Raw genomic sequence first — 72089 nt, 5'->3', positions numbered from 1 at the left:
TCATACAAAGTTGGGATTCTTGGATTCTTTTTCTTTTTCACAAATAAAAATAATATTTCCAATATGCAGCCAATTGTAAGCTAAACTTATTGTGATTTTAGAAGTTATTGTGATCTGATGCCTCTCGGACACAAACGCAGTGTAATAAGTATTGTTCTCTAAGCTTTTCCCTCATACGCTCCCTAGTGGACGATTTATGAAGTTTATCTAACCTGCGGCCTTTCTCAGTCTTTTTTACCATGGAGGAACCCTTCAAATAATTTCCAGCTGTCAAGGAACCCCCCCTGCCTGAAATTATTCTATTTATAGATTTGGTACATTAGCATTATCATTAAGTTGCTTTAGTATACTTATAAATAAAAGAATAAGCAATGAGGTATAATTAACATATCTGAGACCTAGAGTAGATCATTATTTAACCACTTCTGGAGCGGAAGATATTCCCCCTTAACCACTTAAGCCCTGGAAGATTTTACCCCCTTCCTGACCAGGGGTTTTTTTGCGATTTTTTACTGCGTGACTTTAACGGATAATTGCGCGGTCGTGCGACGCTGTACCTAAACGAATTTGACGTCCTTTTTTTCCCACAAACAGAGCTTTCTTTTGGTGGTATTTGATCACCTGTGCGATTTTTTGATCATGCGCTATAAACAAAAAAACAGCGCCAATTTTGCAAAAATAACAATATTTTTCAAATTTTTTTTATATGAAATTCCCCAAAAAAAATGTAAAAATCAAAATTTTTTAACATTTTCGGCCAATTTGTTTTATGGTACAAATGTTTGGTAAAAAAAATTGCAAAAAGCGTATTTTGATTGGTTTGCGCAAAAGTTATCGCGTTTACTAACCAAGGGAAAGATTTTTGTCATTTTTGTTTTTTTTTTAACGCGTAATGGCGGCGATCTGCGATTTTTTTTGCGGTACTGCGACATTGCAGCGGACAGATCGGACCCTTGACTGACATTTTTGACACTTTTGGGGTTACCAGTGACATTTCTACAGTAATCAGTGCTATACATATGCACTGTTACTGTAAAATTACACTGGCAGTGAAGGGGTTAACCTTTTTTTGAGAGGGAGGGGTGGTGTGTGTCCCTAGGGGCGTGATTCTAACTGTGATTGGCTGTGGCTTGAGGTGTATGAACAGTGATCAAAGGTCCTACATACTAGAACCGTATGATCACTGTTTCTACACAGGGGAGAATGACAGGCGGCTTGTTTACATCCGCCCCCTTCCTTTCTCCCTCTGCACCGACGATCGGCGAGTGACCGGCGGACATCGGGTCCGCCGGTCACACGCACGGACTTGCTGGGGAACGAGCTGGGGCGGGAGCTCGCCTCCGCGGGCCCGCGCTCGCCCGCTATTGGCTCCCAAGCAAGTGACAGGCTAGTGACGTATATATACGTCACTTTGCCTGGCCGGGGCTGACTGCCGACGTATATCGTCATGCGGCGGTCGGCAACCGGTTAAAGCAGTAGTATACCGCTTTTTTTTACTTTTAACTACATGTAAGCCTATAATAAGGCTTACCTGTAGGTACAATTAATATCTCCTAAACCGGCACGGTTTAGGAGATATTACCTAAACCGTGCAGGTTACCAGCGGACCTTCAGAGTTCCTTGCCGGGAATCGCCGGAAAATTACTCCCGCGTGCATGCGCGTGACATTCCGCGGAACCAGGAAGAGACGCCGTGGGATCATGTCCGCTCCCACAGCGGTGTCGGGGGGTCCGTGTCGGGGCTTCGTTCTAAGGTAAGTAATTCATAATGAGCTAGTATGCGATGCATACTAGCTCATTATGCCTTTGTCTTGCAGGGTTTTTTTTTTTTTTTGTCATTAGAGTTTACTAAATTACTACTGCTTTAATGACTAGGCCATTTTTTTGCAATTCGGCACTGCGTTACTTTAACGGACAATTGCGTGGTCATGCGACGATGTACCCAAAAAAAAAATGTATGTCCTTTTTTCCCACAAATAGAGCTTTCTTTTTGTGGTATTTGATCACCTCTGCATGTTTTTATTTTTTGCGTTATAAACAAAAAAAGAGCGACAATTCTGAAAAAAAAAAAAGAAAATATATATATATATATATACAATATTTACAATATATATAATATATACAATAGCATATATAAAAATATATACAATATTTTTCACTTTCTGCTATATAAAATTTAAAAATACATTTTTTTTTATCATTTTAGGCCAATTTGTATTTTGCTACATATTTTTGGTAAAAAAAAGAAATCCCAATAAGCGTATTTTAATTGGTTTGTGCAAAAGTTATTGCGTCTACAAACCAGGGGAAAGATTTATGTCATTTTTTTTTTTACTAGTAATGGCGGCGATTAGCAATTTTTAGCAGGACTGCGACATTAAGGCGGACAGATCGGACACCTAACTGATATTTTTGACACTTTTGGGGGTCCCAGTGAACTTAATTCAGTAATCAGTGCTAAAAATATGCACTGTTACTGTACTAATGACACTGGCAGGGAAGGGGTTAACCCAGGGGTGATTAAAGGGGTAAATTTATGCCTAGGGGGGTGTTTTCTAACTGTGGGGGATGGACTTATGGAATCATCACAGGGACCTGTGTTCCTAAATAGGAGGAATACAGGAGCTCTGTGATGATTACTGAGAGAACAAAACAACGGTCTGCTGTGTTGTGTCCGCCGTTCTTTCTTCATGGGGAGCAATCGCGGGTGCCCGGCGGCAATCACGGCCACCTGCCCCACACTTCAGCTTCCCCGCTGGCGACTGGGCGTGCGCGCCCCAAGGATCGCTTCCGCGAACTACCGTACAGGTACGGCGATTTGCAGGAACCTGCTGCCGTATATAGGCGGCGGCTGGTCGGCAAGTGGTTAACACCTCCTGCTGTATATGAAAAATTCCTAATTAGTAATACCGTATTTTCGCGACTATAAGGCGCACCGGATTATAAGGCGCAGTATCACTGATCGACCGCTAACGTGTTTTTTTCCATACATAAGGCGCACCGGGTTATAAGGCGCATTAAATGACACAAAACTCTGATAAGTCAAACTTTATTCAACTCTTTCACAATAACCATAAAATGGTTTTTAACAATAACTCTCAACATTGTTCAGTGAAATACAATACAAAACAATACACTCACTGTTTCAGCTTATTCCTCTACCGCAAATCCATCAAAGTCTTCATCTTCAGTGTCTGAGTTTAACAGTTGGGCGATCTCGGCATCAAGCACGTCCGGATCCCTCTCATCATTATCATCACTATCGGAGTCAGTCTCGTTGCTGTTACTTAGCTGTTCAGTGATAATTCCGGCCTTCCTGAAAGCTCGGATGACACTGGAGACTGATACCTTCGCCCAGGCATCCACGATCCACTGGCAGATAGTGGCGTAACTTGTTCGGCGTTGCCTCCCTGTCTTGGTGAACGTGTGTTCGCCTTCTGTCATCCAATGCTCCCACGCAGCTCGCAATTTAACTTTAAATGATCTGTTGACACCAATATCTAGCGGCTGGAGTTCTTTGGTTAATCCACCCGGAATGATGGCAAGCACTGAATTAGTTTTCTTCACTTGGGTTTTGACAGTATCGGTCAGATGGGCGCGCATGGAGTCACAGATCAATAGGGACGGAGATTTGTGGAAAAAGCCATCCGGTCTCTTGACGTAAACCTCTCTCAGCCACTCACTCATCGTCTCCTCGTCCATCCAGCCCTTCGGGTTAACCTTGATGATGACGCCAACCGGAAACTTTTCTTTCGGCAAAGTCTTCCGCTTAAAAATTACCATGGGTGGTAGTTTCTGGCCATTAGCCTGGCAACCGAGAACTACAGTGAAGGATGACTTCTCGTTTCCCGTAGTGCGTATAGATACCGTACTGGTCCCTGTTTTCTCGACAGTACGGTTTATGGGGATATCAAAGGTAAGGGGGACCTCGTCCATGTTGGTGATGTGTTCTGGCTGGATCTTCTGTTCATTGATCTTGTTCTTGCAGTAGGTGCGGAAAATGGTCAGCTTTTCTTGGTAATCCTTTGGCAGTTGCTGCGAGATGGTAGTTCTTGTGCGGATGGAGAGATTACGCCTTTTCATAAAACGGAAGCACCAAGAGGGACCTCCTCGAAAGTCGTTTATCTCCATTTCACGTGCTATAGCTGTTGCTTTGAGTCGAATAGAGACAGTGGAGACGCTTCTACCTGCGGTTCTCTGTTCAATAACCCACTGTTCAATTTTGTCCTCCAACTGTGGCCATCTTGCTTTGTTTCCTCGGAAACTCAGTTTGGTCTTCTTTACTTGGCGCAGGGCGTCTTCTTGCTTCCTCCACTTCCGTACCATTGATTCATTAATGTTGAATTCTCTCGCAGCTGCTCTATTTCCATGTTGTATTGCGTGACTGATAGCATTGAGTTTGAAATCCGCTTCGTAAGCATGTCTCTTTACAGGAGCCATTTTTGGGGCAGCGGGTATGCACACACCTCCTGACTACGATGGCCGTAATGCTCAATCAAAGCAGTGCAGCTTCGTAGCTTACCAAGGCCATGCTAAAACATTGACAGATTTTTGAGCGCCGTGTACCACATAAATCAGTTCTAGGTAACTGGGATGAGAAGGGGAAAACACAGCCATACATTAGGCGCACCGCATTATAAGGCGCACTGTCGATATGTGAGAAAATTTAAGGATTTTAAGTGCGCCTTATGGTCCGAAAAATACGGTAATCATGAAATAACAAACAAAATGAATGAACAGAAAATAAAAATTGTAATGTCCCTTTCACTTAGTGGTTAGTGGAGATATTCCCCATAACACTGGTGGTCAGCAGAAATGTGCCCCCCTTTACATTTTACATTAATGGTCATTGTAGTGTTCCCATAGGTGTGCACCCTAAAGCTCAAGCACATACTGCATGTGTATAAATACTGATGGTGTCAGTAGGGCAGTGGACGGTGTCAGCAGGGCAGAGATTGGTGTCAGTAGCGCAGTGTCAACTTTTTTTTTTTTTTTTACAATTTTATTTTTTTTATTATTTTTTTTTTAGGAGCCCCATTAGGGGGCTTTGGTGAAATATTGGGGGTCTAAACAGAGAGAATCTGCACCACACAGAATGATTAGGGTGTGCCCAGACACACCTTGCACACCCTGCATGCATGCCTATGAGTGTTCCATTACATTGGTGGTCATCATAGAGTTACCTTACTTTGGTGGTCAGTGAGAAAGGCGCTCACTTCCATTGGTGGTCAGTGGAAGAAGGACTTCTTATATATCTTTGGGCGGCACCGTGGTGTAGTGGTTGGCACTTTCACCTAGCAGCAAGAGGGTCGGTGGTTGGAATCACGACACTACCGGCCTGGAGTTTGCATGTTCTCCCTGTGCCTGCGTGGGTTTCCTCCCACACTCCAAAGACATTCTGGTAGGTTAATTGGATCCTGTATAAAAACAAAAAAATTGGCCCTACTATGTATGTATGAATGTGAGTTAGGGACCTTAGATTGTAAGCTCCTTGAGGGCAGGGACTGATGTGAATGTGTAATGTATATGTATAGCGCTGCGTAAATTGACAGCGCTATATAAGTACCTGAAATAATAATATACAGTAGGTAGCTAGAAAGAATTCTCCTTACATTGGTGGTCAGAGGAGCGGAGCTCACTTGCATTGGCATTTAGTGAGAGAAGAAGCTCATTCACAGGTGTGCAGTAGGTAGATAGAAACAATGCTTCTTTTATTGGCTGTCAGAGGAGAGGGGCGGGCCCAGTGGCGTGTCATCAGGAGGCCCGCCGGCTGAACCCAGAAGAGCTGGCAGCCTCCCCATGACATTACACAAGAAGATGGTGGCGTGGCACCAAGTGGGGGCAGAAAAGAAGAGGATTCTGCAGGACAACACTGGATCCACTGGGCAGGTGAGTATCCTAACTGTGCAGAAACCTCAACTACGTAAGCAGGGGTTAGAAAAAAAAAAAATGGGGGGCTGGATTGTTGAAGATCGGCTTTAAAGTCGAAATTCACCTTACAGGTAAAAAATGGTGCATTTATTTATTTTTTTTCTCAGTAGCCTGCAGAACATTGCAGCCACAATCAGTGTTCTGCGCATTCTCCTTCCATCTTTGTGCCCATAAATCTGTACAAGCTTTTAGTTACAAAGCTGGAGGAAGAGTGAGTAGCACTACGAAGGCCACTCATCACTCAGCAACCTTGAAGTCCATTAAGAACTACAAGCTGTGTGCCACGGTGGGATTTGTAGTTTATTCATTAAAAAATTCAGGTGAATGAGGGGCAGCAGGTGAGGGGAGAGGATCATTGGGGGTAGTGGGGGGGGGGTGCTTAATAGTAACATGTTATAAGTTATAGGCAAAAAATTTGGGGGAGCATACCCATGTATTTCTAAAGCTGCTGCAGCTATGAACCAAAAGACATGTATATTAAAAAAGAATAGCGCGCAAATGCAAAAGAAATTACTACCAAATCTGAAGACAATCCATAAATAAAAATGGGGGTTTGGTCCCACCATATGGCCATATCGTGCTCAAGCCCACCACTGCGTCAAAGTACCCCATTATCAGTGGGTCCTACACTATCCATGAAAAAGAGATTAATCCAGCCTTTCTAACCCTTGGAGATAATACTCCTTGCTGGGAATACATAATAAACAGGCAAAAAATTTGGGGGAGCATACCCATGTATTCCTTAGAAAGGCTGGATTCATCTCTTTTTCATGGATAGTGTAGGACCCACTGATAATGGGGTACTTTGATGCAGTAGTGGGCTTGAGCACGATATGGCCATATGGTGGGACCAAACCCCCATTTTTATTTATGGATTGTCTTCAGATTTGGTAGTAATTTCTTTTGCATTTGCGCGCTATTCTTTTTTAATATACATGTCTTTTGGTTCATAGCTGCAGCAGCTTTAGAAATACATGGCTATGCTCCCCCAAATTTTTTGCCTGTTTATTATGTATTCGGTCTGACCAGACTATCGAGGTTGAGCAACCCTCCCCACCCCCCCACACACACCTGTACTCAATCAGTGTCCACCATCAAGTGGATATAGGAGGAGTCCCCTGTAGTGCATTTGCACATCCTTCCCAGCAAGGAGTATTATCTCCAAGGGTAAGAGAGGCTGGATTCATCTCTTTTTCATGGATAGTGTAGGACCCACTGATAATGGGGTACTTTGACGCAGTAGTGGGCTTGAGCACGATATGGCCATATGGTGGGACCAAACCCCCATTTTTATTTATGGATTGTCTTCAGATTTGGTAGTTATTTCTTTTGCATTTGCGCGCTATTCTATGTTATAAGTTATACCCTACTGTAAGTAAGGGGGTAACATGTTACTAAAGCTAATATTCTTTGTGGCTTATTCTTTGTGGTAATATTATTTGTAATTATTCTTTGTGGTTGTAAAGGAAGAAGGTTTTTTTTAACTTTATGCATTAGGATAAAAAAACTTTTGTGTGCAGCAGCCCTCCTCAGCCCCCCTAATACTTACCTGAGCCCCCTCTCTATCCAGGGATGTGCACGAATGCCTCACCCGTCTGGGACTCTCCCTCCTGACTGCCTGAGACACAGCAGCGGAGCCATTGGCTCCCTCTGCTGTCAATCAAAGTCAGAAAGCCAATCAGGAGAGAGGGGGTGGAGGCGAATAGTGGCTCTGTGTCTGAATGGACACACGGAGCTGAAGCTCAACTCGGGTGCCCCATAGCGAGCTTCTCTATGGCTGCGGTGCATTTTAAAAAAATGATTCTGTGCATTTTTTTCAGTCTGGTTCAGGTGCGAATTCAAGTAAAAATTTGCACCTGAATTGCACCTAAACAAAACTGCACCAGACACTTTTTAAAAATTGTCCTGAAACCGTGGCTGGACATGTGTGAACCGAGCCTAATAAGTATTGTTCTGTCATACGCTCCCTAGTGGACGATTTATGAAGTATACCTAGCCTCCAGCCTTTCTCTGTCTTTTACAATGGAAGGGCCATTGAAATCATTTTCAGGTGCAAGGGAATGCTGAGAATGATTTTTATGTACAGCTTATGGTACACTTACACAATCAGTAAGTTGTTGTATTATACTAATAAACAAAATAATAAGGAATGTAATCTTTACATCAGGGTCCCCTTCAGAGCCCTCCTTACATCAAAGTCCACCTTAGGCTTGGTTTACACCCATGCAGTATGCTTTTGATCCGTTTCTGCAGTGCATTTTGCGTTTTTGCTCTTGCTTTTTTGCCACATTTTTGCCCTTTTTTATGTGTTTTGCATGTTGCATTTTAAAGCTATTTTTGGCCAGTTTGTTGTTGGGTGGATTAAAAACGCAAATTGTGGCAAAATCAGGGCAAAAACGCACTACGTGCTTTTCTGCAGCTTCTCGATTGAAGTCTAAGCCCTTTTTCACACATGCTGTCCGTTCATCCGTTTTTCATCCGTTTTTGCATTGGTAGTGGATGTAAAAAAAACGGATGAAAAAGGATGATAAACGGATGAAAAACTGATACATTTTGACGTGACTGAACTGATGAACTGAACGGACCGTAGGTGTGAAAGGGGCCTAATAAACCAAAAACACACTGCTTTAAAAATGTACCTGACCCTTTCCCTAAACGCAGTGGCTGAAAAAAGCATAGATGTGAATGTGTCCCATAGGGAACCATGTTAAATGGGCTTTAGTGCATTTTTGCAAAAAGCAATAAAAAATGCATCGGTGTGAGCTGAACCTTATACAGAAAGTCCTCCTGTATATTAGTCCCTCCTTACATACTAAGATACATAGGTATGAACCATAGGGTGACTACCTGGATTGAAAACTGGCTTCAGGGGCGAGTCCAAAGGGTGGTGATAAATGGCGAATACTCGGAATGGTCTGGTGTGGAAAGTGGGGTCCCCCAAGGATCTGTCCTGGGACCAATCCTGTTTAATTTATCCATGAACGACCTAGAGGAGGGGATATCCAGCACAATCTCTGTATTTGCGGAGGATACAAAGCTAACCAGGGCAATAACTTCTGTGCAGGATGTGGAAACCTTACAAGACCTGAACAAAATAATGGGGTGGGCAACTACATGGCAAATGAGGTTTAATGCTGGAAAATGTAAGGTAATGCATTTGGGTGCCAGAAATACGAATGCAAGTTACTCACTAGGGGTGAACCTCTGGGGGAATCAAGGATGGAAAAGGACCTAGGTGTCCTAGTAGATGACAAACTCCGCAATGGCATGCAATGCCAAGCTGCTGCAAGCAAAGTCCAATAGAATACTGGCATGTATAAAAAAGGGGATTCACTCCAGAGATAAAATGATTATTCTCCCACCCTACAAGAGTGTTAGTGGGAGGAAATGTACCCCATCATTGGTGTCAGTGGGAGGAATAGTGCCCCATCATTGGTGTCAGTGGGAGGAATAGTGCCTCATCATTGGTGTCAGTGGGAGGAATAGTGCCCCATCATTGGTGTCAGTGGGAGGAATAGTGCCCCATCATTGGTGTCAGTGGGAGGAATAGTGCCTCATCATTGGTGTCAGTGGGAGGAATAGTGCCCCATCATTGGTGTCAGTGGGAGGAATAGTGCCCCATCATTGGTGTCAGTGGGAGGAATAGTGCTCCATCATTGGTGTCAGTGGGAGGAAATGTACCCCATCATTGGTGTCAGTGGGAGGAAATGTTCCCCATCATTGGTGTCAGTGGGAGGAAATGTTCCCCATCATTGGTGTCAGTGGAAGGAAATGCGCCCCATCATTGGTATCATTGGGAGGAATTGTGCCTCATCATTGGTGTCAGTGGGAGGAAATGGGCCCTATTGTTGGTATCAGTGGGAGGAATAGTGCCTCATCATTGGTGTCAGTGGGAGGAATAGTGCCCCATCATTGGTGTCAGTGGGAGGAAATGTACCCCATCATTGGTGTCAGTGGGAGGAAATGTTCCCCATCATTGGTGTCAGTGGGAGGAAATGCGCCCCATCATTGGTATCATTGGGAGGAATTGTGCCTCATCATTGGTGTCAGTGGGAGGAAATGGGCCCTATTGTTGGTATCAGTGGGAGGAATAGTGCCCCATCATTGGTGTCAGTGGGAGGAATAGTGCCCCATCATTGGTGTCAGTGGGAGGAAATATGCCCCATCATTGGTATCATTGGGAGGAATAGTGCCCCATCATTGGTATCATTGGGAGGATTTGTGCCTCATGTATGGTGTCAGTGAGAGGAAATGGGCCATATTGTTGGTATTATTGGGAGGGATTGTGCCCCATCATTGGTGTCAGTGGGAGGAAATGCGCCCCATCATTGGTATCATTGGGAGGAATTGTGCCTCATCATTGGTGTCAGTGGGAGGAAATGGGCCCTATTGTTGGTATCAGTGGGAGGAATAGTGCCCCATCATTGGTATCATTGGGAGGAATTGTGCCTCATGTATGGTGTCAGTGAGAGGAAATGGGCCATATTGTTGGTATTATTGGGAGGGATTGTGCCCCATTCCTGGTTTTATTGAGAGGAATTGTGCCCCATCATTGGTGTCATTGGCCCCATTGTTGGTGTCATTGGGAGGAATTTTGCCCTTCATTGTTGTCAGTGAATAAAATAGCGTACCTCCCAACTTTTTGAGCTGGGAACGAGGGATACCTATTAGCAAAAGTATGTAGGCATAGGACACACCCCCTGTTACGCCTTCTAAAGGAGAATTATCCCAAGAAAAAATGATTAGTTAAACCCACAAGTGCTTTTTGTAACCTCTACTATTAGTTAAAATTTTGGCTTTTGAAATTTACAAATGCAGCAATTTAGAAATTGGATGAAAGGTTTAGCACTGGGAAACACGTTTTGAAAGATAAAAAGGGAATTTTATATACAAATATATAGATCAGACTAAAATGAGGGACAAATGAGGAGGAAAGAGGGACAGAGGGACTTTGTTCCAAATCTGGGAGAGTCCCTCAAAATCAGGGACAGTGGAGAGCTATGAAATATCACCCCAAGAGCCAGAAAAAGAAAGCAAAGTGCTGCATCTGACCCCCCAGGGCAGAGTGCGGAGACCACTGATCTAGCCGCAGGTGCCCGGCAGACCCCTCTACTCATTTGAAGCTGACCAATGAGTACTAGATGAGAGGCTCTTCCCTTTAAAATATAACTAAAGCCAAAACATTTTTTTGGATTTAATACAGATTCGGGATTTAGAACACTTGTTTTTATTGCTGTCCCCATTAGGGCGATTCATCCTTTCTGTTTATCCTGATGAGCATTATCCCCAAATATCAAAGAAAATCCCACGTTTTGGGTTGTCACCAGAACAGGAATAGAGGGGAAATCTTCTAGTCCTGGTGACTGTTGGTTGCTGAGACCCCTGGTCCCAATGATAGTACCGTACTATCTATAAATTCTTTGCTCGCTTTGTGTCTGGCAGGCCTGGGAGGCTGGTTTCTGGAAATAACACAGACGGAGACAGATGTATAGTGAAACCAAGCTCTCAGTTTATTATAGGCTCGTTGCGGCTTATATAGTAAAGATAAAGGCATATAATCATAGGTATAGGGCACTTGTTACGTTCTTATTGGTTAAACAGCTTCAGGAGACAAAAGGTCACCTTGGGGAGTAATACCATATAAGACATATATCGTGTGACTAGAATCACCTGACACAGCCTTATCGCGAACTGCAGAAACTTTCCATGGTACGTAGACACTTTTCATATCTTGTGTAACTAAGGTCACATACACACACAAACACACAGCTTATAAGACATTAATGCATACAAAATGGGGTAGGGACATACAAAATGGAGGACACATAGAATTTGATATCTCCCCATCTCCCACAATCCCCTCTTAAAATCATTAACCCTTAATTGATTTTCCCTTGTCACCCTGTATATCATTGGAATATATAATTCTTAGGGATATTATCAGGAGTCCTAAACCTCCTAGGAATATAGTACCACGATTGGCAGATTAATTTTCTATATCCCTGCTGCTTGAAAGACCAGATCATATATCATCCTTTAAACAATAAGGTTCTTTTTTTCTTTCTGTTTATACCTCTTAATGTACTCAGTATATTCTTTAGGGTTATTAGTCGAGGGGGTCTGGTAGCCTGGGACTTGGTGGGATAGCATAGAGACATTTTTCACCTTTGGTCGGGAAACTCTAGCAATAATACACATTACGAGTTTGAAGCATGCATATAGGAATAATAAAAAAAGCAAAACCATTATAACAGTCATAGCGATATTTTTCAACCATGAGGATATTCCTCCAAATTCAAAATTCCCACTACTAAAAGGACTCCATGTCTTAGCAATATTCCTAGCTTCCTGTTGCAACTTGTCTACTTCTTTCCGGTGCTGTGCAATAATATCATAATAATCGGGTATCTCAACAGATGTATTGTGTATCCATGTGCAACATTCATAATCCTCCGTAACTTCACATAACCCAGTAAGAGCAGCACTCATGCTTTCTATGGCTAGGTCATGGAGCTCAAGTTGTTTCTTAATTGCCCTCACTTCTATATTTAATTTGGTAATGTCCCCTGAGTTCTTATCTAGGATGTCATCGAGAATTTTAGAGTAATTATTCAACCTTTTCATCATGTCTATTCCCCATCCGGTCCATGAGGGGAACCAGGCCCATACCATATCCTTCTCAAGGAATAATTCCCTTTTATTGCGGTGTTTGAGGGGGTACCTAGGATACATACTAGCTTCTAGGAGATGTCCTCCTTCGTTGTCTCCCACTACACCCATGATGGGAACTAGGGATGCGAGGTAACACCACCCTTGGGGTTCAATGGGGATCCAAGGGTGACAAATCTTTCCACAACAAATATAAGTACTGTTTCCCAAAGCTAGGGGACGTTTGTGAAGTAGTGCCATTAATTGATCATCATAACTGGACCAAGCTAAATTTGACAACAACTGTCCTACTGGGGAAGAGGAAGTGGAACTGGAGTTAAGAAAGTTCATTAGAGTGGCGTTTAGGGCTGGTTCTGAGGTGTGCCAGAAGGAGCTGTCCATCGAGGTCATTGAGAAATTAATCTTAGTTTGCCGGCACACTTCAGCTCCCTTGGTGGAGTTTCCCAACCTAAAACACCAGTCTGGGGAATGACTCCTACCAATAATTTGGAAAGTGAGGGTATCATTTGAGAGTGTTCTCGTGACATTGGTGAGGACAACAGGAGGTGTACCATTTAGGAAAGGGGTGAAGTTTAAAGGTATCGCTATTAGGGGGATTCTAGCGGTGCTAGGATGGAGTTTACTACATATCCAACATTTTTCATATCCGGACTTCTGGGCATATGCATATTTAAATTGCAACAATGACATTTTATCTGTAAGACTTTTTGAGCTTTCATCTCTCTTTTGTCTGTTATGTGCATTACTCTGTGTTGGGGTGTTGGAAGCTCTGCAAATGGCCTGTAGCCCTACCAGGTCTTCTGGATAATAAATACAGTTAGTGGTAACCCATACTACAGAGAAGACTGAAAATGATACGAGTCCCATAAGTAGCCAAAGTTTTCCAGAATCTGGTGCTATTAGGAATGTCATTTTTCTACAGGGTCAGGGCCGCCTGCCTCTGAAAAACCCCCTTTTCTTGACTATCCTGTTCGAGGTCAGAGTCGTCCACTCCCGTTAGTACCTCTCTTGCTTCTGGACCTTCCTGTTCAAGGTCAGGGCCGTCCGCCCCCGTTAGTACCTCTCTTGGGTCTGGATCTGGACTTGCTTCTGGGGGTGGAGCCTCCTTTTCCAATTTCACTCGAGTAGCATGGATCCAGGCTTGTTGGTTCTCCACAAGGACAGCGATTCTGGTCACTGCGACTACCTTTGTCTTTTGGTCCAAAACGAAATCCAGCCTTGGTCTTGTGATGCTACTTCATCTCCTTCCTTCAAGTGATGGGTTGATACCTGTGAAAAGAAAAGAAAGGTGCGAGCAACTTTTTCGTTCCGTTCCACTTGATTCTAAGTTTCAATTACTCTTTTCTCAACTTGTCCTTTGATTGTCCTATTTATCCTTTCCACTGTACCTGAATTCTGGGCAATGCAAATAGGAGCACTATTACGGGGTATACACGGTTTCCCCTCTTTGCAAATCAATCCTGTTTCAGGATTCCTTTGCAAAACAGGATAACACCAGTCCTCCAATTCCTCAGCAGTGGCTGAGGCCTGTAGATCTGTGATCAACTGGGCATCATCGGGGAGGATGTGGGTTAGGACAGGCATTTGTTTTAGGGCTCCTAAAGGTAACTGTTGTGCGGCTGCTTTTGCTATTTTGTCTGCTAGTGCGTTGCCCTTGGAGATGTCATCAGTACCTCTGGTATGTGCCCTACAGTGAATGATAGCTAACTCTGAGGGTAACAACATAGCCTGAAGAAGGTTGGTGATGAGCTCTTTCATCATGTCTGCACGGGGTGAAGTGACACTTTCAATAGTTTCTAGGCAGTCATGTGGTTCTTGGCCCATATCATCTGCTGAATCCATCTACTATTGACTAAAAGGAACTCTTATTTCTTCCCTGCTTTGGGCCTATATGTAAAAAACCTATTTCTAGATGTTCATGTTTGGCCTTATGTGTTTGTTTGTGTTGTTCCTAATACAGGTGATGCACCTAGCAACATATGCTTTCACTAATTTAGGCCTGTAAATGCAAAAAAAACTTCAGTAATACTTCATATGTTCTTTCCCACCCCCTGTGTCCTATTCCATCATACTAGGCAATAGACAGTGGGGCGTTAGCTGCGGGGATACAAGATCTCCCCTCTTTTAGAAAAAGGCCACTCTCAACTTTTTCTAAACCATCACCTAATTCCTTAAACCTGTTCTGTAGAATGCGTTTGTAGCTCTAATAATGTGTGATCTTTTGGCCTGACTTTCAGCTCTACAACCAGGAACCATCTACAAAAACATCCTCTTCTCCCTCTATGGCTGTCTAGATATATTATGTCTATACAATCATGTTGTGGTGTAACACACCCTTTAATCCCAGTAACCCATTTAAAACTGGGGCCTACCTAGGGCAAAAGATGTGGCCATCCCTATTACCATCTCACAAGATGCTATGTTTGGAGTCACCTCAGGCATGCCTTAGACCTGGACTGCGACCATCTTTGGACAAAAACTATAGGGCAAAGTCCATCACCATACTCCTGGGCAAGTACACCTGTCATGGTCTTACAATTGTCCCTTGCATAAACACAAAACATTTTTCCATAATTTGGGAGGCCCAGTGCAGGCGCTACAACCATAGCATTTTTCAGATACATAAACGCATTCAACATTACTTGTGACATTTCTGGACCTGTGGCTTGTCTCAAAATGTTGTCATAAAATAGGAGCAGTCGGATCCATTGCAATCAATGATCCTGGTTTTGTGGGCGGGCAAGACCCACTGTGGGCTGGCAAGACCCACGTGACTGACTCTCCTTTTCCCCCTCTGTGAGAACAAAACCAAGGTAAACAACACTTTCCTGACACCATTGTCATTATTCCTGTGACACTTTGTGTCCACATACATGTACATTTCTCAATGAACTCACTCGCTCTGACTGGCCTCCACAGAGTGACTACATATGTTATCCACATATTGTAGCGGGACTGACTCATGAGCAGGTGTCCATCCCCTCTTGCGTGGTCTGGAGAACTATAGAGCAGACAACTAAAACTGTCTATTTAGCCCTGAGGCACTTCTACACCAGGTCAGTTACCTGGACTGATTAACAAAACAAGAAACAAAGATGGCTGTGTCTCCTCGTCCACTAGGACGGTAAAAAAAACGCATTACTTCAACCAATCACTGTAAAGTGGGTAGCATCGGATGGTATGGCTATCAGTAGAGATGGCACATCAGATACCACTTGCATACTACATACTTCAGTCAGATAAAACTAAAACTTTTTGGCTCTGTGCCAATCTTACTAAAAAAAAAAACTTTTTTATTTTTTTTTTCTTCTGCCAATCTAACAAAAACCTGTCCAGAGGTTCCCCTCCCTCAATAGAGGACTCCCCTAAAATATCACCCAAAAACTGAAATCAGATAAAAAGTTAATCTGATTTGAAACTTTTGGCTCGGTGCCAATAGGGTCCAATGGTCACACTAATTGCGGTAACCCTTTCTGTCCCAAAATAAATTTCATAACTTATAACAGGAATGAAAATATTTAAGTTTGAACCCTTTCTTGGCAAGTAGCCAATTTTCAAAATTTTGCACCAGAGCTCCCTTTTACGTTTAGGGACACAAGGGACCCATTTGTAAAATGTAATTTCTCATTATCTATAATTCTATAAAAAATAACCTCAAAATATCTTGCCGACTACGGCGAACTATGTTTTGCCTGATAAAAACTGTATTTGTTCACTATTATTACTCTTCCCAGAGGTTCCTATGCTTTATGCACAAATGTATAAATGGCAAAACTCCAAAAATTCCATAAAAAGATAATTGCATATGTTTGGCAATGCTGGTGGCCGTGAGAAAACCAGGTGCTGCTGTACTGTCTAATGTTTGCCTGACTCCATACATTTTTAAACCTTGATTAAATCTCCAGGACAGTTTCACCTTCTGCTTACAAGCAATTGGACTTTACTCTTAAAAGCCCTAGTTAACTCTTTATTATTCTTATTACTTTTCAGCCTTCTAGTCTTTTCAACTGTTTTATTATTCTACAAGGGGGCATAGGTTAACCATTTTTCATCTCCCCTTATTCCATATACGCCTGATCCCATTGTGGATCAGGCCCATAATAGGGCCACACTGTTGTATCTAAAAAGGCATAGTCCTTTGACCATATCCATATGGAATGTGTCATTAGCGCCCTCTCGTGGGAAAGGACTGGAACTTTTCATTGTTTCAGTCCACTCTGCTTATTTTATCTATCCATGGGTTGATTAAATAGTAGTCAGTGCCGCAGACTCGCGCCACATATTCCTTACAGTTTTCTCCTGCTTGGGGAGGTGGGGGTGGCTTGCTGCCTCCGTGACCCATTGCTGCAGACAACGGGGTTCACGGACCGAGCACTTATTAGACTAAATCAATCTAATTCTAAGTTCCCTGTCTATTTATAACTGGCAATTTTATTTATTATAAAAGATTGTTGTCTGCGTCTGGTAAATATTTTTTAAGTTGTCTATATGTTACCCCTACTAGGTCAAAATCTATCTGTCCGTGAAAGTTGACTCTATGATGCACAATTTTTTTTACATTCAGGGTTACTAGAAACAAACTGACTTCCTAAAAATCTTTTTCTCTTCAGTGGCAAAATACAGACTAATTTAGCAGAGTCTAAGTTATGGTGAGTTATATCAAAATCTAAACAATGGGTGCAGATTGGACAGGGCATCTGCTACAATCTATCACAGAGTCATGGAACGTTCACAGTGCTCGACTGCCACCCAGGTTGCCCTGTGTGCGTCTTCCCAAAACGTGAACTAGTCACAGTGTATTTCAGCCGTGCTGACAATACGGAGCGTTTTCGAATGCAGCGTGACTACTCTGGCATTCTCATCAGAGAAAGAACATTCAGTAAATGACTCAGGTCTGTTCACTTACCACCCAGACTCATTGAATCATACAAACAGATTATCTTATACTTCTATGCGACAGAGAAGGAAAGCTTAAAGATTTTTCAGACACAAAACGAGCAATTTTCTAACACTTCTTAAGTCTCCCTGAGACTAAATATTTCCCTGAAATATTTCAATTATAGGTATGTTGCGTGTGTTCCCGGAACACACCAACCCCTGTGGTTCAATTGGATATGAGTCTAGCCAGTGTCCCCCGGAGCCGCACTACAATCGGTTACATAGAAAGGAGTTTTCTACTTACCGGGTGAGTGTGGGTGTCCGCGGAGAGTGACTCTCATATCCCGGACATAGCCCCCAAAACTGTTGGTTGCTGAGACCCCTGGTCCCAATGATAGTACCGTACTATCTATAAATTCTTTGCTCGCTTTGTGTCTGGCAGGCCTGGGAGGCTGGTTTCTGGAAATAACACAGACGGAGACAGATGTATAGTGAAACCAAGCTCTCAGTTTATTATAGGCTCGTTGCGGCTTATATAGTAAAGATAAAGGCATATAATCATAGGTATAGGGCACTTGTTACGTTCTTATTGGTTAAACAGCTTCAGGAGACAAAAGGTCACCTTGGGGAGTAATACCATATAAGACATATATCGTGTGACTAGAATCACCTGACACAGCCTTATCGCGAACTGCAGAAACTTTCCATGGTACGTAGACACTTTTCATATCTTGTGTAACTAAGGTCACATACACACACAAACACACAGCTTATAAGACATTAATGCATACAAAATGGGGTAGGGACATACAAAATGGAGGACACATAGAATTTGATATCTCCCCATCTCCCACAGTGACAACCTGGGATTCCATCAATTTTCAGGGATTTCCTGTCACTTCCTGTTGTGGCTATGGGACAGGAATTGAAGAGAAATCTCAGCAATGGGACACCGATGGAGGAACCTGAGAGGGGTTCTAATCCTCACTGTCATAACATTACCATCATTAATCCAGAGACTGGATGGAAATGGAGCTCAGAACTGCCACTAAACTATTCCCTGCATCTCACTGTAATAGAATACATGAATACAGAACACACTGCTATTGATAATATATATATTTATATAGAATACATAGCAACCCTTTCTAGGGATAATAAGGGGAATCTATCAAAACTGAATCTAGACCAGCTGTGCATAGTAGCCAGCCAGCTTCTAGCTTCAGCTTGTTCATTTAAACGTTGAAAATGAAAGCTGTAAGCTGATTGGCTGCCATGCACATCTCCAGTCTAGTAAGTTCTCAATGAGATGGAAGTTCCAGAGAACATCCCCGTTAGGTCATCACGGCCTCACAAGCCACGCCCCACACTAACACTTGGACGCCCTCCCTCCTCCTTTCTCCTACTGCACCGTATGCGAGGAAGGCGGGGTATCGTTGGAACACAGCGCCGAGGAAGTGACGTCAGAGCAAGGATCTGGCGAATGGGCTGAAGGTTGGGGGGGAAGAGACGTCAGAGAGAGGGCAGGCTGACGGGCTGAAGCTGGCGGAAGTGACGTCAAGGAAAGGGCAGGGGGTGGCTAGAGAGTGCCAGAGCCTTCCAGAAAGCAGGGACAGGCTGCTAATTGCTGCTTCTACGTGAGGTATGTGTGTCGGGGGTGGTTTGTGACGTTGTATCCTTTGTGTTCAGCAGACGTTGTGTTGTGCATTGTATGACTCCAGCACATGTGTAGTTCTGTCCCCTGCATCCAGGTATGCCATGTATTTGGTGTCCCTTTGGGGCAGATATTAGGGGGACACCTTTCCCTGGAGTCTCTTTGTAGTGAATGGACTTGTATGGGTAGTGTGTTACAAATCCTATGGAGATTCTATGCACTGGTAGGTCACATGCGGGGTCCTCAGCCCTCTCCTGCACCCCTTCCCTACACCCTCAGTGTAAACTAGTGTGCTGGACCCCCCCCCTGGGAAAGGCTTCCTAGGAGAGCCCAGAAAGTGTGCAGTTTCTCGTCTAGAGAAGATTGCATCCTGGTTATGGGTGGAATGCAAACCAATTCTAAACCTTTAAAGCGGACCCTCACTCTTTTTTGGTATTTTACATATCTCCCCTCCCCCACTCCTGATAGACATTTAAAGTAGAAATAAATGCAAAACTTTTTTTTTTTTGTGATAGCCCTTGGCCCCTTTTACCATCCCATTAGGGAGATTTTCCTTCGATTTCCTGTCCTATAATTTAAACAAGAAGTGAACCCAGGGTGTCACCAGAACTAGTGTCCCCATGGGAAGATGTTCTCTCTATTCTTCTAGTGACAACCCAAAAATTGGGATCTTCTTTCACGTCCAGTGGTAAGGCCAGCCATACACAGTGCAAATTTATTTCCTGAAACCTAGAGCTGTAAGATTAAACATTAAATAATCGCAATCTTGCTTCCACCCCCCTCAGGCTCTCATTCCGGTGTTCCGTGAAAATTCCCTACCCTCATCCCTTCTGGTGAGGATACGTCATACATCAGCCGAGCCGCTTGCCAGTGCGCATGCTCACAGCTGCGGCGGGTAGGGGGTAGTGTCTCTTCACGGAACCCCGCCTCATTCACCAGCTGTTGCCGTGCAAAATCATCTCTGCTCCAACCCGTCAGACTTCCCTCATCTCTGCTCCAGGAAAATGTAATCGGCAGCGGGTGTATGAAAATACAAATCACGGCTACAATGTTTTATACCGTAACAGTCACTCATTTGGGACACCGCACCTGCTGATGAGGGAAGTCTCCGAGATGATTTAAAGTGGAGTTCCACCCTAATTTTATACTTACCTCCATCTTCTCGCTCCGGGTCACCTGAAAAACAAATGGATAATCGCAATTTTTTATTTTTTTATTTACCTTGTAGAGAAAATATACTTACTTCCTTCTTCCTCCCCTCGGCGGCCGCCGCCCGTCGTCACTTCCTGGCATTTGCAATGATTCCTGGGAGCTGAACGTCATCGCTCCCAGGAATCATTGCGCCTGCACCGGCCCCGACGTCAGTTCCGGCGCGCGCGCGTCATTCCCTTCTAAACAGCTTCTGGGCATGCCCAGAAGCTGTGGAGGGATGACGCGCGCGCACCGGAAGTGACGTCGGGGCCGGTGCAGTGCATCGTGGGACCGAAGAAGAAGGAAGAGGACGCCGAAGAGGATCGCTCTGGCTTCAAGCTGCCCACACCTGAGATGGCAGCGCTGGAGAATACTTTTTCAAGGTAAGTATTTCTCCTAAAAGGTAAGTGCAACCCGGGACAGATCAGAGGCTAGCCATTGTGGAATGCACTAGCCCTGACTGTCCCGGGGGTATTTAAAAAAAAAAAAAAAAATGTGCACTGGGTGGAACTCCGCTTTAATTTAGCGGCTGGGCATGTGCAGTGGGACGCGCTGCAACAGCTGATAAATGACGCAGTGTAAGGTTATAAAACACTACTCCATGAATATTCCCTACCCGCCGCAGCTGTGAGCATATGCACACTGGGAAGCTGCTCAGCTGTTGAATGACGTACCCTCACAGGAAGTGACCAGGGTAGGGAATTTTCACGGGTAGGGTTTTTTAACGTTACACCGGCATTTCCACGATTCATGTTAAACAAATGCAGAGCCGTTCTCTTCTCTCAGCTGTCAAAAAAAAAAAAAAAAAGGCAAATGTTTATTACAACATTGCTCAGCGCTGAGAGATAACAAGAAACATTGTATCATTTTGTTCTTTTGGATCAAAGGGATGAACTTCAGTTTGCAAATGAGGTCAGTTTAACCTCTTAAGGACTAAGCCTTTTTCTAACACTTGTTGCTTACAAGTTAAAATCAGTGTTTTTTTTGCTAGAAAATTACTTAGATCCCCCCCAAACATTATATATATATATATATATGACGTAGGCAGCCGGCCGCTCTTCTCATCGCTTTATTTCCAAACAGGAAATGACGCGATGTTAGGCGGTCTGCTCCTCTCTCTCCTCTCTGCACGTTTTCTGAGCTTCCGGGAGGCGGAGGATGGCTTTATAGGGGCGGCAACTTCCTCAACATTGCCGTCCCTATGGAAACCAGTACTATGCCGATCGCATAGTACTGGGCATGCGCGAGATTTCGCGCTGGACTCACAGGCCTCCGCCCACTAGAACAAGAAAGAAGGGAAGACAATTCCCTACAACGGACTCGGCGATCCAGAACAAAGATGGCGGCGCTCGTCATACATTTTATAAATTAAGATTTTATACGTGCAAACCGATTATTTCATTGTGAGAAACAGGATTAGCAGATGTATAGAGGTCTAAGGGTCACTGTTTGGGGGACATTAAAAAAAAAAAAAAAAAAGATTCTGTGCCCGGAACTCTGCTTTAATGTTACAATCCCTTTTTGGTAACGTCTGATCTTTCCTCCTCACTGGATGTGATTGGTGGAAATACTCATATAGGGAATGGGTGGAAAAAGAGATATCTCAGAGTGTGACTCAAGGCCCGTACACACGTACCGATCGTCGGCATACAAACGTCGGTGGACGAAGGATCTGCCGATTGTACGCGTGTTAGTATGGTGCCTCCGACAGATGTCTGCGCACAATCCGCGGACAAAAGTCTTTCGTGCAAACATGAAAATATTTGTATGCCGACACCAGAACGGACGATTGTTCGCCTGTCAGTACACAATTCGGCCGACAGACCGCAGATTTGCAAGACTGGGCATGCTCAGAAAATAGAAAACACAGGGAAAGTTAACCATTACATGACATCACTTCTGCAGTCGGCGGACAAAATTCTTGTGCTGTCCTTGTGCTGTCTTTGCACTTTTCAGCAGACACCGACATCCCGGGGAGAAAAGAGGAACATTTGTAAGCCGACCATCGGTACGTGTGTACGGGGCTTCAGTTTAATACATTTATTGTTAGCAAAGCCAAAAACTCACAACAGTAGGAAGTTAAATGCGCATATAGTAAATGCTGTATCCGGGACGCCTTGCGTTCCACGGACCGAAAAGCAGAAGGGACGCTATTGCCCTGCTCAACGCGTTTTGTCAGAATGACGTCATCAGGAGCCGCCGCTCTGACGAATCATGATAGCGAATATATCTACCGATCACATGAAATGAGAAGGAGGAAGGACCAAACATTTCCAAAAAAGGACTGCAACATTAACCACTTCAATACAGGGCACTTTCCTCCTTCCTGCCCAGGCCAATTTTCCCCTTTTAGCGCTGTTGCATTTTGAAAGACAATTGCGCGGTCATGCAACACTGTACCTAAACCAAATTTATGTCATTTTTCCCCCACAAATAGAGCTTTCTTTTGGTGGTATTTGATCACCTGTGGGTTTTTTCCTTTTTGCTAAACAAATAAAAAAATACCGAAAAGTTTGAAAAAAAAAAAAAATTTTTTTTTTTGTTATACAATTTTGTAAATACGTTTTTTCCTGCACTGATGGGGTGGCACTGATGGGGCGGCACTGATATGCGGCACTGAAAGGCACTGATATGTGGCACTGATAGGTAGCACAGATATGCAGCATTGGTGGGCACTGATAGGGGGCATTGATGGGCACTGATAGGGGGCATTGATGGGCACTGATAGGTGGCACTGATGGGCAATGATAGGTGGCACTGACGGGCACTAATGGGCATTTATAGGCGGCACTGATCGGCACTGAGGGGTGGCACTAATGGGCACTGATAGGCGGCACTGGTGGGCAATAATGGGCACTGGTGGGTGACACTGAAAGATGGCAATGATGGGCACTTGTGGGCAGCACTGATAGGGAGGGCACTGGTGGGCAACACGGATGGAGAGGGCAATGGGGGGGCTCCCTGAGCCCTGATTGCCATCCCTGTTGGCCATAGTGGGCATCCCTGGAGTCATAGTGGGCATCCCTGGGGTCATAGTGGGCATCCCTGGTGGTTCTAGTGGCATCCCCCCCGAGGGTCTGCACTGGTAATCAATGATCTGATTACCAGTGCCGACCCCCCCCCCCCCCCCCCTGTCAGGGGAGCCGCCGATCGGCACTCCTTTACTCGTGCCTGTCAGGCACGAACTAAGGAAAGCCGATCAACGGCTGTTCCTGTTTACTATGTGACCAGCCGTGATTGGACACGGCTGATCACATGGTAAAGAGCTACGTCAGTAGTCTCTATACCGAAATCGGAGATGCAGGGTGTCAGGCTGACACCTTGCGTCACCGATCGCCGCTCTGCGCGCCCCAGGGGGGGCGCCCAGAGCTGTATTATCCTGCCGCCGTCATATGACGTCCGGTCAGGATAATACAACCACATTCTCGCCATCAATCTGTAATAGGGCGGGCGGGAAGTGGTTAATAGACAGTGCCTTCTGCCCTGAAGGGGTGTAGCCATCTGGTGAGTGTAAGCCCACAAGGGGGGGGACAGTGTTTTTCACCTACTCACTGGTTCGATATTGCTGCACGATTTTAAAAGCACAAACCACTTTGAACTGGAACAATTTATATGGACTTGTATATTTTTTGGCACAATGTATTTCTTTTGCACATATGTAGTTATGTTTTACTATGCACTTTAACACTTTATGAGCATATTTGAGGATTAAGGTCACATATATTGTATGTTGTGGGGTTATTGGTTGTTTTGAATTGATTTGTATTATATACGGTCAGGTCCATAAATATTGGGACATCGACACAACTCTAATATTTTTGGCTCTATACACCACCACAATGAATTTGAAATGAAACAAACAAGATGTACTTTAACTGCAGACTTTCAGCTTTAATTTGAGGGTATTTTCATCCAAATCAGGTGAACGGTGTAGGAATTACAACAGTTTGTATATGTGCCTCCCACTTTTTAAGGGACCAAAAGTAATGGGACAGATTAACGATCATAAATCAAACTTTCACTTTTTAATACTTGGTTGCAAATCCTTTGCAGTCAATTACAGTCTGAAGTCTGGAACGCATAGACATCACCAGACGCTGGGTTTCATCCCTGGTGATGCTCTGCCAGGCCTCTACTGCAACTGTCTTCAGTTCCTGCTTGTTCTTGGGGCATTTTCTCTTCAGTTTTGTCTTCAGCAAGTGAAATGCATTCTCAATCGGATTCAGGTCAGGTGATTGACTTGGCCATTGCATAACATTCCACTTCTTTCCCTTAAAAAACTCTTTGGTTGCTTTCACAGTATGCTTCGGGTCATTGTCCATCTGCACTGTGAAGTGTCGTCCAATGAGTTCTGAAGCATTTGGCTGAATATGAGCAGATAATATTGCCCGAAACACTTCAGAATTCATCCTGCTGCTTTTGTCAGCAGTCACATCATCAATAAATACAAGAGAACCAGTTCCATTGGCAGCCATACATGCCCAAGCAATGACACTACCACCACCATGCTTCACTGATGAGGTGGTATGCTTTGGATCATGAGCAGTTCCTTTCCTTCTCCAAACTCTTCTCTTCCCATCACTATGGTACAAGTTGATCTTGGTCTCATCTGTCCATAGGATGTTGTTCCAGAACTGTGAAGGCTTTTTTAGATGTTGTTTGGCAAACTCTAATCTGGCCTCCCTGTTTTTGAGGCTCACCAATGGTTTATGTCTTGTGGTGAACCCTCTGTATTCACTCTGGTGAAGTCTTCTCTTGATTGTTGACTTTTACACACATACACCTACCTCCTGGAGAGTGTTCCTGATCTGACCAACTGTTGTGAAGGGTGTTTTCTTCACCAGGGAAAGAATTCTTCGGTCATCCACCACAATTGTTTTCCGTGGTCTTCCGGGTCTTTTGGTGTTGCTGAGCTCACCGGTGCTTTCTTTCTTTTTAAGGATGTTCTAAGCAGTTCATTTGGCCAAACCTAATGTTTTAGCTATCTCTCTGATGGGTTTGTTTTGTTTATTCAGCCTAAATGATGGCTTGCTTCACTGATGGTGACAGCTCTTTGGATCTCATATTGAGATTTGACAGCAACATATTCCAAATGCAAATAGCACACTTGAAATTAACTTGGGACCTTTTATCTGCTCCTTGTAAATGGGATAATGAGGGAATAACACACACCTGGCCATGGACCAGCTAAGCAGCCAATTCTCCTATTACCTTTGGTCCCTTAAAAAGTGGGAGGCACATATACAAACTGTTGTAATTCCTACACCTTTCACCTGATTTGGATGTAAATACCCTCAAATTAAAGCTGAAAATCTGCAGTTAAAGCACATCTTGTTTGTTTCATTTCAAATCCATTGTGGTGGTGAATAGAGTATAAAAAGATTAGAATTGAGTAGATGTCCCAATATATATGACGTCACCTGACTGTATGTATGTGTATATATATATATACACACACACACACACACACACACACACACACACACACACACACACACACACACACACACACACACACACACACACACACACACACACACTTTATATATATATATATATATATATATATGGTGCACTGAAATTTCGGCCGAAAATGGGCCTATCCCATTTCGGCAGTAAACGGATCCAAGATGCCGAAAATAATGCACGCAATGCAGATGAAGTATACCGGGCGGGCGAGCGATCGGCCGCTAATAGCTGAGCCCAACACTTTCCTGTCAGGTGGGTATCTCCGCTTTGATCCTCCGCCAGGCGCTTTAGTGTGTGCTAGCAACCAGTGACGTCCTAGTTCTGCGCCATCCCAAGTCCTACACTGTGACCGTCATTACATTGGCTGCCCGGTGCTGTGCTGTTGCTGCTGCCCTCTCTATTCCCGGGCCAGGGCCATGCCCAGACTCTCCGCAGCATTTCCTGTGCTGATCCCAGTCCCGGGTCCTCTGCAGCTCCCCGCACCATCCCATACAGCTCACTTGTAGGGATGGGAACCAGCTACGCTGAGCAGAGGGGGGGAGGAGGAGGCGGCACACAGCTCACACCGGACACTACCAGTCCATGGAGAACAACGGGTGGTATGCGGGGCATGTGATCGAAGCACTGTCACTACCCCGCAGATATGCGGCTGCATTCATATGGTAGCTGGTGAGTGTAGAGCGGCGAGCACCGGTGTTATTCTCACGGAACACCGGACACCCAAAACACCGAGGTGAGACTCCATTACTGACCAGCACTGCTGAACCCCCCCGAGTAATGTTCCCGATCTGAGTCAGGACAGTCAGAGAATCATCTCGCTGCACCACACATTTTCTCTCTCTCTCACTCTCAGCAGGTCTAGAGAACATCAAGTGAGCAAGATTTAGGTACAGTATTTCATTATTATTCTTCTAATAGCAGAAATACTGCCTTCCCCCAAGGTTCCACTGCACCCTCATTTCAGATAGAGGATTGTAGTTTACTGCCTTTAATCAGAAATCAATATTACTGCACAACAGTATGATGGAAGAGCTTGAGATATGGAATGCCTCTATCTAATAAATGACATTCATTAAATTCAAGTCTAATATTAATAAAATGATAGAAAAAAATATTTTTAAATCAATTGGGGGGAAAAAGGTCATTTTCGGTTTTCGGCCAAGGGCATCCTGAATTTTCGGTTTCGGTATCGGCCCAGAATTTTCATTTCGGTGCATCCCTAATAAATATATATAATTTTTTTTTTTTTTATCTGTATGTGGTCCTATACTTTGGTGCATAGTGAACTTCTGTGTTTTGGATACGATTGCACTTTATGTCACGTTAGATAGTTTTAGATCATGTGAAGAGGCGTGACCAATTTTATTATTGGTGCACACTTTTTTCACTCCTCAGTAGTTCCCATAGATACTGTGGTTTTGACCCATAATTTATAAACACCATTTTTTTTCTTAGCATTTTATTTAAAGGGATGATGTATGGTATTGGGCAGAGGCACCCATACCTCTCTGTACCTCTCTCCACTGTTACTCGAATCGTGGAAATGGCGGATTAAAATCATGGGGGGGTTGAATCGAGATTAAGATTAACAATTAATCATGCAGCTCTAGTGTCGGGTATTGAAGTGGTTATAGTGTGACAGCAGGTGCAGGGAGAGGATCCATTGAAATGAATGGGCTGCCCTACATAAAACACATGGAAAATGTGCAGATGCATGCACGCTTCTTCCACATGCATGGTGTGAATGAAACGCATCACATAACCCTAATGCACATGTTTTAGGGAGGATAACACTCACCAGCTGGTGTGTACAAGCCCTTATTGTAAGATTCAGATCAGTGGTGGATCCTAAAGGCAGAATAGGTGGCTGCCTGGGGCTCCAGATTCCAGGGGTTCCTATGAGGATATTAAAAAGGCTCTGCTCCAATTCCTAATAATCAATTTGAGTTTTGTACGACTTTTAGAAGGGGATTGGTAATTGCAACCTCTGTGTTGAAAAGCCCATCCTTTTGGTTGTATGTATTTTATGTTCTTAGCTTCCTGCGATCCATTGTTTAGTCATTGTTTTAATGTCTCTGCAGTTACCTTGCATACTTGCACAATGGTTGACTACAGCGTGTGGGATCACATTGAAGTATCCGACGATGAGGACGACACCCATCCCAACATCGATACAGCTAGCTTGTTCAGGTGGCGCCACCAGGTGAGGAAAAAATGTCTGTTTTTTTGCAGATTTTAAAGTGGACCTGTTATGTGCAATTGTACATTTTAATTGTAAACTTTCCATACGACTGAGGGAAAAATTGACTGCATTGTACAATTGCTGTTACAAAGGTTCGCTCTAAAGCCCCCCTTACCTTTTATAGCTCTGAGAAAGCTCCAACTCTCAAGTCATAGCTTATGCGGGGATGAAGAGTCTTCCTGACCTCATGATAGTGCTGAGCCAATCACCAGAATTGTTGCATGCTCCTCCATACCTGAAAGTATTGTTTTCTTTTGTTTGTTCAAATTGTTTATTGGTATGGAAGAGTCAGAGTGGTAATGCATGCAAATAATGCAACCAATGTGAGACATCAAGATATGTAACAGTACAATGTACATCTGATGTGTGAACAGAGCAGATCTGGGGTGTAACAGATCCCAAAAACGTATCCTATTCTTTATTTTTATTTCTTTACATCCGGTGGCTGAACAGTTAAGTGGTGGAGGTGTGAAGGAAAGTTACATAAATGCCCCTGGGGCGGGCAAGATTGTAGTATATGAATTATTACTGGAAAGGTTCTCCATGCTTGCCACATTCTTTACTAACGTTCTAATATTTTTTAGGCCCGTGTGGAGAGGATGGAGGAGTTTGAAAAGGAGAAGGAAGAACTAAAGAAAGGGGCAAATGAATGCAAGAAAAAATTATTAGATTGTCAGAAGAAACTGAAGGAGCTGGAGGTCCAAGATTCTGCAAAGTCTGAGGCAAAGAAACTGCAGCAGGAGCTAGACCAGCTGAAGAAAGAGGAGAAGAAGTGGCAGAAAAAGGAGGATGACCTGAAGAAGAAGGAAAAGACCATGCCATGGAATGTGGACACTCTGAGCAAAGAGGGCTTTAGCAAGGTATGGTGTCACCGCATGGGTTTTACAAATCACACAACCTCTTCCAGGGCACAGGCTCCTGGGGACTCGGGACTTTGGTTGTTTTCTTTATCTTTAAGGGCCGGTTCACACCATGCCCGCACCTAAATCGCACAGGAACACTCTGCTTCAAATTAGATACAGCTTGGTAATTAAGCTTTGTCTTCCTAGGACAAAAAGGGATACTTTCACCAGGTGAAAGTGAAAGGTGAAAAAAAAACGAATGCAGTCAATACATCGAAGGACTGATGAGCTGCAATTTTATTACTTTTGTTTGTGCTGGGTTCAGAAATGTTTTAATCAATTTTCTGGTAGGCTCCCTTTACCCAGGCATTCTGATCAGGTCTATCTGTCCGGAAGCCCAATGCAGACTTGTATGAACAGGCGGGTGTAAACAAACTTATGTCTTTTTACCAGTGTTCATTTCATCAAAGAAAACAATTTTGTAATCATTTTCACCAGTGGCAAATTTTTCAGTGACAAAAGACCAAACTAAAATTCCCCCACATTTTTGTCCTATTGAAAACCAATTCCCATTTTCACCACCAAACATAAACATAATGAAAATTAGAGGGGAGGGACACTTACCCATGTGAGTTTCCTCTGATCTCTGCCTGTAAAGGCCTCCTAGCAAGAAGGGGGTGACCGTAGCTTGCTTAGCACTGCAGCAATATAGACCTCCGCAGACAGACGACCGTCCAGAGCATTTTCGGGCTCTCCCCAGAGCATTGTGCAGCATTTTTGGGCTCTCCCCAGAGCACTGTGCAGCATTTTCGGGCTCTCCCCAGAGCACTGTGCAGCATTTTCGGGCTCTCCCCTGAGCACTGTGCAGCATTTTCGGGCTCTCCCCTGAGCACTGTGCAGCATTTTCGGGCTCTCCCCTGAGCACTGCGCAGCATTTTCGGGCTCTCCCCCAGAGCCTCCCCCAGGGACACAGACAGCATTAGACACTGACAAGCATTCTAATTCCTATCCACTCTGTCCAAAACTTAAAAAAAAAAAAAGTTTTGCCTTTTAGTTATACTTTAATGCTGTAAATAATATGATCTTTTGTTTACTCCAGGAGTATATAATGAGTTTGGAAATTCTAGAGAAATGTTTAAACAATGCATTACAATTTAACTAAACCCGTCAGATTTCAGTCGACTAAATACGACTAAAACAATTGTAGATGACTTAAATGTGACTTAAACTAAAATTGCATTTTACAGAAGACTATGACTAAAAAGAAGTCAAAATTTGAATCCAAAATGAACACCGCTGTTTACAGCCCCCTAGTTAGTCTTCTAGGTCCTGTGAAATAGGAGGAAAAGGACAGCATGCTTTTTCTGTTTTTAGAGACCTAAAAGTGACGAATCGTAGGTAGCCTGATTTAAACGGACAGTAGAATCTGTTTACATCAGGCAGGCCTTAGAGCTGTCATGGGTCCGCCCGTGTCCACCAGCCACAAACTGAACAGGCATAACACGGACATCCATCCCATTCAACTCTGATTCTTCAGGGGATCTGCTCACAGACCCCCCTTCTGAGCAAAACTCTGTGTGAAAGTGTGTATATATATATATATATATATATATATATTTTATTTTACCTTAAGGATATCACTTCTCCCTGGTGATATGACAAGCTGCCTTCCCATGTTGTGAATTGTTAAAGGATTTGCTTTTTTTTTTTCCCTTCATTTTGTGCATGACCTGTGATGTTTATGCAGCATTTTGCACAAGCTTGCAAAACATTTCTGTTTGCAGCATTTTGTGAAAACAGGTGCACACCTTTTTCCTATTGTTATAGCCGGTTCATGTAGTGCAATGCTATGGAAGATGTCATGGCCATGTTAATCACCAACCCCCTAGAGTGAGACCTGCGCTGTGCCACTTCTGACCACTAATGTTGTAATGTAGCTGCAATTGAATATACTGTATATGACTCCATTAATGGGATATAAAAGGTAAGTTCACCTTGAGTGATAGGCTTCCCTCAACCCTGGCCAAAAATGTGTTACCTCCTTCGCGCTGACATAACGCAAATATGCGGCCTTGGGTTCCAGGGGTTTTACCGGGGTGGTGTCTGCAGCTAGAGGCATCACCCCGGTACCGTTGTTTAGAGCCAACATTCGGCTTTCTTGTAATAACAACATGATGCAACTAGGGAGCAATAGGTGACAACAATAAAAGTAATCAAATTTTTTTTTTTTTAAAGGGACAGTGTAAAAATAAAATAAATAAGAAAGAAGCGAATGCATATGTAAGTTGTGCCCGCATAATGTAAAAGGAGTTCAAACCACACATGTGAGGTATTGCCGCAATTGTTACAGCTAGAGAAAAAATTCTAGTCCAAACCTACTCTGTAACTCTAAACAGAAAATTTTGAAAAGCGTTGCCTATGGAGATTTTATAAGAACTGTAGTTTGTCTCCATTCCACAAGTGTGCGCAATTTTAAAGCATGACATGTTTGGTATCTATTTCCTTTTTACACAAAAACATTTGGCTAACATTACTGGTGTGTGTGTTTTGTGTGTTTTTTTTTTTTTTTATCCAATTCATGAAAGTGTATTTCTTCCAAAAAAATTGCGTTTGAAAGACTGCTGCGCAAATACCGCGTGACAAAATATTGCAACCATCGCCATTTTGTTCTCTAGGGTCTCCGCTAAGAAATGAATATATATTTATAATGTTTGGGGGTTCCAAGTAATTTTCTAGCAAAAAATACTGATTTTAACTTGTAAGCAACAAATGTCAGAAAAAGGCTTGGTTATGAAGGGGTGAAAATACCGAGGCCCCTCTTTTGCATGGTAAATTTTCATACAAAGGTGAACTTACCAGGCCATAGACCGTAATTTGATAAGAAATAAAATCCGCGCTAAGGATATCCAAGGAATAGAAATAAATAAATAGGCTGCGGCCTACCCTGAACTACAGTCAAAAGACTGTATGAAATATAGGGTGGGGGATGGGTAATTGGTGCTGCCTATATGGTGGGTATCAATAAACAGTAAATGTAGATAGTGTAAAATGTGTAAAACAAATTTTTATAAAATACAATACAATGCACTGAAAATAAATAAATAGACAATCCACATGTAATAAAAACACTCTAAGTAAATAGCAAATATTAAAGTGCCCAGTGCATGTGAAATACAATAATGCAAGTGGATAAATAAATACGGTGATGGGGACCTGAGTAAATGTGAAAGTGCGTATCAAAGGTGGGATATAAATATGCGAGGTGAATGTATGAATAAATAAATGAACACAATAATAAAGTGTTAGGTGCTAGTGACACAAACGTGTTACACTAAAAATAAAGTAATAATAAAATACGACAACCAAGTGAATATCACAAATAGTGTAGTAAAGTGCACAGCCTATGACAGCTAGATGACTGGCTGTAATAAAGTCCAAATGGCTAGTAATAAATATACATAAAAGGTATCTAGTCCGTAATTTAATAGGTGTACGGGTGAAATAGTGAAAGCAGCCTTACGATGACCCCGAGGTGGGTGACTGGCGAGGTGCAGGGTGATCCCTAGTGTAAAAAGTCCTACTAACCAGATATCCCCACCCCACACAGGGGTATAGAGCGGGTATAATGGATGTGGTTGGGTGCTCCTTCCGTTATGTCCTAGCTCCTTTCTGTAGTGGGGGGAACTGTAGGGGGTCCCTGGAGATCCGTATCCCAAAGGGAAGGTGGACTCAGTATGGCTTCTCCTAATAGGGTGGTGTGGTGTCCAAGAGTCCGTGAATGGATACCGTTCACTTGATGGTATACATAGGCAGGGAAGGTCATGTGAGGCAAAAAGAGGCTCGATAGTGTATTACCGTTATAACTTTTATTCCGATATATACGTAAAAATGGGTAATACAAGAAAGTTCAAAGCGAGGAAATGGCGTCCCGGAACGCAATGCGTTCCACCAAGAAACCGGAAGTGATGTGACGGCGCTGTACGCGTTTCGTCATCAGCACGGACCAGCTGAATTTCAATCAGTGTGTGGCCATCCCTGTTCAACAGAAGTCAGACGTGTTATTGAATTATGTTTAAGGGAAAGACTTGAATACGATTGTCGAGCTTTGGTTGCAGCCTCTGATCAGTGATCAGTGTATTCTGACAACAGTGGGTTCCTCTGTCAGAATACATTGTCTCTGCAGGGGAAATCTGGCTCAACGAAAAAAAGAACTGGCCATCAATGGGCAGCATAGGACAGTCTACTTTAAACCTGCAGTTTTTTTTTCTTTTCTTTCTAACCATTTGATTGTTTCTCTTTCTCTAGAGTGTGTTTAATGTAAAAGCAGATAATAAAGAAGTGTCAGAAGAAGAGAAGGAGCAAAAACACAAAACCTTTGTGGAAAAGAATGTTAAGCAGTTAAAACATTTTGGTAAGTAGGAATACCCTCTTCTCCTGTGTTTAGGACTTGTGGTAGTTGGGAGGTTCATCTTCGTACATAACTAGTTTGTCAATTGTGTTGAGCTGAGGCACCAAACAGGTTGACTGGAACACCAAACTCCACATTAAAGTTTTGAAATTTTAATTCATTCAATCTAATTATACTGAAAAAAAAATGTTTTTGGTCCAGAATATGTTTGTGTCCCTCATACTCTTATACTAGTTTCTAAGGGTCAATGATAAAATGAGCACATGATGGATGCTGTGGGTGGTACTGATGTATGTTGCTCAATTTATATTCTCTATTTTGGTCCAATAGGAATGCTGCATCGCTGGGATGACAGCCAGAAATACTTATCTGATAATCCCCACTTGGTGTGTGAAGAGACAGCTAATTATCTGGTCATCTGGTGCATTGACCTGGAGGTGGAAGAGGTGAGGAATCTGCTTTAACCCTTTCACTGCCAGGTCCGTACGGCGTACGGACCTACAGCACTGCTTGCAGCTGGCCAGGGGCGTACAGACCTCATTTCTCCCCCGGCTATAAGCTCATGGTTACTTCAATGACCATGAACTTATAACAGAATTGTTCAGCAGACTCTGCAGAACAATTCTATAACTCTAATCAGCAGATTACAATCCGCTGATCAGAGTTATTAACCTAAAATGTGCCCGCCGTGTTGTGTTTATGTGCACTATCAATGATTTTAGTGTATTTTTAGTGAAAATAGCAATATGATGAACATTTGCGCAATTAAATTTGCGGCGCACAAAAAATCAGTAGCACTTTTTTTTATTCTACAGCTCATGTGCTTTCAGAAAATGTCTGGTTTGAGGGCCGGTTCACACTGTTGCGATGCCAAACTTTGCATGTGGTTCGCACCGCGTTGCTATGCAGATCACATGCAATGTCTGTGCCATGCGAATTCAGCCATACAAACTGGCTGAATTCACATCCCAGACGAACCAAGCTCCATGCAGGACTTTTTTTTTTTTTTTTTTTTTTTTCCCCCCACTACCAAGCAATTCGATTCCTGTCTGTCCGAAATCACAGTTCGCATTGTGATGTGCAAACCGATCTGGGGTTGTCATTAACTTTGTATTGACACCCGCAGCAGTTCGCAGAGGGCAGTGTGAACTGCCGGCAATTCAGGTGCGATGCGGGAACCCGGATTTACAGGGTTTCCCGCATCACACCAGTGTGAACTGTGCCCGAGGGGACTGAGAGCTGTAAATGAAAAATGATAACCTCTGGATCTGGATTTTTAGAGTAAATTGTTTTTATTTACAGTTTTTTGCGTACATTCAGTTTTTGCCATTTCACAAAAAGGTACAATTTTAAAACGTACACATATTTGATCAAATGTTTGTTGTTTATTAACTCATAACAGTTTTAACTTTTATATTTAGTAAGAATTTTGTACATTTTTGCTATGTATGAATCCACTATTAATGAATTTAGTATATTTTTAGCGAAAATGTGGGTTTGATAAACATTTGCGCAAATATTGCGGGGCCCTAAAAAATCAGTAGCACCTTCTTTTTATTCTACTGCCCATGTGCTTTCAGGAAATATATGGTTTTGGGGGGGGGGGGGGGGTTCTTTTATAAACTCTGAAAGCTATAAATGAAATAGGAAAACCTCCAGATTTTTAGAGAAATTTGTGTATGTCCGATTTTCACTATTTCTTAAAATAGCGCAATTTTAAAATGTACAAATATTTATTAACTCAATACAGGTTACGTTTTTATATTTACCGTATATACTCAAGTATAAGCCGAGTTTTTCCAGCACATTTTCTTTGTGCGAAAAACGTCCCCCTCGGCTTATACTCGAGTCATAAAAAAAAAAAAAAATGTCCTCGGCCGGCCCGACGTGCTCCTGAGGCACCTTAGATATAAAAATGGCGCCGCCCGGCACCAACATGTCACCGCGCATGCGCTGCTGCCGTTTGGGAAAGACTGTACACGTTCGACTATTTCCGGGAATAACCGAACGTATACAAGCTTTCCCGAGCGGCGCATGCGCGGTGATGTGTTGGCGCCGGGCGGCAACATTTTTAAACCTAACGCGCCTCAGGAACAGGTAAATGAGACTCCTCCACAGCTGCACTACCTGCCATTATGCGGGGCTGCGGGCATGGTACACCTGAAAGAGAAATGTGGATCTTTACATTTTTGCGTAGATTTAATTTTCACCATTTTTCAAAAGGGCGTAATTTAAAAATTACAAATATTTGTTGTTTTTAATAACTCCATACAGGTTAAGCTTTTAGATTTAGTAAGAATTTAGCAGGAATTTTGTGTTTTTATATCTGCTAAAAATGAATTAAGAGAATTTTTAACAAATAGTTTTGATAAACATTTGCGCAAATATCGCAAGGCGTTAAAATCAGTAGCACCTTTTTATTCTACAGGTCATGTTTCTTTCAGAAAATATATGGTTTGGGGGGTCTTAAACTCTGAAAGCTGTAAGGGAACAGTGAACACCTCTAGATTTTTTGAGAAGTTTGGATATTTCCATTTTTGAGTGTTCGATTTTTCTAAATTTTGCAAAAAGGTGCAATCCAAAAATTTTTTTTTTTTACAAATTAGTGGTTATTAACTCAATACAGGTTAGTTTTTATATTTAGCAGAAATTTTGTAAAATGTGCTGTGTAAAGTTATCGAGGTACGCAACTAAACATTTTTTTGGTGGACAGCAGTTTAAGTCTTTCACTGCCAGGTCCTCCGCTCCATTGTTAATCTCAGATTGCCAGATCGTTTTTTGCATTAATTTACCTATATATTTTCTGAAATCACAACACTGGTAGAGGGGGGGGAAAAAAAACACGATGCTCCTGATTTTGGAGTAATAGTTGCATTTTGCACTACAAGGAAGTGAGCTACAATCTAGATAGGGGGAGGCCTGTGGATTTGTATCTGGGTTTTGCAAAAGCATTCGATACAGTTCCCCATAAACGCTTAATCTACAATCTGCAGACGTGTACCATGAGGTTTGTTCTTGGATAGAAAACCGGTTACTGGGGCGTGTCCAAAGGGTGGTGATAAATAATGTGTACTCAGACTGGTCTGGAGTGGTAAGTGAGTACCCCAAGGCTCTGTCTTGGGACCAATTCTGTTTAACCACTTTACCACCGGAGGACTTTCCTGCTTTACATCCAGGCCACTTTTTGCAACTTGGCACTGCGTGACTTTAACTGACAATTGCGCGGTCATGCAACGCCATACCCAAACGAAATTTACATCCTTTTTTTTTCCCACAAACAGAGCTTCCTTTTGGTGGTATTTGATCACCTCTGCGCCTTTCATTAAAAATTATCCAATTTATTCAATTTTTGTCATATATTTAGGCCAAAATGTATTTATTTAGCTACATGCCTTTGACAAAAAAAATCCTCAATGAGCGTATTTTTAACCGCTTTAAGACCTGAAGATTTTACCCCCTTCCTGACCAGGCTATATTTTACGATTCGGCACTGCGTTACTTTAACGGACAATTGCACGGTCGTGCGACACTGTACCTAAATTGAATTTATGTCCTTTTTTTTTCCCCCACAAATATCTTTTGATTGTATTTGATCACCTGTGCGATTTTTTTAAAAAAAAAAAAAAAAAAAAAAAGAGCGACAATTTTTTGAAAAACAAAAACCAATATTTTTTTACATTCTGATATATAACATTCCCAAAAAAATGTAAAAATCTAATTTTTTTTTTTAACATTTTAGGCCAATTTGTTTTCTGCTACATATTTTTGGTAAAAAAAATCGCAATGGGTGTATTTTGATTGGTTTGCTTTGCTTTGATTGAAAGTTATCGCGTCTACTAACTACGGGAAAGATTTGTTATTTATATTTATTTTTTTTTACTAGTAATGGCGGCGATCTGCGATATTTTTTTTTTTTTTTTTTTTGCGGGACTGCGACATTGCGGTGGATAGATCGGACCCCTAACTGACATTTTTGACACTTTTGGGGGGGACCAGTGACATTACTACAGTAATCAGTGCTGTAAATATGCACTGTTACTGTAATAATGACACTGGCAGGGAAGGGGTTAACTTTATTGGTGATCAAGGGGTTAAATGTATGGCTCATGCTTACTGACGTGTGTGGGGGGAGGGGATTGTGTGACACAGATCGCAGGTTCAGCTATGCTGAATCCTGTAATCTGTGACTGTCTGTCACAGAGGAGATCCGCCCGCTTTGTTTACACAAGCGGGCGGATTTCCTCACTCGATCCCCCGACGATCGGGGAAGAGCGGCGGTGATCACCGCCTCTCCTCCCCTGGCCCGACTCCCGCTGTGACTGAATACAGCGGTAGCGAGCCTCCGGGGACGCGGAGAGGGGGCGGGATCCAGCGACGTAGGTCTACGTAGGACGATAACGAGACACTTTTCCACAGTACCAGCTCAGTGAGCGGTTGGCAAGTGGTTAACATATTGATAAATGATATAGAGGATGGGCTAAATATCTCAGTTTTTATGGACAACACAAAAATAAGCAGGACAATAACTTCACATCAGGATATAGAAATTTTACTGAAAGACCTGAACAAAATAAGAGTGGGCAACAACATGGCATATGGGGTTTAATGTGGAGAAATGTAAGGTAATGCACTTGGGGGCTAAAAAGATAAACGCAAACTACTCACTAGGGGGAGAACCTCTGGGGGAATCAAGGATGGAGAAAGATCTGGGAGCCCTAGTAGAAGAATGCAATAGAATGCAATGTCAAGCAAAGCCAGCAGGGGGTTATACTCCCCAGAGATAAAACTATAATCCTGCCACTTTATAAAACTCTGGTTAGGCCACATCTGGAGTATTCCGTCCAGTTCTGGTCACCACAATTAGGGCATCTAAATTAATAAGAGGACTGGAGGACCTCCATTTTCACGGAACAACAAGCACTAAATTTATTCTCGCTGTAGAAGAGCTGCTTGAGAGGAGATATGATAGCGATATATACAAATACCTCAATAGGAAAAAACAATTCAGTCTCAGAGAGTGTAGCAGGACACAGGGCCACACAATGAAATTGGAGAAGCGGTTTAACCTGAAGCTGCGCAGGGGGTTTCTCAATGTCCGAGAGATTAGGATGAATGACAGAAAGTTGAGCCAGTTTAGGGCAGAAAAAGGACAGGTACCCTCATGAAGGAGTTTATTTAGAGATAGGTGGGTTTTGCCCACAAATGGGTGGAATCTGCATTTAGGGCTCTACTGTGGAAGCTGCAGCATGTGATAACATGCTTGGAAAGTGTGCCCAGACCTCTTTGGTCCTAAATAAGACCAGGTACCCAAATCAGATGAACATCTGACCTAAGTGACAGAAAGATGTTTTTGAGACATAGTCATAATAGTCTGTGTGTGAAGATTAGAAGTCTAATCTAGAGAGCAGAATAGATGGGACTAAAGCAATTAGGTCTTGTTGAGTGAGCAGATAGAGCTCTGCAACAAAATCTTTATTAACATGTTGTGCTGTAATACCCCAACATGCAAATTTTTACCTCCTTCCTTGACAAGAGTTGGCTGGTAGCCAAAAGCCCTAAAACACACCTCAACCAGTGAATTAAGTCCTACAAATCTTTTTCTTCAAAGTAGATCTGTACACTAATGTAGTAATGAAAATGTACTCTGCCATTGTGCTCTACAGTGTGACCCGTGCTCTTGATGGAGAAGTGGTAATATATTCCATATACTGCTTTAACCACTTCCAGCCCAAGGACATCATCCTGTACTTGAGTGGAGATATCTGAATGATGCCTGCAGCTGCAGGCATCATTCAGATATCCTCTTTTGCAGCTGGCAACCCCTGCACCGTAAGAACAATCGTGGGGGCATCTCAGCCATTTGATTGTTCTTACAGGCGGCGGGAGGGGACGCCCCCCACCGTCCTCTGGTGCTTCTACCGGCTCATCTGTGCGATCAGCCACTTTGCCTGATGAAGGGGCCTTGCATGGTTCCATAATGTTGCTACATATCTATTATGTGACCATGGAATAAAGCTTTTGACCCTTTCGAGGAATCCTTTGTGTGCTGATGACATTTCTTCACTTTGAGTTTACAGCACCCAGCATCCCTGAACTGGTGATTATCCTGAATGTGTGCGCAGGGAATATTGCGTTTCGAGGAACGAGTGGATGCCACATTGTTTGATGGAAATTAAAATTATTAACCTACAGAGGGCTGAATTCAGACACCTTGAAAATCAAAGTGAAAAAATGATTCAGCAGGCTAGTCCATTTTGCAGAAATTTCATTGTAGCAACTCAAAATGGTACCTACCTACTTGTATGCATGCCTGACGTCGGAGCATGCTCCTAATGAGGCGACGAATGGTGTCCTGGGGTATTTCCTCCCAGATCTGGACAAGGCCATCACTGAGCTCCTAAACTGACTGAGGTGCAACCTGGGGGTGTCGCGTGGACCAAAACCTAATGTCCCAGAGGTGTTCTATTGGATTTAGGTCAGGCTAGCGTTGGGGCCATTCAATGGCATCAATTCCTTCATCCTCCATGAACTGGCTGCATACTGTCGCCACATGAGGCTGGGCATTGTCGTGCAGCAGGAGGAACCCAGGACCCACTGCACCAGCATAGGGTCTGACAATGGGTCCAAGGTTTTCATCTCGATACCTAATGGCAGTCAGGGTGCCATTGTCTAGCCTGTAGAGATCTGTGCGTCCCTCCGTGGATATGCCTCCCCAGATCATCACTGACCCACCACCAAACTGGTCATGCTGAATGATGGTACAGGCAGCATAATGTTCTCCACGGTTTCTCCAGACCCTTTCACGTCTGTCACATGTGCTCAGGGTGAACCTGCTCTCATCTGTGAAAGGCACAGGGCGCCAGTGGCGGACCTGCCAATTCTGGTGTTCAACAGCAAATGTCAATCGAGCTCCACGGTGCTGGGCAGTAAGCACAGGGCCCACAAGAGGACATCGGGGCCCTGAGGTCTTCCTCATGAAGTCTGTTTCAGATTGTTCACACCAGTGGCCTGCTGGAGGTAATTTTGTATGGCTCTGGCAGTGCTCATCCTGTTACTACTTGAAGAAAGTAGCAGATACCAGTCCTGCTGATGGATTAAGGACCTTCTACAGCCATGTCCAGCTCACCTAGAGTAACTGCCTGTCTCCTGCAATCTCCTCCATGCTCTTGAGACTGTGCTGGGGGACACGGCAAACCTACATGGCATGGGCACGTATTGATGTGCCATTCTGGAGGAGTTGGACTGCCTGTGCAACCTCTATAGGGTCGAGGTATCGCCTCATGCTACCAGTAGTGACACTGACCCTAGCCAAATGCAAAACTAGTGAAAAACAGTCAGAAAAGATGAGTAGGAGAAGAAAAATGTCAGTGGCTTCCACCTGTAAAACCATTCCTGTTTTGGAGGTTGTCTCATTGTTGCCCATCTAGTGCATCTGTTAAAAGCAGCTGAAACTAATTATCAACCCCCTCTGCTACTTAACTGGCCAGATCAATATCCCAGGAGTTTAAATGACTTGAAGCTATACTCTGTGTAAAAGTGTTCCTTTCATTTTTTTGAGCAGTGTATATTACACTGTATATAATGGTACACCCTAATTGACCATAACTTTATACCTACCCACCTAATAGTGAGTAGGTCTCCCATTTGCCGCGCAACAGCCCTGACCCATTGAGGCATGGACTCCACTAGACCTCCGAAGGTATGCTGTGGTATGTGGCACCAAACCTTCAGTAGCAGATCCTTTAAATCCTGTTGTAAGGTGGGGTCTCAATGGATTGGACTTGTTTTTTTCCAGCACATCCCACAGATAAGTTTGATAGGATTAGGATCTGGAGAATTTGGTAGCCAAGTCAACACCTTGAAGATGCCTTCTTCCATTGCCCTATGTTCCAGTTCCAATGCTCACGTTCCCTATGTAGGCATTTATGGCTGTGGGCACAGGTCAGCTTGGGCACCCTGACCAGTCTGCGGCTACGCAGCCGACACAACAAACTGTGGTGCACTGTGTGTTCTGACACCTTTCTATCAGAACCAACATTAACTTTTTCAGCAATTTGAGCTACAAAAGCTCTTATTTTGGATTGGACTACACAGACCAGCCTTTGCTCCCCACGTGCATCAATGAGCCTTGGCCTCCCTTGATCCTGTTGCCGGTTTTCCCTCCTTGGACCACTTTTGTTAGGTCCTAGGAGATGCTCTTACCTAGTCATCTAGCCATTACAAGTTGGCCCTTGTTAAAGTCACGCAAATCCTTACACTTGCCAATTTTTTTCTGCTTTCAAAACATCGACTTCAGGGACAACATGTTCACTTACTGCCTAATTTATCCCACCCACTTTTGGGATGCATTGTAATGAGATAATCACTGTTTTTTTATCTGTCAGTGGTCATAATGTTATGGCTGATCAGTACACACGTTTTTTTTATTTCCTTTTCTGTCACTATAAAATGTAATAGGGGCAGATCCCTGGGATATGTAGCACGGAAGTTGCCATTTGATCTTGTAATTTAGGTAATCACAAAGCTTTAATGAATAATTAAATGTTACTGATTGTTCTTTTGTCAAAATGAGTCCCCTGTGGGATTTCTATCTTTTTTTACTCCGATTGTGACTCTACTTGATTGATGGGTAATTGCACTCTATTAGCTGTTCTATTGTTCTGGCACTGTAATGAATGCAAGGAGCCGGTGTTCTTACAGCACTTGCCAAGGAATATAGCAACCCTTGGCCTGTGCCTTGTACATGCTGATCTTGGGTTGTGCTCTCCTGGGCATAAGACGACGTGAAGAATTATTGGTATGTTTACACCTTCATTCTGGCTGATTCTGATGCCAGAAGCAAAGTAAAAGTCTTAGTTTGGTGCAGACTAAAACTGGCCATACACATAAAGATTGTATGAAGGAGAAAAATCCATAGATTCCCCCATCCATGCTAAACAGCATGAATGGACAAATCTCTTCTGGTATGGTACAGCTAAGAGCTGTGATGTTATCCATACACAATTTAATCGGATTAGAAAATTCCGATTTATACCAGCAAACAATCGATCAAGAGATCGCTTTTCTCATGGGATTTCAATTAAAATTTGTGCTTGAGTATACCAATGAATCGTTTTAACATCAGCATACTGGCTTCTGTTCATTCCCTAAAAGTGACCCTTTAGTGCAGGTATCCGTGTGTGAATGGCCGACGTTGCCGTCTAAAGCCCCCATTCACATTTTTCTGCATGTTTCCCCAAGTCTGACTACGATCAACATGCAGAATCCTGTCCTTTCTAATTGTCCCTGTTCACACTTGTATGCTCAGGCAACCTGCGTTCAAAAAGTACTTAAGCCCTATAGACTTCAAAGCATTTGTAAATGTTGTGCATGAAGAAATCCTCATCTCCTGTAGAATTGCTCTCTTTCTTGTCCAGCCCAGGAAACAAAGGCCTGAAGCCTGATAAATGTGCAAAACGCATGTAAAACACTCCAAAGTTAATAGGAATGCCATCTGGTCAGGTGTGAATGCAGGCTCAGTGCCACAATATAAATGCTAGGCAATGCCTACTAAATCTGTCCTCAAAGCAGCACCTAACCAAAAAAAAAGGGGTCTCCCTTAAGCCATAACGTGCTAGTATGCACTGCATACTAGCACATTATGTCAAACTTGCCTATAGAACGGATCTCTCCAGCGGCACGCTGTCACCTCTGACAGGGATTCTACCTTTTATCTCATGGGTGTCCAACCTTTTGGCTTCTCTGGGCCACATTGAGTGTAGAGAAATTTTTCTCAGGCTGCATATAAAATATATACTATAGTTAAGGTAGATCAGCAATAAAATGCCGCCATGCCCTTCCCACAGCGCCCACCCTCCCAGCTTTAATTTAACACAACTAGAGGACGATCAAATGAAATGGAATCAGTATACAGAGGTTTACGTCTTCTGAGAGATGATAAAGGAACACTCTTACCACCATGACCACCTCAGTGATTTGAAGTGGTCATGGTGGTAGGAGTCAGAAATACTGCACATGCTGGCATATTTACAGTTATGTGTTGGGGGATAGTTGCACTCCTAGCACATATGACTTAGGCAGCCAGAAAATGTCATGTCCTTATTTATACATGACCAAGGATATGACCTATTATGACAAAACGCAACTAGTTATTAAAAAACATATTGCAACAATTTACACACGCTAATGAACATACCTTTTCTACTTATTTTGTAGACTGCTGGTGGGTAATGCTGATCATGCGGATTCTGCTGGAGGAAGCAGCGGCTGCAGTAGAGAGCAGAGCTGCTGCTCCCTGTATGGCTCCTGTCACAGGCTGAGTGCATTTCATATCACTCTGCCTGTGAGAGAGCCAGAACTATACAGAAAGCAGCGGCTCTGTCACTGACTGCAGACATTCTAAGTCTCCTGCAGCAGCCGACAGATAGCACGGCACTTGCAGCCTAGTGCGTGCCCATCCATTGCAGCCTAGACAGTACCAAATCAATGCAGCTTCACCAGTGCGTGCCCATCCAATGTATCCTCACCAGTGCAAGGAGGAGAGCCACTGGATTACACATAGCGGAGAACTCCCGCTTACCCGGTGACCGCTGTCATACGAAGTCCTGCCTCCTGGACCGGCTCCTATGATAGATGTCACCAATGTGCTGTCTATCACAGGAGTCAGTCCAGGAGGCAGGGCTTCGTATGACAGCGGTCGCCGGGTAAGCAGGAGATCCCCCCTCTGTTTGTAATCCGGCAGTGCTCCCCCTCCCCTCCAAGGCGGCCTCTGTCTACAGTTAGTTGGAACCCGCTGTGGTCGTGCCCTAGACTCAACTTCCTTACTCCCCAGCAAAAAAAAATAAAAAATTGTCAGAGGGCAGTGGGCCGCATTGCCTGCGGTTCTGGGCCGCAGGTTGGATATGCCTTTTTTATCTGGTCTTCCTTCAGGGTTCACAGGCCCTGGCCATTTAAATAGCCAAGCCACAATGCTGTTGCGCATGCGCACATGAGTCACGGCCATGGCAGAGAGCTCAGAAGAGATGGCATGAGTAGTATGCTGTCCCTTCAGAGCGAATGCGAAGATGACGTCACTGGCTTCTGCTCAAGATCTCCTAAACAGTGCACATTTAGGAGCAATTCATTTTACCTACGGGTAAGCTTTATTATAAGCTTACCTGTGGGTAAAACCTGAGAAGCGGACTTGACTACCCCCCAGCAGTTCATGGTTTGGTAACTAATACTATGAACAACATTTCTAAGACGCTGACTCCACCTACCGTATATGCTGGCGTATAAGACAACTTTTTAACCTTAAAACATCCCCCAAAAAATGGGGGGGGGGGGGGTGTCGTCTTTTACGCCGAGTATAAAATGTGAACCTTAATGAACTCCAGGTTTAGGACTAACAAGCTGGCCCAAAACGATTGTTCCTAATCTGTCAGCCCACTGTATGTGCGGAAATACTGTATGTACCGTAGCTTCGGCTACATACAGTAATACCGCGCTGAGCCAATCACAGGGAGCGATGTATTCTATTAATACAAAGCCAGCTCAGATTGGCTGAGACAGAGGTTGTAACATTATCAGCCCTCCTCTCTGACTCCGCCGATCTGAGCAGACTTTGTATTTATTAATAGAATACATCACTCACCGTGATTGGATCAGCGCCGTATACTACGGTATATAACAGTATTACTGCACATCCAGCTGGCTAACAGATTAGGAACGTTCGTTTTGGGCCAGCTTGGTAGTCCTAAACCTGGAGTCATCTCCCTCTTAAGGTTCACATTGTATACTCCTGTCTGATTTAGTGGGTGTAAATGGCTGCTAGACAAGACCCCCATCATGGGGTAGGGGGGTAGTCTTATACGGCAAGTATAGCCCAAAACCTATGTTTTACCTGGAAAATTAGGGAGTCCTCTTATACGCCGGCATATACGGTATGTGGTTACCGTGGGAAATGTTTGGCAAATGTTAATGTATTGTAATTCAGACTTTGCGTGTGCACATGTATGATATTCTGGTTATTACCATGACCTCGTGTAGGAATTTTACATTTTTTTATTTTTTCATTCCTGGATGTGTTGGTTCTTTTTTCTTTATAATACTACAGTAGGTTTGAGCTAGGAAATCATGCTGGACTGGACTGCCCTGCTGCGCGCCTTCACAAACTAGATGTTGGCGAATATAGGCAGACGCTCGTCTCGTTATATCTGCCTACCCATAGGGATCATGTGGGTCACAAGATGGAGGTAAAAAAGGGAACAGACAAGGATGTTCTATTTATGATGTCTATTTTTATTCTGATCCAGCCCAGCAAGGATTAGTCTAGGATCCCCTTCTAAGACCGAACAGAGGTTGTCCATGTGAATGGGGCCAAATAGATTTTGCAGTGTTTGTCTGAAGCAAAGTGATCATGTTATGTGGCAGTACATCAGTTTGCCACCTTATAAATGATTGTAAAGGTTTCAAGTTTTTTTATTTTTTTATACTTGCCTGCTCTGTGCAATGGTTTTGCACAGAACGACCCAGACCCTCTCTTCTGGCGTCCCCCGCTGACGCTCTTGGGTCCTTCTCTTCTTTTCCGAGTGTCCCCATAGTACGCTGCTTGCTATGGGGGTGCTGGCATGGTCTCGATCCCATGCTGGGCTGTATGTATATAGACACATGTTGCGTGACTCCGCCCTCCTCCCTCCTACCAGCTTTGACTGACAGCAGCAAGAGCCAGTGGCTTCCGCTTCTGCCGAGTCTCCTGTGAGAAGAGAGAGAGAGGGGGGAGAAGAGCTGCTGCAGACATGAACAGTACTGGATCGAGATAAGGCTCAGGTGAGTATTTGGGGAGGAGGGGGGCTGGAGGAAGAAACTTTTTATTTATTTTTTTTAAACGTTTTTTTCCTTAATATAGAGAATGCATTAAGGTAAAAAAAAAAAAAAAACGTTTACCTTTTTATAACCACTAATATTTGCGTGGATGATGGTACCTTTTTATATACACTTTGTTACACACTCTGTATATATTTACTTCCACACTTGGACTCGTGTTTAGTTGATTGATGCTGTCAGTTCTCCTGTATGTGTTACATGTGACTCTTCATGGCATAACAACTGTGTTTTCTTGCTGTAGAAACACGCCCTGATGGAACAAGTGGCTCACCAAACCATCGTCATGCAGTTCATTTTAGAACTGGCTAAGAGCCTGAAGGTGGATCCCAGAGCCTGCTTCCGACAGTTCTTCACCAAGATTAAGGTTCGGGAGTGGATTATTAGATGTCCTGAGCCATGGGTGCCTTAGTACAACAGGGAGAAAAAGTTGGATGACTGCACACCAATTCATATAAAATGTGTCTTCTTTATTCAATTTGTTAAAAGCATTATTAAACAGGCCAGATCACAGAAACCCTGGAAAACGTCACGCAGATGGCGGTTTCTCAGGTCTCCCCAACAGGTTATGTTCTAAGCATAACCTGTTGGGTATATATTACTGATACATGGGTACACATTAGATTTATTAGGTATAAGATTTAGAAAACCCTTAGTGTTTGCATATAATATTTTTTAATTTTGAATAGAATGGGGAAGAGTCAAAACACCTAGTGGGGTTTTTTTTTCTGTCTGTTTCCTGCTGTAGAGATTTTGGGAGATTTATATGTGGGTGACCAAGAGATCCTGCAGCTTCCTTCAGAAATATCTGGGCTGATCATGGCTAGCAACAAAAGCACAAGGCAGGAGCATGGGATCTCATTATAGTGTTGGTGAAGTTTATTACAAAAGAATAGCACAATTTACATTTTAAAGTGGTTGTAAGCCTCAGACATAAAATATGAACAAAGCAGATCTCTTTATAGTGTGTACTTGTCTCAGGAGCACTAAGAGCCCATTCACACTGGGGCGACACGACTTGGTGGGGCAACCTGTGAAGTCGTGGTGCACAGCGTGCACCGCGACCTCGGCGCAACTTGCCCGGACTTCATATAATTTGAAGTCAATGCAAGTCGCCTCCAGGTCGCCCCAAAGTAGTACAGGACCCTTTTTCTAAGTCGGAGCGACTTGTGTCGCTCCTATTAGAACGGGTCCTGCACTATTCAATGGCGAGCGACCCACCGCCTGACAAGTCGTGCTAGTGTGAATGGACCCTAAGTGTCACTTTTGTCTGCTGCTTCCTTCCTCTGCTGTCAGCATGTGTCACTTCTGACAAGTTTTCCTGACACCAAGAGAAAAATGGTGACAGGTGAGGGAGCGCTGATTGACAGCCTCAGCTATGTTCCTGTGTGCTTTGTGAAAAGAGGGGGGGGGGGGTTGTCCCTTCCCTTTCCTTTCCTTCAATCGGCTCTCGGTGAACTCTGCAGAGTAACTTTTAACTTTCCGCCCCCCTTTTTTTTTTTTTTTTTTTCTGACAGCTCAGACCAGCTTTATAATTCAGAAGTTTGAAAAAATGTAGAGAAGTCATTTCACTGGGTATAAGGAAGGATTTACAACCACTTTAAAACCTGGAATAACGGCTTCACCTTGGATGACTATCATCCAATCAGTGGAAGAAGGCGTTTCCCTCTAAACATGGTACCGCCCCCTTTCTGCTCTCCGTTCAGTGTGGTAGCAGCCTTATAGTGGGGGCTCCCAGCACTTTCAGCACCTGTTATCCTGAGCAGCTTTATCACATGCTGGCTAGGCAGACACTGTCTTCTGTGTACACTTGGACTGTCATCATCCAGAGGGGATCCCCTGCATGCCAGTCTCTGATCGCTGATTGAAACCACATAAGGCCCACTGAATGGACGATCTTCATCTCAGGTGAAGACGTCATTCCAGGTTGTGCTATATTCTTTTGTAATAATAATCCTTTTCCAATAGTCTAAAGAGATCCTGAACTCCTGCTTTGTGCTTTTGTTGCTGCCTTGTGACTAGAACATTTTCTCTGCATTGGAAGTGGTCTCTGGTGGTTTCATCAAGAATTTCTGGTGCTAGCAGGAATGCGGATCACTCTTCAGGGAGCATTTGACAGGTGGTGAGGAGATGTTATATGGCAATGATGGCGAACCTTGGAACCCCAGATGTTTTGGAACTACATTTCCCATGATGCTTAACTACACTGCAGAGTGAATGAGCATCATGGGAAATGTAGTTCCAAAACATCTGGGGTGCCAAGGTTCGCCATCACTGTTGTATGGTCTCCTCTCTGCCTGTTTTAACCTCTTGAACGGGTCACTTTCGGCGCCAAAAGCAATGGGGGGGGGGGATAAACTCTAGCCACAAAGCAAAACATTGTGGCCATGGCCTGTGTACACTCATGTCATGTTTGGTGTGGAATAGTGTTTCTGGACCAAACTATTTAAAGCTCACTAAAGCCTGGAGTTAGGCTTCAGGGCAGCCCATTCACTTTGAACCGCTTCAAGATTTGAATGTTTGTGAGAAGCAGTGTTCCTTGTAATACACTATGGGGGAAATTTACTCCGAATCTGGTGCAGCTGTGCATGGTAGCCAATCAGCTTCTAACCTCAGCTTGTTCAGTTAACTTTGACAATAATAGCTGGAAGCTGATTGGTTTCTATGCAGAGTTGCAACAGATTTTGCGCACTCCAACTTTAGTAAATAACCCCCATGTGTCAAAAGGAGGATATTTTTTAAATGATTAGTTAAAGGGTTAGACTGGAGTTTTACTTTAAAGATGACACTGAGCAACGCTTCATGGGAGATAACTATAGAAATGGATTATAATTTGAATGGATTATTAAGGCAACCTGCCACTGAAAAAAATTAAAATAAGAAAATAAAAACTGCAAAAGAGACTTTCATACATGCCTGTTCCGGAACCGGTTTGTAAAATCGTTGCTGTTTCTGAGCAAAGCTGAATGATCTGCATTTCCTCCTCAAACCCCAACATCCCTGCAAGACACAATAGTGGTATGGGGACACAAAGGTGTCACATGTGAAGGTGGTTTTCCTTACCAGTGGAGTGACGTTTCTACTAATTGGGACTGGAAATTGTGAAAGGAAAAGTTCACTTTTCCAAAAAAGAGACATTTTATTATTTTGGCAGATAATGCCATGGCCATGCAAACTGTCTAACTGTCTGCCCCTACCTTCGATACGAGAAGGCAGTTACACTCGGACAGGAAGCGCAATGAATTGCCTAGAACGGTCAACAGTGCCCTGGTAGTTCATTGAGAACTACAAGCTGACAGCTGCAAAGGCTGCTGGGACTTGTAGTTTTGCTATTCACAGAACACTGTCAATGATAACCCAGCCAGAGGGCCTTCATGGGCGCATTAAAAAAAAAAAAAAAAAAAATCTGATTATGACAGTAAGGGGGGGGGGGGGGGGAGAAGCCACTTTTTTTTTTTTGGAAAAAATAGAAAAAGGTAGAAAAGTATAGCCGACTAAAACTTGGGCTTGATTTTGGAAGTTCTTTTAAAAAAACTTTTTTTCATCTCTATCAGACCGCAGATCAGCAATATATGGATGCATTCAACGATGAGCTGGAATCCTTTAAGGGTAGAGTCCGGGAGAGAGCCAAGGTGCGGATAGAGAAAGCCTTGAAGGAATATGAGGAAGAGGAACGGAAGAAGAGGCTAGGCCCTGGAGGGCTTGATCCTGTAGAGGTTTATGAAACCCTTCCTCCTGTAAGTAGCAGTTTTCAAACCCAAGCCATTAAAGAATATGTAAACCCAACATTTCATGTTGCTGATATGTACCTGCTGTGCCATATACTTGTATGGAAATGTATCCTGTTCTCTTTGTGTGAAATCCCTGGAGTTCCTGCCAGTCCTTATGCTTTCCTATTAAAAATACTGACCACACTAGGCATGAGAGCACAGCGGGGTTAATTTTCAAGCTGTGCTGAGAACTTGCCCTTCTCTCCTCCAGTGATCAGACTTGTCCTAGAACCCCCCCCCCGTACAGCCATTCACTGGGAATACCAATGTGTTGCTGTCTCTTTTCCCCTAACCCTCTGATCTCCTTAGGACCCTTTCACATAGGCAGACCGATTGGACCCTTCAGTCTCCTCTCAGCAGTGGCTGGTGTCGACGGAAATCTTATCCGATCCTGTCCGGTAAAAACAGATATGTGGTTATTCGTTCCCCATTGGCCCTTGCGGATTGGATGGCAGTTGGGTGTAAATAGGCCATCCATTTACATGTGACCACCCATAGAGGAGAGCAGGCTGTGTCTGCATGAGCGGACACGGACCAGCCATCCGCCTGCTGAATGGGAATCAGCAGACTGATTCCTCCACTGAGCAGGCGGACTCCAACGGGCCTTATTCAGGGGAGAACAGAACATAAGCAATCACTTTTAAATAAAAGTATTTCTAATGTTTTTATATATCTATACACAAATGTTTTGCCTTTCAACTTCTATTTTTACTGCCTCCTGCCTGCCATATAGGGAAATAATGGCGAACAGGGATCTCCTCTCGTTCTGAGACGACATCATATGTCACTGCCTCGCGCGCCCACGGAAACCGCAGCATGGACGAGTATCTCCGACACAGCGCAACCCGGATCTTGGTAAAGAGCCAATGTCGCCGCTCTTTACCCATGTGATTGGCTGTGTCCAGTCACAGCTGATCACATGTAAATGTGAAAGTGCCGTTTATCGGCTCTTCCTCACCTTACACTGACAGTGTGTAAGGAGAGCCGATCAACGCCATCTCCTCGCAGGGGAGACTGTACAGGTAATAAGGGCACTGATCATTAGTGCCCTGATTACAGTGCAGCCCCAACAGTGCCCAGCAAGTGATGCCGGTTTGTGCCCATCAGTGCGGGATATTGGTGCCGCCTCATCAGCGCACATTAGTGGAGGAGAAAGATTATTTAGAAAATCTTCTTTTTTTTTTTTTTTTGATGCTCTTTTCTGCAAACTCCAGCAGGAAAAAAATCCTACATGGTTCTCTTTCTTTATGTGGGGGGGGGGGGGGCCTGGGGAGTTGCATTTGCCATAATTAAACCTGCCTGTACTGTGTGGGCAGGTCTCCTCTCGTCAGTTATAAACAAAATGTGAACACTGTCTATCCTAACAAAAAAAAAACACATTTTGTGTCGCTCATCGAATCGTTTGTTTTTCACATCGTTAGTGGGCCAGCTGCGACATGCAGTTTTCCTGCTGCAATCAAAAGTGCCTGATCCAAAATGCTGATTATTTTGATTTTCTAAAAAAAAAAAAAAAAAAATCGATGGCGCAATGAGCTATTTTAGTTTTTCGATCGACAGAACTTTCGTTTTTCCACTCATCTATGGCCTGTTTTACATTTTTCTCCAGCTGGCTCCCTCCAGCATTGCAAACAGCCCCCCACAGCTCATCTGTAAGTTGCAACCAACTTCAGTCACACCATGGCCACAAAAATGTACAATACAGGGTTAATTTCCCTTTGTTATACGTGATAATGCTGAGTCTACCCACCTACCGGAGCTTTGGGCAAAAGAAAAGAACACTAGAGCATGGTATAAGGTAAGTGCTACAGCCAGTTCTGAAATCCCCCAAACTGTGCGGGGCAGCCCCACTGCAAGGGTGGATTTATTTATTTTTTATGGACTTAGACTTAACAACTACCACATAGCATATTTACTGCTACAGGGCGCCCGTTCTGCACAGAATTGCATAAATATACGTGATTCTGAGCTTCTGCCTAGGGAGCGTGCTGCATCTGCTGGGATTAGTCACAGCAGAAGCCGATCAGCGGATACCGGCCAATGGATGTCCGCCAGCACCCTCTGATCATTGGCCGGAGCTCTGCCTATGTAAACAAGTCAGAGCTCTGTTCTGACAGCAAGGATGTCATGGCTTTTCTCTCCCTGCAAAGCAGGGAGTAAAATCCGTCACTTCCCTTTTAGTAAAAGCAGCACACAAGCACTGGCTAGACACACATTTAACCATTTGATCACCCTAGATGTTTAACCCCCTTCCCAGGCAGTATCATTAGTACAAGAACAGCAAATCTTTTTAGCACTGATCATTGAATTAGTGTTGCTGGTTCCCACAAGTGTCAGTGTCTGATTTTTCCACCTCACTATCGCAGTCTGGCTATAAGTCACCGATTATGCCACCATTACGAGTATAACCTAAACAAAAACTCCTGTATATATTCCATAGTTTGTAGACGCTATAACTTTTGCGCAAACCATTTAATATACGCTTATTGGGATTTTTTTTACCCAAAATATGTAGGTGTGTGTGTGTGTGTGTATATATATATATATATATATATATATATATATATATATATATATATATATATATATATATATATATATATATATATATATATATATATATATATATATATATATATATATATATATATATATATATTATATATATATATTATATTATATATATATTTTTTTTTTTTATAGCAGAAAGTAAAAAATACTGTGTGGGTGTTTTTTTTTTTTTTAATTTGTGAGATACACAAATACCACCAAAAGAAAGCTTTATTTGTAGGGAAAAAATTCCATAAATTTTATTTGTGTTTACATCTGTGTGGGCGATTGCCCCTACGGGTCCGCACCGGTTTCCGCAGTCGCAACCCACACAGAAAAACGCAGGAGATGTGTGCGGGTGCCATTTATCCCAATGGCAGGCCACATGAACTGGAAATTGCACCTGCACTTGGAACTGCGCTGCACTTGCAGTGTCTGTGGGGGCTGCATTTCCAAAAATGTTGCAGGAACTTTTTCCTGGTGTTTCAGGAGGGTCCAGCGTCCTATTCAAATGAATGGGCTGCCTTGCCCGTGCAAAACACGGCTTGCAGAGCCGCATCAGTGTGAACTAGGCCTAAAAGGATCAACTACAATTTATTATCTCGAAATTTCACTAGTTCCATTAATCTTTATACATTCCACATCAATATTTATACTACTAAACATAGTTTGTGCTGTAAATTGCCTCCAGCATTGTTCCTGTTTCGCCTTGCTGTAGGCTGCCATTTTAGCTTCCTTGATATATATTCCCTGGTCGCCTTGGTTGCCTTTTAATTTGGCTCAGAGAGTATTGGATTTGGCTGTTTTTTCCTGCAAGGCACCTTTCCTAGTTCTTTGTTGAAACTGCCTCTCCTACCTAAGGTGGTTTCTTCATTCCACCTAAATCAGCACATTGTGTTGCCATGCTTTTGTCCTAATACCAAGGAGAAGGCGCTTCGCACTTTTTATTAAGTTTGAAAAGCTTGAACATATCTGAAGTCCACAGCTTTGTTTCGTCAGACTGCCTCTCAGTCCACAATTAGATTTGTCTGGCTCTTTATATGGTTTTAAGCAGAGGCGTACCTACAGGGGTCGCAATTGTGGCCCAGTCCCCATGCTGCAGGGGTCCCATGTGGTCTCTCTAACCTGGATAGGAGGAGCAGTGGGAGCTGCAGCATGCAGAGGAAGTGTTCTCTCCATTTTTATCCTGCAACTACTGAATGCCCGCTTCTCCTCCTCTCTCTACTGCAGCCATTCAGCGGCTATCGCCGCTCCTCCTATCCGCCTTTTTCATGCTGCTATGTGCTCTGTCTTGCCCCCCCACCCCCTTCTCCTTCCCCTGCTGCAGGTTACCCTCTCCCTTCTCCCGCTGGCTTCGGGGGATTGGTCAGGATGGAGAGCTTGTCTAAATGATTAGTGAGTGTACTAATCACTGACTGTCCATTCATAACTGAAACATCGTAAACTGTTTACTATGCTTCAGTTCCTATATGAGCGGAAAGCTCTATACAGAGCTATTCCTGTCCATTCAGTGCAGCTGAGGTTGCAGAAATGAAGAGTGAGGGCTGCGTTCTCAATCTCCTTTCTCTGTTTGAAAGGTAGGGCCCTGGCTGCGTGTCGGGGGCCCTGCATGGTTTCATGCACCGGGGCCATGAAGGTTCCAGTTATGCCACTGGTATTAAGGGCAAGGCTTCACCTTTTCTGGTCAAGGCCCATTCCACCAGAGGTGTCAGTGCTTTATGGGCAATTCTTGCTTCTGTTCGAGTTTGTAAGGCTGCTACCTGGTCTTATCACACATTTTCTACCACCTAGAGATGATCACGCCTCTGTAGATGCCACTTTTATTAGAAACAATTCTACAGGTGGCTTTTTGGCCTTGTTGCTGTGTTGCCCATCCCTCATGTTCAGTGTTTTTGGACATCCCAAGTAGTCTTAAATATAAAGAACCCTGTGTCCTGTGATGTACAATTAAAACAATTAACCTATTTAGTTTTACTTATAAAATCAATTTTTTTTTTTGCGGAGTACATCGCAGAAACACAGGAATTCCACCTCTTGTCTGTTCCTTATTGCTTGCTACAAAACTGAGGAATGACTAAGCTTAAAAGGGGTTAATGTCTAGGTGGGGGATTCTGCCTATTTTATTACCCCGGTCAATGTTCATCCACCTGAAGGTAGAAGCATAACCCGAGTAGTCATGAATGTGACGTACATGGGGAAAGATTTACTGGTGAACGCAGAATCTGGTGCAGCTGTGCATAGTAACCATTCGGCTTGTTCATTTACGCGTTGACAAAAAGTGCCGGTTCACACTGTTGCGAATTTGATGTGTTCCAGATTTTTACATATTTTCCCCTTCCTGCTCCTCCCCCTCCTCACTTCCGATTTCCTGTCTAATGTCCAAAAATGCATTAAATTCGCAATCAGTTTGCATTACAATTGCACTGTTTTTAGCACAAATCGCAATGCAAATCGCACTGAAATCAAGCAAAAATCTGCATGAGAATTGCACAAATTTGCATCGCATCAGTCTGAAACCAAGAAGCTGATTGGTTACTATGCACAGCTGTGGAAGATTCTGTGTGCACCAGTTTTAGTAAATCTCCCCCTTTTGTGTCCTGTAATGTACTTTTAAAAAAGAAAAAAAAAGTAAAGCAAAAATCCTAATTTCTGTGACTTTCTGTAAATTAGGCTTTATGATGACAGCATATTCCCAGCATAAGGGTTCACTCAAACAGGTATGAAAGTCAAGCATCTTCATCTGCTAAGCAGCAGTTGTTGGCACACCTTCTGTTTATCTGTCTGAACCGGTGGGCACAGTGCATGTCCGCATATCCCAAAATATGCCCTGCTGTAACCTCTGTCATAGGAATAAACAAAAGTGACTCGACAGCCACTGACAGCTGACAAAATCAGTGCAGCTCTATGAATGTAAGCGTCTACAAAACCCAAATCCGTGTAAGGTAACCGTAAGAAAAACTGACTGCATGGTTGACACTGGCAGAAGGGCTAAAGTAACTGAAAATTAGAGATTGAAAGAGTCGTTAATGTGTGGAGTTGGCATAATCATTTTTAGTATTAATAGGTTTGATAACCACCATAATACAAGCTTATTTTTGTATTTTATTTCCATTAGGAATTACAGAAATGTTTTGATACAAAAGACATAGAGATGTTGAAAGAGGCAATCAGTAAAATGGACCCCAAGGTGAGTTTGGGCTGGGGGGGGGTAATAACACCACGAGGGGATTTATTTTTTTGCTCTTTTTAGCAGTGGTGCTCCTACATTTTGTCCTTTTAAAGATAACCTGTGCCTAGACTATGGACGTTTAATTATTTCCTTATTATTTACAGTAAAAGAGCTTTAATACAAGCCCTCATTTGCCTTGCTATTTGCATATACTGTAAAGTAATTTAAAACTCAAATATTACAACAAAAACTCTAAAGTCAGTCTCAATTCAAACAATCTAGAAACACCTGCTGTGTGTTTATATTAGAGCGCAAGGAGGGTGTACCTTGGCAGGTTAAAAAAAAACTAAGATTTATGTGCCTTTACTATGAATTTAAAGATGAGTTTCTCCAAAATGCCTGTAGCTACAGAAATGAATGAGAACATGTTTTAAAATGCTTTTACTGCTTTGTGTGTGTGTCTGTCTGTGTGTGTCTTTTGTCTGTGTTCTGGGCACAGGTTCAGTTTAAAGCGGTACCAAACCCAAAAGCAAAAATTTATTAAACTAACTCTAGATTTTATTGACAGTCAAACACTAGTAGTCTGTGCTACATAGAGCATACAGTTATGGCAATGGAATATGAACTTCCCTAACAAAATCGTGTCGGGCTGAGCTCTGCAATTCACAGGGAGTTTGTATTTCGTGAATAAATACAAAGCTTCCTCTTATTGGCTGAGGCGGTAGATGACCTCACAATCTCCACCTCAGCCAATCAGAGGAAGCCTTGTGTCTATTCATAGACTACAAAGCTCCCTGTGAATGGCTGAGCAGCACTCAGCCCAACTTGATTGTTTTCCTGGGAGTGGGGTGGGAAGTTCCCATCCCACTGTAATCTGCTATAATTTGTGTCTTTTATATCTGCCCAGAGCTCAACTGTAATATAGGTGCTCTGTAGCATACAGACATACACTTTAATACAGGTGCTATGTAACCTCGGCCAATGCATGATGTATAGTTATACATTGAAGTATGTTTCTCTTTACACTCTGCAGGAAGCCAGCTTTTACATGAAGCAATGTGTTGACTCAGGACTCTGGGTTCCGAATGCCAAAGATGGCCTGGGCTCTGATGTTGCAGAAACAGAACCTGTATATGAAGAAGCCAAGACAGAAACGAGCGATCCGAGCACAGCGTCATAAAATGCTCAGTCTTGGAGTTGGGGGGGGGGGGGGGGAAGAGAGAGCGTCATCTCCAAAGCAACAGTTCAATATGGTGCAATAGAATTAGCAAGATCTCTTGTGCAAGCTCTGGGGGGGGGGGGGGGGGAAGAGACAGCAGATACTATTACCTGAAAGGGGAAGGGGAACAAAGCTCTGGTAATGTGGGCAACGCAGAATACACTTCAAGTGTAAAATGCCATATATTCCCAAGCTCCATGATTTATGGCAGGTAGTTAAATAAATATTGTTTATTTTTTTACCCAGGAGATTGTGATTTTTAAAATGGTGTGGGTTAAGATCACCATCCTGGGAGTTGTTAATGAGCATCTGAACTCCTTAGAGCCAAGCATGCAGATTGGGGACAGATTACCTCCATATTTTGCTAGTTTGTTGCGTGTAAACTAGCCGTTGGGACACTTTTAATCTGGTGTCCCATGCGGCTGTGAATCCTTAGCCTGTCCTGCTTTTATGTTTGTTACAGCACTGAAAATAACATAAAGTTACTTTTTTCACTGTACTCCTCTGTGTATTTCAGTTTCATTTAAAATGTGTACTGCAATAGCCAATGATATGACACAAAATCTTTTTTTTTTCTATACTGTACGTGTGTGTATATGTGTGTGTGTATATGTATGTATGTATGTATGTATGTATGTGTGTGTGTATGTAATATATATATATATATATATATATATATATATACATAAAGGGATAGACCGATTATCGAGGGCGGATATGCACTGCACTTTCCCCGATATATCGGTATCGGCCCCGGAACTGGCCGATATTGCTGATATTTTTGTGAGGTCATTCTGCCTTCTTAGGCCGCCTACCTTAACTTGGACAGCCTCGTCTGGAGTCGGGACTAGTCTAGCGGGAGTGTATCACAGCCATACACCCAACCACAGCAGCCCGGTGCCAGCCAGCCACCCACATCCACAGGCCCTGTACCAGCCACCCACATCCACAGGCCCTGTACCAGCCAGCCACAGCCCCTGTGCCAGCCAGCCACCCACAGATAGGGTGCCATACAGCCACTCACCCACCCACAGGTACTGTACCAGCCAGCTGCCCACAGGCCCTGTACCAGCCAGCCACCCACCTACCACAGGGAGCCAGCTAGTCACCCACCACAGCGTGCCACCCACCACAGGGTGCCAGCAAGCCATCCACCACAGGGTGCCAGCAAGCCAGCCATTACGCATTAAACAAAAATTAACATGTTCAGTACCAGATTTGTGTAAAAAATGTGCAAAATATCGGCCCATATTGGCCGATACCGATACATTGTGACCAAAATATCGGTATCGGTCTATCCCCAATAATAAATAAAAAAAAAATGTTTTTTTCCCAAGTTCCAAGTCCTCCCTTGTCTCTTCCCCCTCTACCCACCTCTGAGCACCACCCTTCATTCCTCCCCCTATTCACTTCCCAGTATTCCCTTTTAGAGAATACAGAACAAAATATTTTACGGTGCTAAGTAATTTATATGGCGTTTAATGATAAGCTGTAAAATATTTCCCTGCAGCCAGCAACCATACACTCCCTTTTCAACAATAGATCCACCCCAGCATTAGTAGATCCCCCATCGGCAACAACAGATTTCCTAGCAGCCAGCATCAATAGACCCCCAGCAGCCAAACCACTATAGACACTTTTAATCTGGTGTCTCTTGCGGCTGTGAATCCTTAGCCTGTCCTGCTTTTATGTTTAATGTTACAACACTGAAAATAACAGTTACTTTTTTTTACTGTACTCCTCTGTGCATTTCTGTTTCATTAAAAATGTATATCCGCTTCCATACAGAGCAGTTAGACACCCTTCCTGCCCAGACCAATTTTCAGCTTTCAGCACTCTCACACTTTGAATGACAATTGCTCAGTCATGCTACACTATAACCAAACAAAATTTTTATCATTTTTTTCACACAAATAGAGCTTTCTTTTGGTGGTATTTGATCACAACTGGGGTTTTTTTTTTTCGTGATATATGCAAAAAAAGAGCAAAAATTTTGAAAAAAAAACACTTTTTTTTAGTTTCAATTATGAAATTTTGCAAAAAATAAATTTTTCTTCATACATTTGGGCCAAAATGTATACTGCTACATGTCTCTGGTAAAATTAACCCAAATTAGTGTATATTATTTAGTCTGTGTGAAAGTTATTGAGTCTAGAAGCTATGGTACCAATTACTGAAAATTGATCACACCAGATGTACTGACTGCCTATCTCCTTTCTTGAGGCCCTGAAATGTCAGGACAGTACAAATACCGACCAAATGACCCCTTTTTGTAAAGTAGACAGTCCAAGGTATTTAGTAAGAGGCATGGTGAGTTTTTTGAAGTTGTAATTTTTTCCCACAATTCTTGGGAAAATGAAGAAAAAAATTTTTTTTTCTTTTTTTTCCCACAAAGTTGTCAATTTATAAGCTATTTCTAACACATAGCATGTACACAGCAAAAATTACACCCAAAAATACATTCTGCTACTCCTTCCGAGTATGGCGATACCACATGTGTGAGACTTTTACACAGCCTGGCCACAAAAAGAGACTCCACGTCCAAGAAGCACATTCAGGCGTTCTAGGAGCATAAATACACATAAAACTTTCTTACTACCTATCACACTTTTCAAGGCCCTAGAGCACCAATACAATGGAAAAGTCCACAAAATGACCCCATTTTGGAAAGCAAACACTCCAACGTATATTCTATGAGGCATTATGGGTCGTTTGAACATATCATTTTTTTCCACAGGTTTTTGGAAAAAGTGGGAAAAAAATGAAAACTTTTTTTTTTTACACAAAGTTGTCAATTTATAGGATATTCCTAACACATAGCATGTACACAGCAAAAATGACACCCCAAAATACATTCTGCCACTCCTCCTGAGTATGGCAATACCACATGTGTGAGACTTTTTCACAGCCTAGCCATATAGAGGGGCCGAACATCCAAGGAGCATCATCATGCATCCTAGCCACTTGCCTAGGCCTATTTTTGACATTTGGTGTTTACAAGCTAAAATCAGTTGTTTTGCTAGAAAACTGCTTAGAACCCCCAAACATTATATATTTTTTTTTAGCAGAGACCCTAGAGAATAAAATGGAGATTATTGCACTATTTTTTATCACACCGTATTTGCGTAGCGGTCTTCCAAACGCAGTTTTTTTGGAAAAAATTCACTTTTTTTAATTAAAAAATAAGAAACCAGTAAAGTTAGCCCAATTTTTTTCCATAATGTGAAAGATAATGTTACGCCGAGTAAATAGATACCCAACATGTCATGTTTCAAAATTGCGCACGCTCACGGAATGGTGACAAACTTTGGTACTTAAAAATCCCCATAGGCGACAATTTAAAAATTTCTACAGGTTGCCATCTTTGAGTTACAGAGGAGGTCTATGGCTCAAATTATTCCCCTTGCTCTAACGATCGCGGCGATACCTCACATGTGTGGTTTGAACACCGTTTACATATGTGGGCGGGGTTTCTGTATGCATTCGCTTCTGCGCGCGAGCTAACGGGGACAGGGCGCTTTAATTTTTTTTTTTTTACTATTTATTTTATTTATTATTTTTTATTTTTTATTTTTACACCGTTTAAAAAAAAAAAAAAAATTGATAATTTTTATTTCTATTAAAAGAAATGTAAATATTCCTCGTAATAGAAATAGGCACGACAGGACCTCTTTTTTGTGAGATCTGGGGTCAAAAAGTCCTCAGATCTCACAAGTACACTAAAAGATAGAAAAAAAAAAAAAAATAATAATAATTATAATATAAAATGAAAAAAAAAAAAAAAGGACCTTTAAACCGGTTGCTAGGCAACAACATTTTCCGTAGCTCCGGTCCTCCAAGACCATAGAGTCAAGTGAGGGCAAGCTTGCCCTCACTCGACATCCTGTCTGTGAGGATTCGGGACCGGATCGTTTTCCCCGCTGCCGGCGGGTCCGGTAAGCGGGGAAAAGGACCGGAACGCGTCGGGGGGGGGGGCGCCTCTTCCGCCATCCCGGAAGGGTGATCCCACGGCGAATCCGCCGCTGGGACCACCCTTATCGGAAAGCCAACCGTCCACCGTTTAAAAAAATACCAGGGTTATGGCAGGGTTATGGCAGCTATCTGCTACCATAACACCGGTATTTAGGTTTAAACGGACGACGTATATAAACCTTTTTGGACTTGGACATGGTGGCTGTATGAAGGGTGACAGGTACTCGGGTACTTTGTTGGGCAGGTGACAGGTACTCTGGTACTGATGAGCAGGTGGCAGGTACTCGGGTACTCCGATAGGCAGGTGACAGGTACTCGGGTACTCTGATGGGCAGGTGACAGGCAGGTGATAGGTACTGATGAGTAGTACTCACTGACTGATAGGTGATAGGTGATACTGTACTGATGGGTACTGATGATCAGTACTGATACGTGATAGGTACTGATGAGTACTGATGAGTAGTGATGGGTACTGATGAGCAGGCGGCAAGTACTTGGGTACTTCAGGCATCAGGTACTCTGATGAGCAGGTGGAAGGTACTCGGGTACTCTGATGGGTAGGTGACAGGTACTCAGGTACTCTGATGACGGGTACTCCGTTGACAGGTACTCAAAGTACCCGAGTACCTGTCATCAGAGTACCCGAGTACCTGTCATCAGAGTACCCGAGTACCCGTCATCAGAGTACCCGAGTACCCGTCATCAGAGTACCCGAGTACCCGTCATCAGAGTACCCGAGTACCCGTCATCAGAGTACCCGAGTACCTGTCATCAGAGTACCCGAGTACCCGTCAGAGTACCCGAGTACCTGTCATCAGAGTATCCGTCATCAGAGTACCCGAGTACCTGTCATCAGAGTACCCGAATACCTGTCACCAGCCCATCAGAGTACCCGAGTACCCGTCATCAGAGTACCCGTCATCAGAGTACCCGAGTACCTGTCATCAGAGTACCCGAATACCTGTCACCAGCCCATCAGAGTACCCGAGTACCTGTCATCTGAGTACCTGATGACAGGTACTCGGGTACTTTGATGGGCTAGTGACAGGTGCTCTTTATTGGGGGGGGGGGGGCAATCAGTGTGGTAGGGGTGCACTGTAGTTGGTAACTAGCTGTTACCACACTCTCCTCCTCACACAGGATCAGTGTGTGAGGAGGAGAACATGGTGACAGCTAGTTACCGTGTTCTCTGTTGACATTTGTGACCGGCTGTGATTGGACACAGCCGGTCACGTGGTAAAGAGCCAATTTCATTGGCTCTTTACCTAGATCGGGGATCGACTCTGTCCGAGGGACGAGCCTCGTCCCCGATCGCTGCTCTGCGCGCCCCTGGGGGCGCACATTGCAGAGAGAACGAGCGGCTCGTGCTGGAGCCGCTCATGTGATCGGCTGTGATTGACACAGCCGATCACGTGGTAAACAGCCAATTTCTATTGGCTGTTTACCTTGATCAGTGATGGGCTATGTCCGAGGGACGAGCCTCATCCCTGATCGCGCCGCTGCGCGCCGCCGGGGGCGCGCAGTAGCAGCTAGAACGGGCCGACGTCATATGACGGCGGCCCGGATCTAGACAACCACTTTGCCGACGTCATTTTACATGACTCGGTAAGGAAGTGGATATATATATATATTGTACAGACCAAAAGTTTGGACACACGTTCTCATTCAAAGAGTTTTATTTTATTTTCATGACTGAAAATTGTAGAGTCACACTTCAAGAGGTAGTCACCTGAAATGGTTTTCACTTCACAGGTGTGTCCTGTCAGGTTAAGAAGTGTGATTTCTTGCCTTATAAATGGGGTTGGGACCATCAGTTGTGTTGTGCAGAAGTCAGGTGGATACACAGCTGATAGTCCTACTGAATAGACTGTTAGAATTTGTATTATGGCAAGAAAAAAGCAGCTAAGTACAGGAAAACGAGTGGCCATCATTACTTTAAGAAATGAAGGTCAGTCAGTCCGAAAAATTGGGAAAACTTTGAAAGTGTCCCCAAGTGCAGTCACAAAAACCATTAAGCGCTACAAAGAAACTGGCTCACATGCGGACCGCCCCAGGAAAGGAAGACCAAGAGTCACCTCTGCTGTGGAGGATAAGTTCATCCGAGTCACCAGCCTCAGAAATCGCAGGTTAACAGCAGCTCAGATTAGAGACCAGGTCAATGGCACACGGGAGTTCTAGCAGCAGACACATCTCTAGAACAACTGTTAAGAGGAGACTGTGAGAATCAGGCCTTCATGGTAGAATATCTGCTAGGAAACCACTGCTAAAGAAAGGCAACTAGCAGAAGAGACTTGTTTGGGCTAAAGAACACAAGGAATGGACATTAGACCAGTGGAAATCTGTGCTTTGGTCTGAGGAGTCCAAATTTGAGATCTTTGGTTCCAACCACCGTGTCTTTGTGCGACGCAGAAAAGGTGAACGGATGGACTCTACATGCCTGGTTCCCACCGTGAAGCATGGAGGAGGAGGTGGTGTGATGGTGTGGGGGTGCTTTACTGGTGACACTGTTGGGGATTTATTCAAAATTGAAGGCATACTGAACCAGCATTGCTACCACAGCATCTTACAGCGGCATTCTATTCCATCTGGTTTGCGTTTAGTTGGACCATCATTTATTTTTCAACAGGACAATGACCCCAAACACACCTCCAGGCTGTGTAAGGGCTATTTGACCAAAAAGGAGAGTGGTTTGGGGTGAGCTGGACCGCAAAGTGAAGGCAAAAGGGCCAACAAGTGCTAAGCATCTCTGGGAACTCCTTCAAGACTGTTGGAAGACCATTTAAGGTGACTACCTCCTTGAAGTGTGACTCTACAATTTTCATAGTCATGAAAATAAAGAAAACTCTTTGAATGAGGTGTGTCCAAACTTTTGGTCTGTACTGTGTGTGTGTGTGTATATATGTATGTGTGTATATATGTATATATAATGTGTGTATGTATGTGTGTATATGTGTATATATATATATATATATATATATATATATATCATACAATTGCTACACAAGCCATATTGAAATTTAATTTTCTTATGTTACCTTTTCTTCTTTTCTTTTCAATCCACAAGTTCCGATTTTCTGATAAGTTCAATGCAATATGGCAAGCTGGGAGCACACTGTACTTCATTGGTGTATACAGCTTCCCCAGAAAAGCCATTTTCTGCATGTGTGATTGGCTCACTGATTTTTTTCAGAAGTCTGCACTAAGATACAAGTCAGTTTTTAAGCATCCTCTGCAACAAGAGTTTAATTTTTGGTGAAATACTCTAAGGTTTAATCACTTTGAAAGTGGTGCAGACCCTGTAACTTCCCTCATTAGAACACTGCAAGAGTGTCTGTTGAATAATAATGGCAAAGTCGCTCCACTCCAGATGCACTTTCTAAACTGACATAATCAAAGAGCTCTCAGAAACAGATTGGAAGTCACAGCAAACTTTGTTAAAATCCTTGCAATGTACATTGGTCACCCATAGAGGATTCTTTGCTATTTTTTTTTCTCAACAAAACTGAAGTTACTCTTTACAAAAAGAGCAGCATGTGTTCTGATGTAATTGATACAACAGTTTGTGTTGGCAAAGACAGCCAACTAGTGAAGAAATCTCTCAATGCAAAACACTCCAGGTGGCTGGATACAGTGTGCCACAAAAACAATTCTTTCCTCAATTGGGTTTAAACTTAAAATTTAAAGTGGAACTACCTACCTGCCTGCTAGCAGTCTTGTTTTGGATTGCGAGCGTAATTTAATTTATATTCCAGCACAGTGCCTGTGTTTTGGGATGTCCGAACTTCTTTGCCTGCAAACGAGTGATGTCACCCTACGCCAGCCAATGAATATGGCTGCAGATCAGCACCCAGAAGACGCTAAGCAGAAGATGTCTGACTGTTTGAATGAAAGGTGTAAGTATTGTGGGGTTTAGCTCCGCATTAGGTTTGATACTCAAAACTATTATTCAATTAGGCTTTACCTTACCGTCATAATGGTATGTGCCACTAGGTGGCAGTATAGTAAACTGAAATAGCACAGTCCATGCTAAGCAAAAGGGATAAGCCGAGCATACCTGGGTTATATATATATATATATATATATATATATATATATTTTTTTTTTTTTCTTTACTTGATTTTCCATATACAGTCAATTCTTCTATTTAATCATTCATATATAAAAGGCAAAACATTTATTATTATTTATATTATTATAATAATGACCCTCCCTTCCTTACCCTCTTTTCCCTCCCCTCTCTCCCACCTTATAAGATCCTTACTCCTTTATTTTCTTCCCCTCCTCTGGCCCTCATTCTCTTCCCATTGTCTCTATCTTTCCCATATCGCCTGAAATCTCTTAAGGCTCGTACACACTTGATGAAAATCGGAAGAAATATCCTCCAATTTTCTCTCTCGTGCTCAGCGGTCATAACCGTTTTTAGTTGACAGTGCATAAATGTTCACAAAATTTCTCGTCCGATTTTTATTTTTTTTCGGGACGCTTGTACCTAGACTTCCGGGTTGTCCGCAACTTCAGATCATGCGCGTTCTTTCATATCCGATTTTTTGCGGACGTACTGCATACACATTAAACGAAAATTGGTCGTGCTGGGGACGGACGATAAAAATTTTGGTGTTTGTCCCTCCGTTTTTTTTTTTGTTGAAAATGTTGGCATCGGCTGCTGAAAGTTGTGTACACACTAGGCGAAAATCGTACGATTTTACCTCGGATGGGAATTTTCGGCAGATTTTCTACTAGTGTGTACCCCACTTTCGTTTCTAAACTCTTCCATTTTTTTCCCCATATATTAACACATTTTTTTTCTTTGATCATCTCCTTGGCTACATTGTTGTTCCATTCTATATATATATTCAGTTCTTATAAACCAGTCCCTCAGAGTAGGGTTTTCCACTTCTAACCATTTTTTTGGTATTTTTCCTTTTGCTGCATTCAAGAGATTTGGTATTCTTATATTGTTTTAATGGACTTTCTGTATAATGAAAGACCGAGCCACGGGTCATCTGCGATCTCTTTTCCCGTAATCTCCCCTATATATTGTCATACTTTCTTCCAGAAGATTTGTATTTTTGGACATTACCACCAGGGTCATTGTATCTTTTCATATTACATTCTCTAATGAAGATTTTTCCGGGTGTCCTTTCTGTGCTCTGACTGGAGTTATATACCACCTCGCTATACATTATAATCCATTTCTGTCGCATTAGTGTCTCTGGCCAAGGTATAAACGGCTCTCAGGATCTTATCTATTTGTTGCTTTCCCAGAGAACTACCCAACTCCTTTTCCCAGCTTGTAATGAATGGCTGCCTCTTCAGCCCCCCACATTCCGCAAGAAACTTAGACATTCGAGAGCTAATTATATTCTGTTTTGAGGCTATCTGGGCACTGCACAAATGCTCCAATGGGAGGTATTCATCCTCCGCTCTAATTGGTTGGGACCTGGGCTCGATTTGAGGTAGGTTTGGCAAACATTACTGAAGTTCAGGTGCTAAATCTCAACCCCATTGAAGTCCATAGGAGCCAAATGATAAAAACCAGTAATGTCCATTTTCTAAGCTAATAGAAATGTTGTCAGACAAATGGCATTGGAGTTGGGCACTGCCCTGGAAAACCTGTACCAAAGCAAAAAAAAATTATTTTTCTCTTTCATTCACTGACGGACACAGCTCTCTATTGTTAAGAACCACAGGTTTATATTGCCCCCTACAGGAGTAGGACACTGGGCAGAAAAAAAGACTTGTCTACGCCTATGGGCAGACCTAGGTGGTATACGCCCCCCTCTCTGCCATAGGCCTTCGGTTTTTTTCTGCATAGTCAGGAGTAAGGTCCTAGTTCCCTGCTAGGATCTCTGATCCTGGCAATTTTTTCCCTTTTTTTTTTTTTTTATTTAGCTTTTGTTCCTGTGAGATTTACTATTAACTGCCAGACTGGGCGATGGGCTGGATATCTAGATCCAGTGGTTGCCCCTGTCTGGCCAGTGAGTGTGCGCGTACCACAGCTCCACGCTAGGTCAGCAGCGACATAGCCCCAGTGGACGGGGGCTGGCCTGTGAGGTCGAATACAACTGGGTCTTGGCCTGGGACACATCGTTCCTTCTGGCCGACAGTCCCCCATTTCAATGGCGAGGAGGTTCTGTCTGGAGCGGTGCCGTCTGGTTCATGGTATGGCGAGTAGCTATCCCCCCTCTCCCCCGGAGGGTTTTGGGTGGACGTGGGTTCCTCCCTGGACCTGTAGCTTTACCTCAGACCCTCCCTTGGTTCTTGGTGATCCCCGTTGGTCATCTGGTAACCCCCCCCTCCCCTCCCCATCTGGGGTAGCGTGGTGGATTGGAATAGTGCCAGGGGCTGGGACGCTGCACTGTACCGGTGGGAAGGGGTGGGGCGCGCAGACTGGGCTTCTCAGTTGGGGGGGGGGGGGCACTGGCTGCTACTGGGTTCTGTGCTTGGTCCCCCCTCTCCTTGCTGGCTAATGTCAGGGATCCCTCCTGGGTCCTTGGGAGTCTTGTGGAGCCGCATGCGGTTACCATTTTGCCGTAGCCTATGTGTTTTCAATGGACAGCACCATTTTTCGTTAGTCTGGTCTGCTAATAGAGCAGCAGCCATAACAAGGGAGCCTCTTGGCGATTTCAGCTATGGGAGCTCTTCCTTTTCCCCTGGTGTTGACTTCTGGGTTTTCCTTCCCCCTTGGATGCCACATGTGGCTCTCTGCTGCAGGTTGCGGGATGCTCTTCTTGCTGGTGACCCGGTGGTGCTACCGTTGCGGTGGGGGAGTCTCATTGCGGTATTTGACATTTTATGTGGGGGTCCCCTTCCTTATGGAGTCTCATGAGCATGTTTTCCCCACCAGTGGAGGTGGCCTTTGGGTGGCAGGCTAGCAAAAAGCATCCCCAGCCTTCCCCTACCTCATCTGTCTCATCCGATCCTGGATCTGGTTAGGCCGCCGCGGACGTGGCCCACCCTGCAGGGTCTGCAGCCTGATTTGTCAGCTAGTGAGGATTTCACACATCCGTAGCTGCGCACAGGAAGGCACTAGTTGATGCACTAATTGCATCTGTGCAGGAAACTTTAAAAATGGAGGATGCAGCTGAGGCTGCGGCAGAGGTGCTTTGGCACCCACAAGCCGTCTCGCATGGCAAAAGTGTTTTCTTATCCCTCCTATTTTGACAAATTTGTCTCTATAGAATGGGAGCGTCCTAAACGTCTTTTGTGGTTCCTAAATGCTTTGCGGTGAGGTACCACTTTTAAAGGAGTCTCTCCTCAAGAAGTGGGCTGTTCCACCAGTGGTGGACCCCCCTGTTTCCAGGTTGAAAAAGGCAACCATGATTCCGGTGGAGGAATCTCCTGATTCTAAAGATCTTGCTGACAGGAAGGCGGAGTCTGTGGCCCGCAATAATTTCATTGTTGCTGGTTCGTTGCTTAGGCCAGTCATAACCCTTGCCCTGGTATCGCAAAATCTAACCGAGTGGGCTAAACATTTGCACCATGACCCGGAGGGTGAGCAGATTCCCCCTGCCTTTGCTGAATTGGCGGACCAACTGGTCCAGGGGATGCAATTTGTGATGCCTCTTTGGAGGCAGCTCCCCTGATTTCTAGGCTGTCTGTCTCAGCCGTGATGCTTAGGCATGTATTGTGGCTTAAGTGTTGGTCTGCGGACCAGACTTCTAAAAAAAAAAAGCTCTGACTGATTTACCCTTTTAGAGGGATCGTCTGTTTGGGGCTGCCCTGGATGACCTCATTAAGAGTCTCGCATTGGAGAAGAGTACCATTCTTCCACAGTCTGGAATGGGAAAAGATCCTCGTCTTTCTGGGCTCACAAGTTTTTCTCTCATTTATTGATGCACACAGCTCCTGATCTTCTTAACCATTGGATTATACTGCCCCCTATAGGAGTTAGGGCACTAGACAGAAAAAAAGTCTGGCTACGCCTATTGGCAGTCCCAGGGGGCTTACTCCCTCTCCCTGCTTATAAGTACTCCAGATTCTCTCTGCCTAGTCAGGAGTGAGGACATAGTTCCTTGCTGGGATCTTTGGTCCTGGCAATTTTTTCTTTTTAGACAGAATTTTTTTTCCTGGATTTTTCCTGTGAGATCTACAATCAACTGCTGGACTGGGTGACGGGCTGGATAATCTAGATCCAGTGGTCACCCTAGTGGCCATCTCACCCACCCCCCCCCCCTCCTTCACTGATTCCGGGGCTGTGGGGTGCCCTGGTCCACCGCCTAGGGTGGGGGCAGGGTGCTGTACTGGCGATTGGGGGGGGGGGGTGCCGCCTGTGACCGGGCGATCAGCTATAGGGGGCTGTACTTGGTGGGGGCTCCTACCTGTGCAATTTTCTGAGGCCTAGGGATCCCTCCTGGAGCCTTGGGAGCCGTGTGGTGCTGCACAGGGCCGTCATTTTCTTGTAGCCTGTGTGCTTAATGCACACAGCGGCCACGTTTGTGTATTCGGGCGGCCATTTTTCAGTGGCTTGTTATTGAAAATAGCGGCGGCCATGACAGTGGAGCCCTCTGGGTGGCCATTTTAGTGGTGGGAGCCCCCGCCTCATCCCCTGGTGCTGACTCCTGCATCTTTGAATTTTCCCAGGTGGCTTTTGGGCGACGGGCTGGCAAAAAGCTCCCCCCGCCTTCCCCTGCCTCATCTGTCTCTTCAGATCCTGAATCTGATTCGGCCGCTGCAGATGTGGGTCACCCTGCTGGCTCTGCGACCACGCTTCATTATTGCCCTGGTGTAGCAGACTCTGACTGAATGGGCTAGGATTTTGCGCTGTGACTTGGAGGGGGAGTAGATCCCTCTGCTGAGCTGGTGGACCAGCTGGTCCAGGGGCTGCAGTTTATCTGTGATGTCTTTGAATGCGGCTCCCTTAGTGGCTTGGCTCTCTGTTTCAGGAGTGGTCCTTCAGTGTGTCTTTTAACTCAAACACTGGTCTGCGGACCAGACTTGGAGGACCAAGGCCTTGACTGATCTTCCCTTTCAAGGAGATCTCCTGTTTGGTGCTACCCTGGATGACATCATTAAACGTCGTCTTACAGGAGGAAGAGTACCTTTCTTCCACAGGCTATTAAGGGCAAGGAGCCTCGTTTAGACGGGGGCCCTCTTTCTCGGCTCATAAGACGTTTTTTTGTCCCTCAGGGTCGACTGACAAGGGATTGGAGCCCTTTGGGCCTCCTCTGGAGGATCCAAGCGAATTTGGTCTGGCAAGTCAAGAGCGGGCTTCTACAGACCCGCGGACAAGGCCCCTTTAGCATGAAGGTGCGCCCTCACCCATATCTGGGTTGGAGGGATATCTTCACTGGTTCTCAGTCCCGTGGACTCCCCTAGTACAAGTCAGGTGGATCCACAAGGTCATTCGGTCTGGCTACAAGATCGAGTTTAATTCTTACCCTCCAGTAAGGTTCTTCCTTCCAACGTGCTTCTGTCCTCCGCTTACAGGCTCTTTGGGGCGGTGCAAAACCTTTTACTTTAAAGGCTGATGGTCCTGGTACCGACTTCGGAACATTTTTAGGGGTTTTACTCAAACCTGTTTACGCTCCCCAGGAAGGAAGGCAAGGTGCGTCCAATTCTGGACCTCAAGGAGCTGAACTGCTTTGTGCGGGTGCAGAAGTTCAAAATTTAGTTTTTTGCACTGTGGTGGCTTCCCTGCATCAGGGGGATTTTTCTTGTCTTCGACATTAGGGACGCTTACCTTCACATTCCAATGTGTCAGTCTCCAGTAGTTCCTCCGTTTTGCCATGGGAGAGAAGCATTATCAGTTTGTGATGTTACCTTTGGTCTCGCTTCTGCTCCTTGGATCTTCATGAAAGTGTTGGCCCCGATGCTAGAATTGTTATGCCAATGGGGGATCGTGGTACTGTGGGCTTATTGCATTACCTCCTTCAGCTCTAATGGAAATCACCATATGAGCTTGAGGGTGTTTGGCTGGATTCTACATTTTCAGAAGTCTGCTCTGGTTCCGTCCAAAAAGCTGGACTATCTGGGTCTGACTCTGTGCTCCTTCCATTGGGCAAACTCCAGAAACTGCAGGCTGTAAATCATCTCCTGTCCAGCAGATGGTAATCCCTCCAGACTTGCACGTGGGTGTTGGGTCTGATGGTGTCTACCTTCGAGGAGGTTCCATTTGCACAGTTCCATACGAGGTCCCTGCAAGGGAGATTCTGGCCAAAGAGAAAAAGAATCTGCAGTCTCTGGACAATCTGATCCAGCTGAGCCAGGCATTGAAAGAGTCCCTGATATGGTGGCTTTTTGCTTCGGCTGGGCAAGTTCTTTCCCCCCTTGTATTGGACAGTGGTCACCACAGATGCCAGCCTGTCCGGCTGGGGTGGCGTCTTTGGCAAAATTTCTGCTCGGGGGATCTGGACACTGGAAGAGTCCAGACTACCGATCAATGTCCTGGAACTCCGAGCGATCAGACTGTGTCTGGATCTTTGGACGGATCGTCTTCAGGGATGCCCAGTGCACATTGTCAGACAATGCCATTGCCGTGGCTTATGTCACTCACCAAGGGTGCATTAGAAGTGCCCTGGAGGTTTTGGAGGTAGCCGGCATTCTAAGGTGGGCAGAACAGTTTGTTCCAGCCCTCTCCGCTGTACGCATTCCCAGGGTTGAAAACTGGCAGGCGGATTAGGACTGAGGGGAGTAGTCCCTTCATCCGGAGGTGTTTCATCAGTTGTGGCTCCAGTGGGGCATCCCAGTGGTGGATCTGTTGGCATCCCAGCTCAACAGAAAGGTGTGAAGAGGTTTGTGACTCGGTCACAGGAACCTCTGGTGGATGCCACAGATGCGCTGATGGCCCAGTGGGGTCAGTATCGTCTGATTTACGCCTTCCCTCCTCTCCACCTTCTACCAACACTTCTATGCAGGATCAAGGTAGAAGGGGTTCTGGTCATCTTAGTGGCCCTGGACTGGCCTCGCTGGGCTTGGTACACCGATCTGGTGCGACTGGTTGCCGATGTTCCTTGGAAGCTTTCTTTTAGGGGGGATCTGCTGTCCGAAGGACCAATCTTCCATTCTGCTTTACAGTCGGTGGCTTTGATGGCTTGGCTGTTGAATGCCAGGTGCTGATGGATAGAGGTTTGTCTGAGTCGGTGATTCCAACGCTGTTAAAGCTAGGAGATCTACTTCAAGAAGATCTACCATCGTACATGGAAGACATACATTGCATGGTGTAAGTCTCGGGGTTCATCCTCACTCTTTTTTTCGGTGGCTCAGATCTTGACCTTCCTTCAACGGGAGGTTGAGCAGAAACTGTCCTTGGGTACTATCAAGGGTCAG

General features: G+C 43.9%; 1 protein-coding gene across 1 annotated transcript; it reads left to right on the top strand.

The window, feature by feature from the left end:
• Nucleotides 1-18982: 18982 nt before the first annotated feature.
• Nucleotides 18983-56878, top strand: CDC37 (cell division cycle 37, HSP90 cochaperone). The gene is made up of 9 exons (XM_082252983.1): nucleotides 18983-19119; nucleotides 27873-27994; nucleotides 28618-28893; nucleotides 33181-33286; nucleotides 33614-33729; nucleotides 46389-46511; nucleotides 49699-49881; nucleotides 55577-55648; nucleotides 56664-56878. Exons 2-9 carry the CDS (start codon nucleotides 27893-27895, stop codon nucleotides 56808-56810), a joined length of 1125 nt encoding a protein of 374 aa, XP_082109109.1. The 5' UTR covers nucleotides 18983-19119; nucleotides 27873-27892; the 3' UTR covers nucleotides 56811-56878.
• The last annotated feature ends 15211 nt before the right edge of the window (nucleotides 56879-72089 follow it).

This window comes from Pelophylax lessonae (assembly GCF_965119305.1).
Source record: "Pelophylax lessonae genome assembly, chromosome: 4".
Taxonomy (NCBI): Eukaryota; Metazoa; Chordata; class Amphibia; order Anura; family Ranidae; genus Pelophylax; species Pelophylax lessonae.
The sequence above is the reverse complement of the archived record's forward strand: the minus strand, read 5'-3'. Positions and strand labels throughout refer to the sequence as shown.

Excerpts from the sequence above, each read along its gene's own strand:
- CDC37 (XM_082252983.1), top strand. The coding sequence starts at position 27,893 with ATGGTTGACTACAGCGTGTGGGATCACATTGAAGTATCCGACGATGAG. Across the intron at positions 49,882-55,576 it reads TTTATGAAACCCTTCCTCCT|GAATTACAGAAATGTTTTGA; the intron begins GTAAGTAGCAGT and ends TATTTCCATTAG. Across the intron at positions 55,649-56,663 it reads TCAGTAAAATGGACCCCAAG|GAAGCCAGCTTTTACATGAA; the intron begins GTGAGTTTGGGC and ends TACACTCTGCAG.